Source organism: Triticum aestivum, chromosome 5D, assembly GCF_018294505.1.
Source record: "Triticum aestivum cultivar Chinese Spring chromosome 5D, IWGSC CS RefSeq v2.1, whole genome shotgun sequence".
NCBI lineage: Eukaryota > Viridiplantae > Streptophyta > Magnoliopsida > Poales > Poaceae > Triticum > Triticum aestivum.
This window is the reverse complement of record NC_057808.1, coordinates 430,941,148-431,013,236: the sequence shown is the minus strand read 5'-3', so window position 1 is coordinate 431,013,236 and position 72,089 is coordinate 430,941,148.

Here is a 72,089-nt window from a genome sequence, read left to right as displayed (position 1 = left end):
AATTTTAATTTTGCATTTTTGTTTAAATTTTTAATCATTTAATATATTTTTTGGGGATTCATTGATCTTGATTAATTTACATATTATCATTTAACCTAATTTTAAAACTGTAGGGAGACCATATGTAGAATTTTCAATAAGTAAGACCATCAAGGTCCATGAGTAAGGGCACCTACTCGGCAGGGATGCTCTATGGGCGTATTCAAACCATGTGTAATGATATAATCAACAATGTGAAATTGTAAATATTCCAGGAATACATCAAAGGTACCAATAACCTCCGATGACAAGTTATATGATTCGATCTACAAAGCTTGCATATGGATGACATAAAAGATGAAGAGTGAGATGATGATGTGGATGGATATGTGATGAAGATGGTGCTCCCCGTGTTGGCTTGATATTATTGATGCGACAATGTATTCTTCCAGTGGAATATGGAGGTGATAGATTCCACTCCTTTAGGATAGATAAAGGGCTTCTTTATTCCACCTCACTCCCAAAATCACGACAAAATCAGGTATCCCCTCAACTGAAGAGTTGACCTTGTGTAAAAATGGCATTTGGTAGGATATATATAGGGCCCACTCACTCCTGCAGCATGCCGCCTGTAGGGTGTGCCATGTGGGTACACGTGGCCCACTAGCCACTGCATTCGCCGTGACCTTCTTTAATCTTTCATTGTTATGTCATATAATTTTCTTGTATTTGAAAAAGATACATAAGTCTCCACATTATTGCCCTTTTTTAGAATGCTCAATATAGACTTACAATAAACCTATATAAAAGATGTCAATATAGATTTAATAACAATGTAAATTGACATGCTTATCTACTTTTTGAATGATGAAAAACGTGTGTATGATATAAAAATTAGTTGTAATGAGTGTTAGGAAACATAGTAGAAAACCAAAAAGAAATTGCCCTACGATCACCTAGGGACAATATGAAGATGCATAACGGGTTTGGATCAACGATGGTTATCGACTCCGGGAGTGCAGCGGAAGTACATGAGTCGGTGTAGATCGTACTTGGAGTCCCTCGAACGTCAAGGACGATCCCGCAAATCGCCCTCGAACGATCCCTCGAACAGAAGACCGAAAGCAAGGCCTCTCTACTTGGTTGCAAGCGTACGACCTTCACGAGCCGGCAGCGCTTGGCCGTCCAGAGTTAATCGTCGCCGAAGAATTAGAAGGAGGAGATTAGAACCACACGAGGGCTTCTAATTATGAGGATTAGAGGTGGCTAGGGCTAGCTCTAATTAGTCAACTAGGACCAACAAGAACTAGAACTAGATCAACTAGAGGAGGCTCCAAAACTTGTGTATCTCAATTGGGCACCAAATCTCAACTATTCATAGGTTAGAGGGAAGAGGGAGGGCTGCCACCAAGGAGGGAAACCCTCCTTGGGGCATCCAACTAAGAGGAGGGAGGCACTTTCCCATTTGGGCCTTTTTGGCCCAAGTTTCCTTCCACCTCTTGGCCTTATTAGGCCCATTGATATTAAATAAAATATATATTTGTTCTAAACATTTTTGAACCATTAGATATATATATATATATATATATTAAAATCCCCAAAAACATTTTCCACCTCTACATATTAATCGATAACACCCGGTATTATCCAATATTCAGCGAAACCCTTCCGGTGACCCCAAAACGCTTCTCGAACCTCTCGAAACTATTAATGAAACAATTCCATAAATATATTCTCATCACTCCTGTCACACTAACACTCAACAGATCATGACTACCTTAAGCTTGTGACCCCATAGGTTCAGTAAATCATAGACATGAACGAAACCCCTTCATTCAATGACCGATAGTGCAACCGTGGAAATCCATATCGGTTCCAGTGACTACACGAATGATATTCGAGGGAACCTTTGGTTATCATGTGATTTTCCCTTTGCTTCGTGGTACTTTAAAAAGACCGTTGTGCATCAATATCCTCTAGAGTCATCTCCATGCTCACTATACCGTTGTTCCCGTTACTTGTTATGTTCTTCTTTCTCGTTAACGTGTTCCGCCATCCCTGTGACGTAATCACCCGTGTCTCGCTAGACGAGGATGGATGCCCTCACACTGAGAGAGCCCTAATAATATTTCTCCATCGTCGGAGGAGCCAATCCCCCTCTCGAGCTATTCGGTTACTTGTCAAACTTTCCGGTGAACCTGTAAGGTGTCGTTATGATTACCTTGTTATAGATGACGTTTGAGCAACCCCAAATCCCACGGTCTGATAGGAAGTGACCGAAACACTCTCATGGTCTGAGGAACTAAAACACATGCTGACACTCCATGTTATAATAAATGATTTCATACGATATAATCACAAAGTATAACATACAAGTGTGGGTCGATTCAATATGATCGTTCTTCTAACGTCATACCCTCAATGTTGTCTTAGGACTATCCTTACATTTACCGATATCCTAAGATCCAGAAAACTTGATCATCAACAACACTTGAGCCAGTCTTAGAGGCGAGACGGGGAACCTATTGTTTACCATTTATCATTTCACACGTGCATATGAGTTTTCCACAATTGCATATTCCACGATCATAGCAGTTATAGCATGAAATATAAACTCTTAATTATGAATATGGAAATATAACAATACAAATATTATTGCCTCTAGGGCATATTTCCAACAGTCTCCCAGTTGCACTAGAGTCAATAATCTAGGTAGCACTTTTAAATTTTACACCAACGTCAATCTAGTGTCAGTCCATGCTTTGCTTGTGGTATAGACTTCGTCCTATCGAATCTGACAACTACAGATCTGTGTGTATCATTTGCATTTCAATACATCCGTCACGCTTTCACATAAATTCATAACTTGTGTGAAACAAGCTTAGTATATATTGAATCACTGGCGAGACCTTTGATTACTTAGATTGAGCTATGGAACCACTATTTGAGAACATTGTTCCATTTGTGCAATCATATAAAAACAATACCCAGTTCATAAATGAACCCTTGATTCATCACAATCTATTGTTACTTGTAAATTGATAATATACTCGGCCTTCTGTTATAGAATTCACCACAGTAACTTTCTTGGACCAATTCAACTTACTGTGCCGCCATAAATCATTTAATTTAAATCAAAATTTGCTTGGAATACCTATTTAAGATTTTTGTCGATGTACTACGTACTTACATCAAGCATCCATTGATGTAACTGAAGGAAATATGCCCTAGAGGCAATAATAAAGTTGTTATTTATATTTCCTTATATCATGATAAATGTTTATTATTCAAGCTAGAATTGTATTAACCGGAAACTTAGTACATGTGTGAATACATAGACAAACAATGTGTCACTAGTATGCCTCTACTTGACTAGCTCGTTGAATCAAAGATGGTTAAGTTTCCTAGCCGTAGACATGAGTTGTCATTTGATTAACGGGATCACATCATTGGAGAATGATGTGATTCACTTGACCCATTCCGTTAGCTTAGCACTTGATCGTTTAGTTTGTTGCTATTGCTTTCTTCATAACTTATACATGTTCCTATGACTATGAGATTATGCAACTCCCGAATACCGGAACACTTAGTGTTCCATCAAACGTCACAACGTAACTGGATGATTATAAAGATGCTCTATAGGTGTCTCCAATGGCGTTTGTTGAGTTGGCATAGATCAAGATTAGGATTTTTCACTCCGAGTATCGGAGAGGTATCTCTGGGCCCTCTCGGTAATGCACATCACTATAAGCCTTGCAAGCAATGTGACTAATGAGTTAGTTGCGGGATGATGCATTACTGAACAAGTAAAGAGACATGCCGGTAACGAGATTGAACTAGGTATTGAGATAGCGACGATCGAATCTCGGGCAAGTAACATACCGATGACAAAGGGAACAACATATGTTGTTATGCGGTTTGACCGATAAAGATCTTCGTAGAATATGTAGGAACCAATATGAGCATCCAGGTTCCGCTATTGGTTATTGACTGGAGATGAGTCTCGGTCATGTCTACATAGTTCTCGAACCCGTAGGGTCCGCACGCTTAACGTTCGGTGACGATCGGTATTATGAGTTTATGTGTTTTGATGAACCAAAGGTTGTTCGGAGTCCCGGATGTGATCACGGACATGACGAGGAGTCTCGAAATGGTCGAGACATAAAGATCGATACATTGGATGGCTATGCTTGGACAATGGAATGGTTTCGGGTGAGTTCGGGCATTTACCGGAGTACCGGGAGGTTACCGGAACCCCCAGGGGAGTATATGGGCCTTATTGGGCCTTAGTGGGAGAGAGGAGGAGGCGGCCAAGGAGGCGGCACGCCCCCCAAGCCCAATCCGAATTGGGTGGGGGGCCGGCCCCGCTTTCCTCCCCCCTCTCTCCTCCTTCTTTCCTCTCCTACTCCAACTAGGGAAGGGGGAATCCTACTCCCACCGGGAGTAGGACTCCCCCCTTGAGGCGCGCCATAGAGGGCCAGCCCTCCCCCTCCTCCACTCCTTTATATACGGGGGAGGGGGCAGCCCATAGACACATAAGTTGATTGTTTAGCCATGTGCGGTGCCCCCCTCCACAGATTTCCACCTCGGTCATATCGTTGTAGTGCTTAGGCGAAGCCCTGCGTCGGTAACTTCATCATCACCGTCATCACGCCGTCGTGCTGAAGAAGCTCTCCCTAGACGCTCAGCTGGATCTAGAGTTCGTGGGACGTCACCGAGCTGAACGTGCGCAGATCGTGGAGGTGCCGCGGTACTAGGATCGGTCGGATCGTGAAGACGTACGACTACATCAACCGCGTTGTCATAATGCTTCCGCTTTCGGTCTACGAGGGTACGTGGACAACACTCTCCCTTCTCGTTGCTATGCATCACCTTGATGGATCTTGCGTGCGTGTAGGATTTTTTTTGAAATTGCTGCGTTCCCCAATAGTAACTCCTTACAACAATCTCTTCATTTTCTCCGTATGCGAAAAACATGTCATCAGTACTCAACGACATTCTCATTGTTTTCATATGATCAACAATTTCACCATTCCAGTAACTTTACTCACAAACTTGGAGTCTTGGACATATCTGGTTATTTAGATACCATGGAACTAATACAAGTGTGATTTAAATCATGTATTTCACTCATCAGTATTTCAAGATATAGGTTCTTGCTAAGAACTCCTTCCATGTGATATTGACAAGAAACTTTTCTTGGCATTTTCCATACTAAACAACTTTAGTATCTAATCAATATATTTTTGGTTAAGCCTGATTAGACATTACTATCTCCATAGATTATTATGTCTAATACAATGACTATATTGCCTAAGTACTTTACTGAAAAAACTATTTTCAATAAAGTCTTAATCCGTGTCAAGAAATTTATATAATTTTCAATGAACAATGTGTCAGGCACACTGATTGCTTGTATCTGCGTTGGTATTTCCCCGAAGAGAAGAGGATGGTGCAGCACAACAACGGTAAGTATTTCCCTCAGTTATGAAACCAAGGCTATCAATCCAGTAGGAGAACCAAGCAACACTATGTAAGCGGTAGCTGCACACAAAGAACAAATACTTGCAACCTAACGTGTAAGAGGGGTTCTCAATCCCTCCACGGTAATAAGATAGATAAAATTGTATGAGATTGGATAAATAGATGTAGCAAAAACATGAAATAAAATAAGTCAAGAAAAATTGCAGCAATGCATTTTTGGGGTTTTGGAATAATAGATCTGAAAACAATATGATCGAAAATAGACCCGGGGGCCATAGATTTCACTAGTGGCTTCTTTTGAGAAAATAGCATACGGTGGGTAAACAAATTACCGTTGGAAAATTGATAGTAGAGCAAATAATTATGAAGATATCCATGGCAATGATCATGTATATAGGCATCGCGTCCAAGATTAGTAGACCGACTCCTGCCTGCATCTACTACTATTACTTTCCACATCGACCGCTATCCAGCATGCATCTAGTGTCTTAAGTTCATGGAGAAACGGTGTAATGCAATAAGAACGATGACATGATGTAGACAAGATGTATTCATGTAGGAATAGACCCCATCCTTTTATCCTTAATAGCAACAATACAAGTGTGCCTCGGTACCCCTTCTGTCACTGGGTGAGAACACCACAAGATCGAACCCATCAAAAAGCACATTTTCCCATTGCAAGATAAATCAGTCTAGTTGGGCAAACCAAACCAAAGTTTCGGAGAAGAAATACGAAGCTATAATAATCATGCATATAAGAGATCAAACAAGACTCAAATAATATTTATTGATAGAACTGATCATAAACTCGCAATTCATCGGATACCAACAAACACACCACAAAAAGTCATTACATCAAATAGATCTCCAAGAACATCGAGGAGAATATTGTATTGAGAATCAAAAAGGGAGAAGAAGCCATCTAGCTACTGCCTACGGACCCGCAGGTCTGTGGTAAACTACTCACGCATCATCGGAGGAGCACCAATGGCGATGATGAACCCCTCCGTGATCGTGTTCCCCTCTGGCAAGGTGCTGGAAAGGGCCTCTAGATTGGATCTCGTGGTTTTGGAACTTGAGGCGGCTGGAATTGTGATTCGTCGTCTCCCTTAGGGTTTCTTGAATATTTGGGAATTTATAGAGCTGAGAGGCGGTGGAAAGGAGCTCTGTGGCCCCACCACCCACCAGGGCGGGCCTGGGGCCTCTGGCGCGGCCTGGTGTCTCGTGGGCCCCATGGGCCTCCACTTAGGCACTTCCTTGGCTCCCAACTTGTCTTATGGCAGAAAAAATCTCGAAAAAGTTTCGCCGCGTTTTGACTCTGTTTGATATGGATATATTCTTCGAAGTAAAAAACAAGCAAAAACAGCAACTGGCACTTGGTACTATGTCAATAGGTTAGTCCCAAAAAATGACATAAAGTTTCTATAACATGAATATAAAACATCCAAGAATGATAATATAACAGCATGGAACAATAAAAAATTATAGATACGTTGGAGACGTTTGAGCATCCCCAAGCTTAATTCCTGCTCGTCCTTGAGTAGGTAAATGATAAAAATAGAATTTTTGATGTGGAATGCTGCCTAACATGTTCATCACATATTGTTTCCTTTTGTAGCATTGGCATTTTGAGTTTTAGATTTGGCATGCAGATTTTAATACTCAAGCATATCAACAAGCAACCATGTATTTCAAAATATCAACACTAAAGAAAGTTATCCCCAGCCCATCATGCTCAATCATTGATCTATTCACGAAACACACTCGAATATTAGCTACATCCAATGCACAAGTATGATCATAGTGCCCCCTAGTTGGTGCTTTTATAAGAGAAGATGGAGACTCAAACAAAAATAAAAATTGCATAAAGTAAATAGATAGGACCTTCGGAGAGGGAAGCAGAGATTTGTAGAGGTGCCAGAGCTCAAAGCTTACATTAAGAGATACCATATTTTGAGAGGCATGCTTTTCTCGTCAACGAAAACGACCAAGTAATTCCCAATACTTTCCATGCTAGATACATCATAGGTGGTTCCCAAACATAAGACAAAGTTTATTCCTTTTTCCACCATTCTTTCACAGTCCATGGCTAGCCGTATCCACGGGTGCCTTCTATACCAACACTTTCCAAGGAATTTATTAATTGACAACATAAAGTAAATTTATTTTTCATTTCGGGACTAGGCATACCTATTACCGCTACACTCTCGCGCAATGACAAGTGAATAAACACTCATCTTGAGAATAACACATCTAGCATAGAAAAATATTGGCCACCCCTGCCGCTTCATGAGCGGTACGGGCACACAGAAAGGAAATTCATTTTAAAAATTAGAGTTGGCACATACAAATTTACTTGGAACGACACATAAGTGCCGCATATAGGTAGGTATGGTGGACTCATATGGCATAATTGGTTTCAAGGTTTTTTGATGAACAACTAGTATTTCTACGTAGTTCAAGGAAAGGCTAGCAAATAGATTGAGAAGCAACCAACCAAGAAACAGAAATTCTCATAAACGAGCATTAAACATAACTAACACCGAATAATGCACCACATGTAGGATGTAATTTCATTGCATACCTATTGACTTTCCTGCTTGCATAGGGAATCGCAAACCTTAACACCAATATTCTTACTAAATAATAATTACTCACCAACATGCCTCACATATTACTATCATCATAACTCAGAACTATTGCAAATAATCAAGTTTATAATGTCCACTTATCTTCATGAAAGTTTTTATTATATCCCTCTTGAATATCTATCACTTTGGGACTAGTTCAATATATTACCATTGCTTATAACAAGCTCTCAAACAAATTTAAGTCAAGAACATGAGCATAAAAACTTTCATCTCTCAAAATAACATAAGTGAAGCATGAGATAATTTCTTCAAAAATTTACTAACTCTCAAATTAATCTAAGTGAAGCATGAGAGTATTTCTTCACGAATTAAAGCACCACCATGCTCGAAAAAGATATAAGTGAAGCACTAGAGCAATTCCATAGCTCAAAAAATTCAAGTGAAGCACATAGAGCAATTCTAACAAATCATAGCATCATTATAGCTTTCTCAAATTGGCGTGTCCAGCAAGGATGACTACGAAAAACTAAAAATGAAAACAAGAAAATACTCATATAATACAAGATGTTCCTAGCAAAACTCATGATATGTGACGAATAAAAATATGGCTCCAAGTAAAATTACTGATGGTTGTTAGAAGAAAGAGGGGATGCCTTCCAGGGCATCACAAGCTTAGTTGCTTGGTTCTCCTTGAATATTAACTTGGGGTGCCATGGGCATCCCCAAGCTTAGGCTCGTTTCACTCCTTATTCCTTCATCCATCATGATCTCACCCAAAACTTGAAAACTTCAATCACACAAAACTTAACAAAACCTTCGTGATATCCGTTAGTATAATAAAGAAAATCACCACTTTAAGTACTATTGCAAACCCAATCATATTTTATTATTGCATTATAACTACTGTATTTTATCTTTACCATGGCTCATACCCTTCAATACAATCCATAGATTCATCAAAATAAGCACACAATGCAACAAAAACAGAATATGTCAAAAACAAAATAGTCAGTAGTAATCTATACTTTAACCATACTTCTGTAACTCCAAAAACTCTGAAAAGTTAGGAAAACGTAGGCTACCTTTTTATCAATCTTTTGTAAAAAAAATCGCAATTTTTTGTCACTCCAGAAGAGCACATCAATTCTGCTACTGGACGTAGAAGATTCTGTTTTTCAACAGGATCAAATCAACAATCACCCAACATGATCCTAAAGGCTTTACTTGGCACAAACACTAGCTAAAACATAAAAACACAATCATAACAGTAGCATAATTTTGCGAACACACAAAAACATAAATAAAAAGAGAAAAAATATTTTATTCATTGGGTTGCTTCCCAACAAGCTCTTTCTTTATAGCCATTAAGATAGGCTTAAGATTTCAACGATGCTTGCACGAAAGATAATAATTGAAACACAAAGAGAGCATCATGAACCATGTGACAAACACATTTAAGTCTAACTCTCTTCCTATGCAAAGGCATTTTATAAGCAAACAAATTCTCGAGACAAGAAATACCTAGTATATGCAGGGAAGAAGAAAGAAAAAATAGCAATCTCATCATAACTAGAGGTAATTTAGTAACATGAAAATTTCTACAACCATATTTTCCTCTCTCATAATAATTACATCTATGATCATAATCAAATTCAACAATATAGCTATCATATAAAATTTTCTCTCCATGATCTACATGCATAAAAAGTTGTCACTCTTCAAAAATAGTGGGATTATCATCATATAAAGTCATGACCTCTCCAAGCCTACTTTCATCAAAGATTTCATAAGATTGAACACTCTCCAAATATGTGGGGTTATTTTTACCTAAAGTTGATACTCTTCCAAACCCACTTTCAATATCATTGCAAACATATTCATCATGAGGCTTAAATAAATTTTCAAGATCGTAAGAATCATTATCACCCCAATCATGATCATTGCAATAAGTAGTATACATAATAGAATTATCAACCCCAATCTTTTAGTTTTTCAAATTATTAGCACAATTGACATTAATAGAATTTATAATAACATCATTGCAATCATGCTTTTTATTCAAGGAGCTATAATGAATCACTTTATAAATTTATTTGTTTAACACTTCATCACAATTTTCAGATTCACGAATCTCAAGCAAAACTTCATAGAGATAATCTAGTGCACTCAAATCACTAGCAATTGGTTCGTCATAATTGGATCTTTTAAAAAGATTAGCAAGTGGACGAGGAACCATATCAAGAGATTTTTAGCAAGCGAAGATGCAAGAAAATAGAAGACACATGGCAACATAAGCAAAGAGGCAAACAAAAGATCGAATGAGAAAAAGGCAAACGAAAAAGAAGGCAAATTCTTTTGTGCTTATCGCAAAAACGTTTTAGAAGTAGGGGAGATGGAAACGAGAGAAAATAGCAAATAATGTAAATTGCAAGGAGATGAGGTTTGTGATTAGGAACCTGATAGATGTTGATGATGTCTCCCCGGCAACGGCGCCAGAAATTCATCTTGATTGCTTGCATCTGCGTTGGTATTTCCCCGAAGAGGAGAGGATGATGCGGCACAACAACGGTAAGTATTTCCCAACCAAGATTATCAATTCAGTAGGAGAACCAAGAAATACTATGTAAGCGGCACCTACATACAAAAAACAAATACTTGCAACCCAACGCGTAAGAGGGGTTGTTTATCCCTCCACGGTAATAAGATAGATCAAATTGTATGAGATTGTGGATAAATAGATCTAGAAAAAACATGAAATAAAACAAGTAAAGAAAAAGTGCAGCAAGGTATTTTTGGGTTTTTGGAATAATAGATCTGAAAACAATATGATAGAAAATAGACCCTAGGGCCGTAGATTTCAGCAATGGCTTCTCTCCAGAAAATAGCATACGATGGGTAAACAAATTACTGTTGGGTAATTGATAGAAGAGCAAATAATTATGACGATATCCAGGGCAATGATCATGTATATAGGCATCACGTCCAAGATTAGTAGACAGACTCCTGCCTGCATCTACTACTATTACTCCACACATCGACCACTATCTAGCATGCATCTAGTGTATTAAGTTAATGGAGAAAACAGAGTAATGCAATAAGAATGATGACATGATGTAGACATGATCTATTCACGTAGGAATATACCCCATATTTTTATCCTTACTAGAAACGATACATGTGTGCCTCGCTACCCCTTCTGTCACTGGGTGAGAATACCACAAGATTGAACCCATCACAAAGAACCCCTTCCCATTGCAAGAAAAATCTATCTAGTTGGCCAAAGCAAACCAAAGTTTCAGAGAAGACATACGAGGCAATAATAATCATGCATATAAGACATCAAAGAAGACTCAAATAATATTCATAGATAGAACTGATCATAAACTCGCAATTCATCGGATCCTATAAACACACCGCAAAAGTCATTACATCAAATAGATCTCCAAGAACATCAAGGAGAAAATTTTATTGAGAAACAAAAAGAGAGAGCAAGCCATCTAGCTACTGCCTACGGACCCGTAGGTCTGTGGTAAACTACTCACGCATCATCGGAGGAGCACCAATGAGCATGATGAACCCCTCTGTGATCGTGTTCCCCTCTGGCAAGGTGCCGGAAAGGCCCTTTAGATTGGATCTCGTGGTTTCTGGAACTTGCAGCGGCTGGAGTTGTGTTTCGTCGACTCCCCTATGGTTTCTGGAATATTTGGGAATTTATAGAGCTGAGAGGCGGTGGAAAGGAGCTCCATGGGCCTCACCACCCACCAGGGCGCACCTAGGGCCTCTGGCACAACCTGGTGTCTCGTGGGCCCAATGGGCCTCCCCTCAGGAACTTCCTTAGCTCCCAAGTTATCTTCTGGGCAGAAAACATCTCCAAAGAGTTTCGCTGCGTTTGGACTCCGGTTGATATGGATATTCCGCGAAGTAAAAAACAAGCAAAAACTGCAACTGGCACTTGGCACTATGTCAATAGGTAGTCCCAAAAAATGATACAAAGTTTCTATAAAATGAATATAAAACATCCAAGAATGATAATATAACAGCATGGAACAATCAAAAGTTATAGATACATTGGAGACATATCACACACACACAATGTTTAGAAATATTATCATGCTCCCACTTACTTTCTTGTAAATACAAGCATATTTGTTTTTATCGATGAAATCATACTTTTGATCAATTCCTCAAAACAAGGTTTCCAACTCCACTATGTTTGCTTCAGATCATCACTCGATCTCTCGAAGTTTGCACACTTATTAGCATCCTCTAGATCGAGAAAATTACCTTGGACCGTATCAAATATACAACCTTGGTTCTATTTCCATCTCATGGGAATTATTTTGACATCCATCTGTTATATCTCAATACTGAAATATTTAGTAAAAGCTAGTTTAATCCAAACTGACTTTAATTATTATTATGATGAGATAATCTCATCATAATCAACTCCTTGATCTTGTCATACACTATTTACAACAAGTCAGGCATTATAATTTTTTCATCTTTGTCAATCTATAGATCCATCACTACACTTAAGACTTTAGGTCTTTTAGAGGGTCTACCAAGTTCTAACTTGAATTATGCGTATGGATACTGTATTGGATTATTTTGGCGCATAGCCAATTCCAAAGTCAGGCACTACAATAAATATGTCCACTTGCGACCATCACTATTGGTCGCTGAATGGTTGTTTTTTTATTTGCGGCCTATTTTTTGACCAAAAACAGATGGTCAAGAGCTGACCGTCTTTAATGGAAATTAACAACCTTCTTTGTGATAAGGTCGTTGAAGGCAACGACCAAAAAAATGTCGTTGATCCTACGACCTTCTATTTTGGCCACTAGGTGTCTGCCCAGGCCACGTCGGATCCAACGTGGAAAGCTGACATGGGAAAGTTGCGACCAAATGAGAAGGTCGTTGATTAGAATCAGCCCGGTCCAATTCGGTGTCTATATGGGCCAAGCCCATTAATTCAGCCCATTTATTGTTTTTTTTGCTTTCAAGTTTGGTCAGCTACATGGGCCAAGCCCAATAGACTTTTATGTTTTGGGCCACAACCTTTTACAGTGCACATTTTTTGGGCCTCGACCTTTTTCCAGCCCACTTGTCAGTTTTCTTATGTTTCTTTTCCATTTTAAAGTAGGTCCCACTAGTCAAATGGGAACCAATTACAAGGTTTTCTGTTTGGGTACCGCACGTCAGTTTTATATTTGTGCAATTAGATAATTTGATTCAAAAAGAGCCAATAAGGCATAATATTTCATACAACAGCCAAGCATAGTACAATTCGGATATTCAGTTATAAAATACAACTAAATATACACATAAGTAGCTTCACACATAACTATCTCCAGTGAGCTAAAACGCATTGCTGGGTGTGGTTTTTCTTCGGGATTCTTCTTCCTAGAGCTCCCGTACACCCAACCTTTGAAGAATGTAAGCCAGCATCTACAAATAATAAATTATGAAAAGTTAGAAACATAATCAAGTGAATCCGTGAATATAAAATTCTCATAACGATGAAAGTTTGCTGCAGAACTTTAGATTTAACAGGAAACCATGCATATAACATTCTCATAATAGCAAAAATTGAGATATATTATGCAAATGATCAAGTACCAGCACAGTGCAAGTTAACACAACAGATGAACAGTACAAAAGGTCAGGGAGCAGCAAGACACAAGCCCTATGCATTATAGGCAGTTAAACAGTTTAGGGAACAGCAAACATGCATGCATGGATGCAATTGAAGTACGTACTAGTAGTAGTACAACACAATGCCAGGTTGGAGCAAATACTGCTTAAGCAAACAATGGCAGCGGCATGGCCTAACCAAATAATAATGTGATCAAACAACTGGATATGAGAAGCACTTGATCACATCAAAGAATGTGCTAGTAGTGTGTACTCACCAAAGAATGAATGAATGGACATTGATTTGCTGCACTGCACCATCCAAGTGGAGCTGACTTCTTCAAGGCATCAATCGTATCTAGTATATGTGAAACAACAGATTCACAGTTAAAACTTAGTAGAAACAAGTGCAACACTTAGTAGAAACAGGCATCAATTCAATCAGGTAAGGCCCTTGGAACACACGTTGGGGTAGTAATCTATGAGATGGATTCTGCTTACTAGAGAGATATGATGGCTACGGTAATAACTAGTTTCAAGGTTACGATTCTATACATTTGATTGCAAGCACAGCTAAAGGTATAGCTTTTGAGTTATTTCTGTCATTGAGACACTGACTATCAGCAACCTAAATCAAGCCAATTCATAACTGATATACATAGGCCACTGCCCTGAATCTTCAGCAAGAAAATAGAGAATGTTTTGAATTCACATGTTTATACATCGCATCAATATTGTGGGCTCTGATAATACTACAGAATCTGCCACGTTCAGTAATAACCGTTTGGTGTTGCCTCAGATAGGATTCAGCTAACAAGAACACCCGAAGAATGAGTGATACGTCTCCAACGTATCTATAATTTATGAAGCATTCATGCTGTTATTTTATCATTCTTGGCTATTTTACAATCATTTTATAGAAGCTTTATATCATTTTTTGGGACTAACCTTGTAGCGACCAGACCTCAAATGGTTTGTGCTGCTGTGCACCAGTGTCATCCCTGGATCAGTAATGCTGACACGCAGAGTACAAATGGAGGATTTATAACAGAGTAGCAATCACACACTTATTACATCGAATATCTCCAAAGAGATTAAGTATGATAAATATGGCTTAAGGCCATCTAAAACGATAACAGCGGAAGACTTGGAAGATAAGTGAGTCCATCAACTCCAGCGGCATCACTGAGTATAAGACCACGACCTAAGGCACCTTACTCGTCGTCTGAAAAGTCTGCAACATGAAACGTTGCAGCCCAAAAACGGGTCAGCACATTGAATATGCTGGCAATGTAACACATAGAGAATAATGAGCAATAATAATGCTATACTACATGCATATATGGCTGGTGGAAAGCTCTACGGTTAAGTTTTTCCGAAAAGCCAATTTTTCCATACTTCAAAGGAATAAATTTTATTTAACTATCATGGTGGTTGTGAAACATTGAGATGGTTGATAGCATCTCAATCCCAATTAAAAGTCATCATTAACCCAACAAAATTAATTAAAAGTAACATGGTGATGAGATTTAAATGATAATCCAGGTACTAGATACTCAAATTGTCCATAACCGGGGACACGGCTAACCATGATTAGTATATACACTCTGCAGATGTTTGCGCACTTTTCCCCACAAGACTCGATCGTCTCCGCTTGATTCTCGCACTGCATGATGTTTGAGAAATGGATGACCGAGACACAGTCTTTCAGGAACAATCAGTCTTTACTCCGGGTGGACCGGTACACCTACTTTCCCCTACATCTGCTAGTCCACCTCTTCAAGAGATCATGTAACCTACTCAACTATGCTAGAGCCCATAATAGCTTGTGGCTGCACACGGAAGTTTCTAGCATGAATAATCTTATGATCCCTTTGAGCCTGGGTGGCGGTCCTTATACAAACAGACAACACTTGGTTCTCCAGGTGCCTCAATCCACCCAGATGTGAGTTTTAGTTGCCACCTTAGGTAAACCATTATTAAAAATCTCACATCTGTCATGAATATCTCTGAAAACCAATCCACGTCTACGAGCATAGCATGGCAATATAATAGCAACGTAGAAGTAACTCCCAAGGGTTTGATAAGAAAACAGGTAATAGGTACTACCTCAACTACTTCCCCAAATCCCACAATTTAATTAGATCCTAATCATGCAATTGTTTGAGGAATAGATCTAATGCAATAAAACTGGGTATGGAAAGTATGATCAAAGTGTTACTTGCCTTACTGATGATCCGCGAAACCTAGCGATTCGAAGTAACAAGCGGCACACTCCGGGTACTCTATCGCAAACAAACAAGCAGACAATCAGTACTCATCTAATGCATAGGTAAAACTCGAATGAAAGATCCAACCAGAAAGTTCAACTTAAGAACTCCGGTTTGCAAAATGAATCAACTCGAACAAAGCAACGAAAGTCAAACGGCGAAAGAAACAAGCTTCGTTTACTAATCTGGATCTAGGTCAAATTTTACAGTAGCAAAAACTTGTTTGAGTAGGTTAAACGGAAGGAGAATTTTGAGACGAAACTCTAGGCGCTTGAATCGCCTGATTCCGACAAACGAGCGAAAAGTTAAACAGAAACGAAGATTCGATCAGAAATCGAGATCTGAGATAATCGCGGAAAAATCCGACGAAAAAGAAAGACGGACGAACGGTTAAAGAACGGACGTTCGTTAACAGAGAAAATCCGACGAACGGGTTCGTTAAAACGAACGAGTCGGTGAACGCTCACAAAATAACAAAACCGAAGAAAAAAACCGATCTAGGGTTTTTTTAAAACGAACGGTTTTTTTTACAAAACCGGCAAACGACGACGAGGTAATACCTCGTCGGGGCGGCTCCGGCGGGGCTCGGCTGGCTCCGGCGAGGGGCGGTGAGGTGTGGCGGGGCTCGGGGCGGCGGGGGCGGCTCCGGCGGCGGCGAGCGGGGAGCGGGGCGGCGGCGCGGGCTCCCAGCGGCGGCGGCTCAGGCGGGCTCGGGAGAGAGGGAGGGCGGCGGCGGCGGGGTATTTATGAGGGGGGGCTGGTGGCGTGGGGGAGGGGCAAGGCGGCGGCGGCCGTGCTCGAGGCGGACTCGGGCGCAGTGGCGGCGCGGCTGCGCGAGGGAGACGGCGGGGTGGGCCGGCGGCTCGGCTGGGCCTCGGCCCGGTCGGGCGCGGCGCGTGTTTTTTTTTAAACGTTCCGCCGAAAAAAATTCGTAGAAAAATAAATATAAATCCAAAAAAGATAAAACAAAATTTCCCCGTCTAGTTAGAATATTAAGAATGGGGTGAACATTTTTTTGACACAAAATAAATTTTTGAAAACATGCAATATTTTTTTAATGCAATTAAAATTGCAAACAAAACTCCGAATAAAATCCAATAAATGATTTTAACACTTTTCCTCCAATATTTCAATTGTTTTGGAGAAGTCATATTTTCTCCTCTCATTTATTTTTTTATGAAATATTTTCCGGAGAGAAAATAATTAAAACCAAAAATCCTCGTTTTATTATTTGATGGAAATCAAATATGATAATTTCGAGAAAATCCCCAACTCTCTCCGAGGGTCCTTGAGTTGCTTAGGATTTATCGAGGATTTGTCAAAATGCAATAAAATATGATATGCAATGATGATCTATGTATAACATACCAAATTGAAAATTTGGGATGTTACAAACCTACCCCCCTTAAGATGAATCTCGCCCTCGAGATTCGGGTTGGCTAGAAAACAGGTGGGAGTGGTCCTTCCGTAGATCTTCCTCTCGCTCCCAGGTGGCTTCATCTTCCGTGTGGTGACTCCACTGGACCTTGCAAAACTTGATAACCTTACTGCGGGTAACTCGGCTGGCATACTCAAGAATCTTAACTGGTTTCTCCTCATAGGTCAAATCACTTTCCAGTTGAATTGCTTCTAGTGGCACAGTATCTCTCAGTGGTATCTCAGCCATCTCTGCGTGGCACTTCTTCAACTGGGAGACGTGAAATACATCATGAACTCCAAACAATCCTTCGGGCAATTCCAGCTTGTAGGCAACCTCTCCCATACGTTCCACAACTCTGTATGGTCCGATAAAACGGGGCGCTAACTTTCCCTTAACTCCAAAGCGCTTCACTCCTCGAAGTGGTGATACTCGAAGATAAACTCGGTCTCCGACTTCGTGAACTGTCTCCTTTCGTTTAGAATCAGCATAACTCTTCTGCCTGGACTGGGCTACCTTGAGCCTATCGCGAATCAACCTTACTTTCTGTTCAGACTGCTTAATCAAATCTGGTCCAAACAACTAACGGTCTCCAACTTCGTCCCATAACAACGGTGTTCTACACCTCCTTCCGTAAAAGGCTTCGAAAGGGGCCATCTTCAAACTGGTCTGATAACTGTTGTTATAAGAAAACTCCGCATATGGCAAGTTGTCGTCCCAACTAGATCCATAATCTAGTGCACAAGCTCTCAACATGTCCTCCAAAATCTGGTTGACTCTCTCGGTCTGTCCATCTGTCTGTGGGTGAAAAGCTGTACTAAATTCTAGCCTGGTTCCCAATGTTTCATGTAACTGCTTCCAAAACTTCAAGGTAAATTGGGTTCCTCTGTCTGATACAATGGTCCTCGGAACTCCATGCAAACATACGATCCTGGTCATGTATATCTTTGCCAACTTAGCACTGGTGTAAGTGGTCTTCACTGGAATGAAATGAGCCACTTTCGTCAAACGGTCGACTACAACCCATATTGAGTCATAGCCTGAACGAGTCCTGGGTAATCCTGTCATAAAATCCATGCCTATTTTATCCCACTTCCATTCGGGTATCGGCAATGGTTGTAGCAATCCTGCTGGTTTCTGATGCTCTGCCTTCACTCTCTAACACACATCACAAACTGCTACATACTCTGCAATATCCTTCTTCATTCCGGTCCACCAGAAAGTATTTTTCAGATCCAAATACATCTTGGTATTCCCTGGGTGAATCGAGTACGGTGAATCATGGGCTTCTTGCAAACTCAACTTCCTGATCTCCGGATCATTTGACACATATACGCGGTCCTCAAACCATAAGGTATCGTGCCCATCCTCACAAAATCCCTTGGCTTTTCCTTTGCTCATCTTCTCCTTTATCTCTTCAATCTCCTTGTCTGTCTTCTGAGCTTCTCTGATCCTTTCCATCAAGGTAGACTGAATCTCCAATGTCGCTAAATAGCCTCTTGGGACTATCTCCAAACATAGCTCGCGAAGGTCCTCGGCTAACTCCTGAGGTAACTCTCCTGTCATGAGGGTGTTGACATGACTCTTGCGGCTCAATGCGTCTGCTACTACGTTAGCCTTTCCTGGGTGATAATGCAATCTCATATCATAATCCTTAATAATCTCCAACCATCTCCGCTGTCTGAGATTTAACTCCTTCTGCGTGAAAATATACTTCAAACTCTTGTGATCTGTGCACACCTCACAATGGTTTCCGATGAGAAAATGTCTCCATGTCTTCAATGCATGCACCACGGCTGCTAATTCCAAATCCTGCGTAGCATAATTCTTCTCATGGGGTTTAAGTTGTCGTGAAGCATATGACACAACTCTTCCTTCCTGCATAAGCACTGCTCCAAGTCCTCGACGAGAAGCGTCGCAATAAACTTCATAATCCTTGCGTTGATCTGGCAGAATCAACACTGGTGATGTAACCAATCGTTTCTTCAACTCTTGGAAACTAGCTTCACATTCCTCAGTCCAATTGAATTTGGTGTCCTTCTTCAATAGCTCAGTCATGGGCTTAGCAATCTTCGAGAAATTCTCGATGAATCTCCGGTAGTATCCTGCAAGTCCAAGAAAACTCCTGATTTCTCCAACTGTCGTGGGTGATTCCCAACTTGTCACTGTGTCAACCTTGGCAGGGTCTACTGCTATTCCTTCTCCCGAAATAACATGTCCAAGGAATCCAACTTCCTTCAGCCAAAATTCGCATTTGCTGAACTTGGCATATAACTGATGTTCTCTGAGCTTCTCAAGTACCAATCGCAAATGCTCCTCATGCTCTTCCTCATTCTTGGAAAAGACTAAAATATCGTCAATGAACACCACGACGAACTTATCCAAAAACTCCTTAAACACTTTGTTCATCAGGTTCATAAAATAGGCAGGTGCGTTAGTCAGACCAAATGACATAACGGTATACTCATACAATCCATATATGGTGGTAAAAGCCGTCTTAGGTATATCCTGCTCTCGAATCTTTAACTGATGGTATCCTGATAGTAGATCGATCTTGGAAAATACTTTAGCTCCTTGTAGGCGGTCAAACAAATCATTGATCATCGGCAGTGGGTACTTGTTTTTGATGGTCACTTCATTCAATCCACGATAATCAACAACCATCCTCAGCGATCCATCTTTCTTCTCCACTAGAAGTACTGGTGATCCCCAAGGTGACGAACTTGGGCGAATATAGCCTTTATCCAGTAACTCCTTGATCTGCTTCTTAATTTCCTCCAAATCTTTTGCGGGCATCCTGTACGGTCTCTTAGATATTGGCCCTGTGCCTGGCAAAAGTTCAATCAAGAACTCAATGTCTCTATCTGGCGGCATGCCTGGCAACTCTTCTGGAAATACATCCGGATAATCCTTCACCACTGGTACTTCCTCCTGTACAACTCCTGATAAGGAATTCACTTGAGTCCTCTTCGGCATATGCCGGGATACATACTTGATCCTTTTTCCTTCCGGGGTGGTAAGCAAAATCGTCTTGTTGGCACAATCGATGTTTCCTCCATACAACGATAGCCAATCCATTCCCAAAATCACATCCAAACCTTGCGACTCCAAAACTATGAGGTCTGAGGGGAAAACATGCCTACCAATGGCCAATGGTATCTGAAAACATCCTTGGCTTGCCATATACTCTGCTCCTGGCGAGGTTACTAACATAGGGGTTTTGAGAACTTGGGTGGACAGCTTAAACTTATTCACAAATCCCCTTGATATGTATGAATGCGATGCACCGGTATCGAAAAGAACGGTTGCAGTAAATGACTTAACCAAAAACTTACCTATTACTGCATCAGGCTGAGCTTCAACCTCCTCCACGCTCACGTGGTTCACATGTCCTTTGTTGAACGGGTTCGGCTTCTTCCCAGAGCATCCATTGCCATTTCCATTTTGGGCTTCAGGACAATCAGTTGCATAATGTCCAGTCTTCTGGCACTTAAAACAAGTAACATGACTTAGGTCCCTCTTGGCTGGGGTAGATGGGTTGGTATGGTTCTGTCCGTTGCTTCCTCCATTCCCATTACCATTCTTGGAGCCATTATGGTTGTGCGAACTACCTCCTCCATGGGTATGCTGAAACTGTCCTCCCGGTTTCGGGGCAAATCGTGGCTTCTGCTGAGCTCCAGAATTGTACTTCCCTTGTCCATAATTCCTCTTACGGTTTTCAATCTGCTGTTGCTTCCCTTCAATCATGAGAGCTCTATCTACCAGCTCCTGGTAGTTGTTGAAGGTTGCTACCATCAACTGCATACTCAGTTCATCATTCAGTCCTTCCAAAAATTTCTCCTGCTTGGCAGCATCTGTAGCAACGTCGTCTGGTGCATAACGTGCTAACTTACTGAAATCCTCCACATACTGGCCTACGGTGCGTCCTCCTTGGCGTAGGTTGCGAAACTCGCGCTTCTTCATAGCCATAGCTCCTGCTGAAACATGAGCTGTACGGAAAGCTTGCTGAAACTGGTCCCATGTGACAGTGTCAATAGGGTGCGTGGCTGTATAATTCTCCCACCATGATGCTGCGGGTCCATCAAGCTGATGTGCGGCAAAACGCACTCTTTCCGCATCTGTGCATCCTGCAGTGGTCAACTCCCTTCCAATTTTGCGGAGCCAATCATCTGCAACAATCGGCTCGGTGCTACTGGAAAAGACCGGGGGGTTTAGCCTCAAGAAACGGGCTAAGTGATCAACAGGTGGTGGTGGCGGTGGGTTGTTGTTGTTGCCTTGGTTCTGCACTAACACTTGCATCAGGGCATTCTGTTGCTGAATCAACTGGGTGATCTCTGGTGGGAAAACAAATCCGGTGTCGCATCTCGGAGGCATCTGATAGGTTAGAAAAGATGAGAGTTAAGAATAGAATGAGGTCTAGAGAGAAAACACTACCCATATGCTCATGAGACAAATACAATCAATATCACTCAATCAATTCAAACAAGGCATACCAATTGATCTAACTAGCGTTACAAAGTGCTTGAACTATACTATTAAATGGGGAAAAACTACTACTGATATGGTGGTCTACTAGAAATTCTGATCCATTGAAGACTCCATGATGTCTGCTCTAGCTTCGTCAACAAAGTCATCTTCACTTGGTTCCGAGTCAGTGTCGTCGATGATGATGTAGTTATCCGGACAAGTGCATTCGTCATCCTTTGCTTTTGGCACTGGATTTCCCATGAATACTCCAATCTTCTTCTCCAGGTCGTCATTCTTCCCTACTAGTGCGATGATTTCCTCCATATAATCCTCGCGTGTAGCCTTAAGTTCTTCCTCCAGCTCCTTGATCTTCGTCAATGCCTTCTTCAGTTCTTCCTTGTCTGAGCACATCTGGTTCTCCTGGCGACGAATATGTTGGTTTTGCTCCTGGATGAAAGCTGCGATTGATCCATCCTTCTTGGTTCTGATCATCTCCCATTGCGCATCTCGGCGTCCACAAATCTGATAAATTGTATCCTTAAGCTCTTGGTGGTAGACTTCTCCAATGCGTCCCATAGCGATGTGAGCGGCCATGCTCTTCCCTAAACTCCAGGTTGGTGCTTCGAAAACCAATCTTATGGGTTCAGTAACTGGCACAAACGTCCTTCCTGGAATGTGAACTTGAATCTTCCAGCTCTCCTCTTCGGGTAATGTGGCGTTGTAGGTTCCGGTGATGCTTGGTATGCCTATGTTCAAATACTTAGTGACTTCCTTCAACTGTCGACCAAAAGGCGTGTCTCCATCTAGTTGCATGAACTTGGTCCTTGCATCCGCCATTCCTAAAAGCGTTGAAAAAGGAGAGGGGTCAGAAATGAGAAGAGAGAAGTGTTCTAGGGCTTAAGCTTAGTGGTCGTGTCCTACAGTCAGCGTGTGCTCTGATACCACCTTTGTAGCGACCAGACCTCAAATGGTCTGTGCTGCTGTGCACGAGTGTCATCCCTGGATCAGTAATGCTGACACGCACATTACAAATGGAGGATTTATAACAGAGTAGCAATCACACACTTATTACATCGAATATCTCCAAAGAGATTAAGTATGATAAATATGGCTTAAGGCCATCTAAAACGATAACAGCGGAAGACTTGGAAGATAAGTGAGTCCATCAACTCCAGCGGCATCACTGAGTATAAGACCACGACCTAAGGCACCTTACTCGTCGTCTGAAAAGTCTGCAACATGAAACGTTGCAGCCCGAAAACGGGTTAGCACATGGAATATGCTGGCAATGTAACACATAGAGAATAATGAGCAATAATAATGCTATACTACATGCATATATGGCTGGTGGAAAGCTCTACGGTTAAGTTTTTGCGAAAAGCCAATTTTTCCCTACTTCAAAGGAATAAATTTTATTTAACTATCATGGTGGTTGTGAAACATTGAGATGGTTGACAACATCTCAATCCCAATTAAAAGTCATCATTAACCCAACAAAATTAATTAAAAGTAACATGGTGATGAGATTCAAATGATAATCCAGGTACTAGATACTCAAATTGTCCATAACCGGGGACACGGCTAACCATGATTAGTATATACACTCTGCAGAGGTTTGCGCACTTTTCCCCACAAGACTCGATCGCCTCCGCTTGATTCTCGCACTGCATGATGTTTGAGAAACGGATGACCGAGACACAGTCTTTCAGGAACAATCACTCTTTACTCCGGGTGGACCGGTACACCTACTTTCCTCTACATCTGCTAGTCCACCTCTTCAAGAGATCATGTAACCTACTCAACTATGCTAGAGCCCATAATAGCTTGTGGCTGCACACGGAAGTTTCTAGCATGAATAATCTTATGATCACTTTGAGCCTAGGTGGCGGTCCTTATACAAACAGACAACACTGGGTTCTCCAGGTGCCTCAATCCACCCAGATGTGAGTTTTAGTTGCCACCTTAGGTAAACCATTATTAACAATCTCACATCTGTCATGAATATCTCTCAAAACCAATCCACGTCTACGAGCATAGCATGGCAATATAATAGCAACGTAGAAGTAACTCCCAAGGGTTTGATAAGAAAACAGGTAATAGGTACTACCTCAACTACTTCCCAAAATTCCACAATTTAATTAGATCCTAATCATGCAATTGTTTGAGGAATAGATCTAATGCAATAAAACTGGGTATGGAAAGTATGATCAAAGTGTTACTTGCCTTGCTGATGATCCGCGAAACCTAGCGATTCGAAGTAACAAGCGGCACACTCTGGGTACTCTATCGCAAACAAACAAGCAGACAATCAGTACTCATCTAATGCATAGGTAAAACTTGAATGAAAGATCCAACCAGAAAGTTCAATTTAAGAACTCCGGCTTGCAAAAAGAATCAACTCGAACAAAGCAACGAAAGTCAAACGGCGAAAGAAACAAGCTTCGTGTACTAATCTGGATCTAGGTCAAATTTTACAGTAGCAAAAACTTGTTTGAGTATGTTAAACGGAAAGAGAATTTCGAGACAAAACTCTAGGCACTTGAATCGCCTGATTCCGATAAACGAGCGAAAAGTTAAACAGAAACGAAGATTCGATCAGAAATCGAGATCTGAGATAATCGCGGAAAAATCCGACGAAAAAGAAAAACGGACGAACGGTTAAAGAATGGACGTTCGTTAACAGAGAAAATCTGACGAACGCGTTCGTTAAAACGAACGAGTCGGTGAACGCTCACAAAATAACAAAACCGAAGAAAAAACCGATCTAGGGTTTTTTTTAAACGAACGTTTTTTTTACAAAACCGGCAAACGACGGCGAGGTAATACCTCGTCGGGGCGGCTCCGGCGGGGCTCGGCTGGCTCCGGCGAGGGGCGGCGGGGTGCGGCGGGGCTCGGGGCGGCGGGGGCGGCTCCGGCGGCGGCGAGCGGCGAGCGGGGCGGCAGCGCGGGCTCCCAGCGGCGGCGGCTCGGGCGGGCTCGGGTGAGAGGGAGGGCGGCGGCGGCGGGGTATTTATGAGGGGGGGGGCTGGTGGCGTGGGGGAGGGGGCAAGGCGGCGGCGGCCGGGCTCGAGGCGGACTCGGGCGCGGTGGCGGCGCGGCTGCGCGAGGGAGACGGCGGGGTGGCCCGGCGGCTCGGCTGGGCCTCGGCCCGGTCGGGCGCGGCACGGGTTTTTTTTAAACGTTGCACCGAAAAACTTTCGTACAAAAATAAATAAAACTCCAAAAAAGATAAAACAAATTTTCCCCGTCTTGTTAGAATATTTAGAACGGGGTGAACATTTTTTTGACACAAAATAAAGTTTTGAAAACATGCAATATTTTTTTAATGCAATTAAAATTGCAAACAAAACTCCGAATAAAATCCAATAAATGATTTTAACACTTTTCCTCCAATATTTCAATTGTTTTGGAGAAGTCATATTTTCTCCTCTCATTTATTTTTTTATGAAATATTTTTCCGGAGAGAAAATAATTAAAACCAAAAATCCTCGTTTTATTATTTGATGGAAATCAAATATGATAATTTCGAGAAAATCCCCAACTCTCTCCGAGGGTCCTTGAGTTGCTTAGGATTTATCGAGGATTTGTCAAAATGCAATAAAATATGATATGCAATGATGATCTATGTATAACATACCAAATTGAAAATTTGGCATGTTACAAACCTATTGCCCCAGTACGCAGTGCCAGTTGCTATTTTTTGCTTGTTTTTTACATCGCAGGAAATCAATATTAAACGGAGTCCAAACACCGTGAAACTCCACGAAGATTTTTTATGGACCAGAAGGAACCCAATGGGCCAGAGCTGCACCTGGGGGTGCCCCCAGGGGGCACAACCCACCAGGGCGCGCCAGGCCCACCTGGCGCGCCCAGGTGGGTTGTGCCCACCTCGGTGGCCTCCCGCACCCCTTCTTTGCACTATAAATTCCCAAATATTCCGAAACCCATCGGGGTTAACCTAGATCAGAAGTTCCGCCGCTGCAAGGTCTCTGTATCCACAAAAACCAATCTAGACCCTGTTCCGGCACCCTGCCGGAGGGGGGAATCATCTCCAGTGGCCATCTTCATCATCCCGACGGCCACCACGATGAGGTGGGAGTAGTCCACCCTAGGGGCTGAGGGTTTGTACTAGTAGCTATGTGTTTAATCTCTCTCTCTCGTGATCTCTATCATGGGCTTTGTTAATATAGTCGGATCATATGATGTTTCTACCCTCTATACTCTAGTTATGATGAATTGAATCTTTACCCTTAGAAGTTTTGTCTTGTCGGATAGAATATTCAGAGATGAGAACACATAATATATATCTTGCAATATGAATACTTGAGGTGACAATTGGGGTATCTTATTGATTCACTTGAGATATGTTATGGCATTCAACTCGCGGATTCTTGCGGTGATATTGGGGTAATCTATGCATAGGGGTTGCTGCACGTTTTTCTCCGACGGAAACTTTGGGGTCTCTTTGTAGTTCTTTGTGTGGATTGAGTATTATGAATATGAATTTGCTTTGGTGTTATCTTAGTACGAACTCTTGATTAGATCAATTGGAAAGAATAGCTTGTGTTATTCTAGTACGAACTCTAGGATAGATCGAACGGAAAGAATAGCTTCAAGATGGTTTCGTACCCTACAAACAATTCCTATCTTTTGTTCTCCGCTAATAGGAAGTCGGCAGTGATTCTTCATTACACTTTGAGGGATAATCATATGATCCAACTATGTTAGCATTGTTGAGAGTTTGCACTAGTGAAAGTACAGACCCTAGGCCTTGTTTCAAACATTGCAATACCATTTTTGTGCCCATTTACTATTTGATACCCTGTCGTTTTTATTTATTCAGATTATAAAAATATATTTCTACCATCAATATTACACTTTTATCACCATCTCTTCGCCGAACTAGTGCACCTATACAATTTGCCATTGTAGTGGGTGTGTTGGGGACACAAGAGATTTCTTGTATTTGGTTGCAGGGTCATTTGAGAGAGACCATCTTCATCCTACACCTCTCACGGATTGATAAACCTTAGGTCATTCACTTGAGGGAAAATTGCTACTGTCCTACAAAACTCTGCGCTTGGAGGCCCAACACGTGTCTACAAGAATAAAGTTGCGTAGTCGACATCATTGAGCTTCAGACGGGGAGGAATGATTAGACAAATGATACCTGGAAAGAATACTTGAGAGCGATGCCGGGGACAGTGTCCCCGCGACGGACGGCGCACGAGAGTGCGAATCGGGCGAGGGAGGCGGCGCGCAAGAAGGCCCAGGTTGCCAGGTCACCGAGGACACGGCGCACGGCCAGGGCGCGCGAAAGGTGGCCTCCCGCACGATGCGCCAGAGGTGGTAGACGCAGGACGCCTGCGCGACGTCCTCGGGCGGGAGCCGGTGCAAGGCCGTCACAGATCCCAGGTCCTCAACACTCCAACAACAGCAATCCAGGGCCTTCTTCTCTTGCTCGTTCTTTTTCTCATGGGCTTGCTCCTTCTTCTCCTACAACAGCAGTAACAATAAGTTAATGACAACAGCAGTTTGAGAACAGCAGCAGGTCAATAACAACAGCATCAAGTCCTGGGAATGCTTTAATTTAGTCCATTTCTTTGATCAACAACTTATCCTAAGGACGACGTTCTACCGAACTTTGGAAAATACAGTATGAATATGACCGCAACAACAGCAAGTCCTACACTAAACTAAGCAATCATGATTTCTAGCAATAGCAATCATCAGCAGCAAGTCCTAACATAACAACAACAAAGAGAAGAGAAGAGAGGAAAAGAGAAGAAAAGAGATGAGATGTTTCTGTTAATGAAAAAGAATTACTCATCTTTTCAAATGAATCAAATGAGTAGCTCTACACTGGAGCTCCACCACATCCTCTCGGGTGTAGGATCTCGTAGATAGCATAGGCACCACCAGTACCTTCAGATTTGGCAAACAAAATGGGAAATCAAGCCACTAGTTTGCACAGAGAACAGTAACCGAAAGGAGAGCAGTAAAGCCGCAACACCTCATCGATGATGCTCCCGTCTCTGTCCAGCGTGAACCCATACTCCACGAAGTGGCTTCGGGGCCCCCAGGGTGCCGGCTACCTCCTGGCCGGCCGGAACACGTGGCTGACGATGGTGACGGTGTTGGTGCCGGACAGTATCGCCGTTGTCCCGTGAGCCAGTCGTCGTTGCCCAGCTCCTGCACCTCCTCCTTTGGCAGTATCACCGTGTTCGTCAGGTCCGGGCGCCGGCTCGGACCACAGGAACAGGTCGGCAGCTGCAATCATAACACATAAGCACATCACATCAGAAGCCCAGATGAACAAGCAATCTATCTATCTAGAAAACAAACAAAGCATCTCAAGGTTTAAGCTAGTACTAGGATGCAACACTAGTTTCGGCTGCTTCCTTTGCAAAGTTAGCAGAATCGCATAAGCAGATTAATGCAGGTTGAATTTTGAGCAGCACATATACTAGATGAGGTACAAACTGAATACTAGATATTCTTCAAAGCAAGCTCTTGTAAAAAAAAGGAAAACATGTGTAACCAGCATGCTGGTTGGTAGCTGGCCAAGTCACTAGCTCAAACTGTATGAACAAATCAGCGGATCACAGGAACCTTATCATCGTCCTCTCTCGAGCTGCCAGTCCCCATGATGATCCATGACACGCCTCAGCCGGACGGACAAAGGTACTGTGCTACACTGGGATGTCAAATATTCCCAGCTCTAATTACGAAACTACTAAGTACTAGTTCAGGTTTAGGTTCAGTTTCTAGCTGTTAAGCTACCAGGTTCAGCCTGACTGGGAGTATCAATGTTAATCAACCAATCAACAACGCGTGCTAAAAGACAGTACAAGACTTATGATTTTTTAGCAACCATTAAATAAGTGAGACTAGCAAACTTTTTCATAAACCATAAATAAATAATCAAGGGTAGTGACTTGGTTGTTTCCTTGGAAGAAACCGTTAATATATAAGACTCTGCCTACGGAATCCGTGTACAGAAAACACTACACTAAGAATGAATCATTTTTTATGTAATTCGCATATCACCCACATAAAATCACGAGGGTGCAACAATACAAGCCGTATGGTGCAGGCTTCATGGCGCCAGCATCCATGTGAAACGAATGCCTAACAATAGCATATACCTCAAACCTCCGCGCATTTCAGTTCTCGGCTAGATTCATTCAGCCATTCCGCTAGCCGAAATCACCCAAAAGAGGCGCGCGCGGCCACACTGGTCAAAATGGACGCCGGAATGGACCCACCGGCCCAATAGAGGAGACAAAGCGAGGAGGCACACCCGCCGCTCCGCTCAATCCAAGCATCCACAACCGCAACCGCAAGGCGCCGCGGAACCACAACAGCAAGCAGTCACAAACGCGAGCCCTGCGTGGCCCGAGAGCGCACAGCTGGCGGCAAGAACAGACGCACCTAGGATGGATCTGCTGCGGAAGTCGATGTGGACGATGAGGACGATGCTCCAGTTGAAGTCACAGTGGATGACGGCGGGGTAGGTGTGCTCGTGGAGGAACTCCAACGTGCGAACGCAGTCCAGTGTGATGCCCAGCCGCGTCTGCCATGAGCTAGAGCTTGGCGGAGCCGATAGAGGCGAAGCCGAGCATGGGCAGCTCCGCGGGGCTCCACTCGTAGTAGGCGCCACCCACGCCGCCGTAAGCCTTGGCTGACTGCCTCGGGGTCAGATCCACCACCATCGCCGTGAGCGAAAAGCAGAAGGTACGATCTAGAGGTTAGTTGGAGGTTGGAAGGGGAGCAGGAGGTCGTCGACGGTGGCGGTGGGTTTTGGGTTGGGGGCAGCGGCAGATCAAGATCTGAGGGAGGGAGTTCGTTGGGGGCGGCGGCTGTGGGTGTGTAGGAGATCTGAGGAAGGGAGATGGAACGGCTGTGTTAGGGTTAAGTGGGTGAGACAGTGAGGGGCGAAGGTTGCCGTTGGATCCGGGACGATCAGACGGTGGTTGATGCACGATCCGCGTGAAATGCCCATGAACTAATGAGAATGCAGCAAACAATTTGAAGATCTTGTGACCATCTAAATTGGTCGTAATTGATTAAAGATGATTATTTTGCAAGAATTTCCTACTTTTCGAGTGTCAAAGTTTGTTTTTTAAGGATCTACCAAATATTTGTTGCAAAATGGCACCACACCATTTTTAGAAATCATTAGACCATATTTTATGTCCATTTGGCAAACGATTGGTTGGTAAAATCTTTTCATCCACGTTTCGTCAAAAAGACAAATTTCCTCTGATTTAGATCAAAGCGGATCAAATTTAATCTACACGTACTTGATAGACTGCTATTTATTTTTTCCAGAAATTATTTCTAGGTACATAAGTATCTATTTAATCAGAGAAACATCAAAAGTTTTTCAAGATTCAACCGCTAACTAGGAATGGTCATGCCCGCTATTTTGACCGCATTTTGAAATGGGCATGAAAAAATAAAAAAAAATAAAAAATAAAAACAATTGGAAAACCTTCGCATTGTGTCATTATATGTGACCAAGTTATCAGAAATGAGCTATCATGTATGAAGATTCATGGCTTTCAAGCCAAATGGTCAATCTTATGGCGACATTCATGGCATAGTTTGTTCAAATTGTATCATATTATGCACAAGGGTGCATCTTGAAATGGCAAACAATGTTGCCTAAGGAATTTTCATTTTCTTTGGATGAAAAAATAATTTCCCATTTATCGAGTACCCAAAATGAGTTTTTTCTGTGAAGGACCTACCATATATTTGTTGCAAAATTGTACCAAATCATTTTCCTGAAATATTAGGCCATATTTAATGCACAATTGACCAAATGGTTGGGTGAAAAAAATCTTTGATCCACCTCTCATGAAAAAGACAAATTTTCATCGATTCAGTTGGAAGTGGGTCAAATTTGAACTGCAGCTGCCTCGTAGTTTGCTCTGTATTTTTTTTTCAAAAATCATTTCTAGGTACATAAGTATCTATTTAACTAGAGAAACATCAAAAGTTTTCCAACATTCGACCACTAGCTAGGAACAGTCATGCACGCTGTTTTGACCGCATTTTGAAACGGGCATGAAAAATTAAAAAACATTAGAAAAATGGAAAACCTTCGCATTGTATCATTATATGTGACCAAGTTACCAGGAAAAATAATAAAATTGTAATACGGTAGTTATTTTGAAAAAGCGTTCTCAGAAACGAGTTATCATGTGTGAAGATGCATGGCTTTCAAGCCAAATGATCAATCTTATCGCCACATTCATGGCATAGTTTGTTCAAATAATCTCATATTATGGACAAGGGTGCATCTTGGAATGGCAAACATTGTAACCTAAGGAAGTTTTCATTTTCTTTGGACGAAAAAATCATTTTCCATTTTTTGAGTGCCCAAAATGAGTTTTTTTGTGAAGGACCTACCATATATTTGTTGCAAAATTGTACCAAATCAATTTTCTAAAATACTAGGACATATTTAATGCACAATTGACAAAATGTTTGGGTGTCAAAAGCTTTGATCCACCTCTCATGAAAAAGACAAATTTCCGCTGATTCAGTAGGAAGCGGGTCAAATTTGAACTGCACCTGCCTTATAGTTTGATCTTTATTTTGTCCAAAAATCATTTCTAGGTACATAAGTATCTATTTAATCATAAATACATGGTTTGGTGGCAATATGTCGAGGTTTGGATGGTGGACGAGGGCCCCAACTCTAGAGCGCGTAAACTCGCATGCCCGCCGCATGGTCACCGCGTGACCGTGGCGTTACCACGCATTCTGGGCGGCCTAGGCATGTCTAGTTGGCTGGGAACTCCCTATATAGGTGTCACGAAGAAGAAGGCAATAGAAGAATCTCACGAGGAGACTGAACTGAGCTCAAACATGAATTAGCAACCAAGTGTTTGATTAGTGGTGGGGAAAATACACATGGCCAATGGGCCTGAGTTTTGGACGAGGATGATCATCTACTAAGGACACTGTCTTGGAAAATTTGCAGCTCAAATGGAGGAGCCTAGGTGTCACTTGCTTTGCAATGTACCACACTGGACAATATGAATGTTGAAGCTGGACTCAAATGAATGAATGGATTGATTTGAAATTTGGAGGAGGATGATAATTTGGGCATATGAAGGAACTTTAAAAATTTCATACCATTTGGATAAATAAAAGTGGTACTTCCTTCACAGTGCTCTCCATTGAACAGAAAATTGGGGAAAATGCTAAGGGAAATTGGCTAGAATAAATGAGCTAAAATTTGGTGGAGGGAGGTTCTATGGGCAGGGTCATGTCGTGGTAATTTTTCAACAATTATAAATTAACATTAAATATACTTGCTTCACAAACTAAAAATATTACCAGAAACAAAGATTGGATAGTGAGCTCACATGGATTGTTTGGTGTGGCTCAAATTTTGTGGAGAGCTATGATTTGGGAATATAGAAGATGTGGCAAAAATTCAGCTCATTGGGATATGCCTAGCTAGTACTTCCTTCACAACAATTCTAGCTGAACAAAAACTTTGGAAATTTGCCAAGGAAGATTTACCAGGCAAATGGAGCGGAATATTGTCATGAGGCAATGATTTGGATGGTAAAGAATGCCCAATTTTTTTGGGAATTTTGGGAATGACAGAAATATAGGGTGCTTCACAACCTAGGGCAAAAATTTACACATAGACATGACACATAGGCAAAACTGATGAGGTGGCGCCTAGTCATAGCAATGCACCACAATTTACAAGGCTATGACCATCTATATTGGTCGATGTGAGCTAAAAATAAGGCAGCGGACCAGTGCTGTTTGCTTTATGACCATTTTGTGTAAGGAAAGTACGACCTTTCTGACTAAAATGGTCGTTATGGTTTAGGTTTGGAGCCCCCCGAACACCTTTTGACCAATTGGTCTCAAATGGTCGTAGATTTATGACCAATTCTTACGGGGTTACTTACAGAAGGTCACAAGTTAACATATTTCTTGTAGTGAGGGCCCATCAATGCTTCTCTGTGTATTATAGGTTCATTGTTTGTTTCAATAGTATTTCGTCTGCACACCCTAAAGGTCTTTACGAACTTTCCCAACCTATATAGTTCAGTTGCACGTTCGACCGAAATTACTACATCTTGTGTAGAGGCTTGCGTACCAGTCACTACAGTTTTGTTTGACCTGATTACGAAGATTCTGTAATCTTATCGAGTTGCACTATCCTCCCACTCACTATTTTGCAGAAAACTTTTCTTCATAATTACCGCACTCTCTAGCAAAATACTTTGCCTTGGCACAGTGATAGAAGAACACCGAACCATTTGGGATAGCCTACAGAGTAGCATTTATTTCAACAAATTTGATGGCGCTCTTTACAGTGTAAAACCATAGTCTCTAAAGTATCACATTAAAAGTATATTGGCGGAAGAATCCATGTCATCTTTGATCTCACCATGTCATACATAGCTTGATTACATCTACTCAAAACACTCTACTCATAGTGGTGTTTCTAGGAGGTGCAAGCTATAATATTATTTATAGCTCATCAGACATTCGCTAAATTTGTAACTCAAATATTCTTTTCTGCAATCAAATTGGAGAAAAATAATTTTCTTGTTACAATAATTTATAGTTCATACTGGAAATCTTTTTGAAAGGTTTCAAAAAATCCAGATTTATGTCTCAGTTAGTAAATATAAATATCAACTTGAGTCATCCTTGAAGATAGATAAATCCACTGCTTGCAACAACACTTATTGGACTACATACATCTATATTCATATTTCCAATTATTATTTTTGCTTGTTCTTAATGGCCTGTGAACGACATTTTAGTTTACTTCACGATTCGGACGAAAGTAGGAAGTGTCAGATGATTCGTAATCATATGACTCCAAAATCCATCACTATGGAATTTCTCCATGCGGGTTTCTCCAGTGTGACTAAATGCAGTGCCACACATATGTGGTATTCTTTTAGTCTTCTGACATTTAGCGTCAATGTTATGGATGCTCAATCCTATCATCCATACTCATAACTTACATCCTATTCACAATAGGAGTATGGCCCTTTTGTTCATAACATCGAACAACTATTGTTCTCTTATGAACGAGCTCCTTGCAACTTCTATGCAATGGCCTAGAGTGTAAGAATTATGACAATAAATTCAGAGGTAATATATTGATGGAAAATATCATAGCTATTACAAAATTTTCAACGCATATTTTAACCTCATTAATTTCTTGGTCATTAGGCCATAGTAACTATTGCATCGATTCACAACAACATGCAATCGAGTCGATATCCTTGTGATCAACTTTTAACCACAATTCCCGTATAATTTAGTGCTTAAAAATTTAATCACAATTCTCAAGAATCACACTTTACTTGACTGACTTTCTCTACATCATATAATTTTTATGACATTCATACACGTGTTGGACATTCTAGTCTTCTTATCCTTCCACCTCTTAACTTCTTATAGTTTTACTTTCAATATTTCTCCCACTCAACAGAATAATCATCTAACTTTTAAGAGTGACACGAGCCCCGAACTTCCCTAGGCATGTAAGTCTTATTACATCCTTTGGTTTTGTTCTTTTTCTTTAAGTTCTCGCCATCAACTCATGACCGGCGTTCGTCCGGATCTTTACATATTTTAGTCTTAAACATAGTTCAACAATTCACTAGATCTTGCAAACAAAACACTTCTTTAGATAACACATATCTTCTAACCTTTGTTTGTTTTTTAAAACAATTTTCAGTTCCAAGAATATCACATAACTATGCTAAACATTTTTGAATTTGGGTTTCTCGGAAGCAAGCAGACCATAATTCAATTCTAGCTTTTGGATCGAAGGACATGAATCTTATCATCCATAGAATTAGCAAGAGAGTATTCTAAGCATGCAATATGACAAAATCCTTATTGGCACTCTTAGAGGACGATCCTCTTAATCATAATGCTTCAACCAGATAAATAACAACCAATCAATTCCAACAACAAAGGTAGAATTGTGAGCCATAATTCTACAACTATAATGCAAACTACACAGAGACATAGTTCATAATTAATTTGTACTAGTGATTAAACTAAATTAATTCATAATTGTGAACCACTCAAATCAATATATCTCGTAATTGGTTTTAAGTGATTCAATATCCAAATCTAGTTCTCAGCCATTGATGTGGACATCAATGATTATTAGAATTTTGATTGGTGGGCAAACTTTTTCTGATCATATCGCCATATGGCTCTTGTTCATCTTTTGATGCTTCGTGATCCGAGCTCAGGACGATTATGCTAGAACTTCAAGACAACCGAGTGTTATCTGCATCCATGGTCTGACCATCCCTGACTTACACCTCACGTCCCGTTTGTACTCATGTGGACATGACGCACACCGGAACGCTACGCGTTATCAACTTTTAACTTGATATTTAATATGAGAGATCAACCTAATAATTGACTACCGCGCAAAACCAAAAAAGAGATAAACATCTCACGCAGTTCATCATAGCATGATATGTATAGCCCGGGGCACCGGGAGTTCTCCGTGATCGTCTTCAATCTCCAGTTGAAGTGACGTGACAACCAATATTTCATTGTTGTGGCAACCGTTCCAAAAACATTGCCATGGCGACAATCTCATAAAATGTTGCCATGGCGGTCGTTTCAAAAATGTTGTCGTGGCACCAAAATCTGATATTCCACCGTGGCACGAAATGATAGCTCGTCATCCTGCGCCTGGTACACCTTCTCCTCGTCGGGGTCCTCCGTGTACATCTTGCCACCATCACCTGTAACCTATCTCTATGATATTTACATGAAGGTGGAAATCTCCATGCTGCAACAATCATGCCATGACGTGTAGGCAACTTAACATTACAACATATAACTATCTCATACATAAACTGATTATCATGACAAAGGTTATACCACATCATATGCAAACCCTGCAAAACCAAGTTAGACGTTCTCTAATCGGTTTGGCAAATTTTAATTACATGGCTTCTAGGATTTCTGGATAAACCTAGCTACCAACATGCACACCATAAAGTGATAATCCTTGTTGCTAGAATAACTTTCGGGGTGTGAAAGAAGAGACTTAATTAAAAATCTCGTTCCCCCACACTAAACTTGTTCTAATACGCGTGACCCCCCAAGAAGATCATCCATCTTCATCACCCTCTTGGGTACGTGTCAGTTCACTATTCTTGACTATGGTGAAGCCCAAGGATCTGTTAGCAGATCGTCGACATCCAGAGCCGAGCAATTGTGAAAACCATATAAAAAGCGACACCATGTCATCAATGAACTGCACCGAAGCAACACTCGAGGGAAGCAAAGCAAGAACATCACCCTCACATCCACATGTGATCTAGATCAGCACCTGCATCTAATCATAGAACCGCTCATAATGCCACAGTTAGGAAACATAGTAGAAAAAAAATCACCCTATGATCACCCAGGAACAATATGAAGATGCACAACGGGGTTGGATCAATGATCGATCCCGACTCCGGGAGTGCAGCAAAAGTAGACGAGTCGGCGTAGATTGTACTTGGAGTCCCTCAAACGTCGATGACGATTCCGTGAGCCATCCTTGAATGATCCCTCAAACAGAAGACCGAAAGCATGACTTCTCTACTTGGTTTCAAGCGTACCGTCTTCATAATCCGGCAGCGGTTCGCTGTCCACAGATAATCGTCACTGAAGAATTAGTGGGAGGAGATTAGATCAACTAGAGAAGGCTCCAAAACTTGTGTATCTCAATTGGGCACCAGACCTCCACTATACATAGGTTAGAGGGAAGAGGGAGTGATGCCACCAAGGAGGGAAACCGTCCTTGGGGAACCAACTAAGGGGAGGAGGAGTAGGACACCTCCCCTACAACTATTTGGCTGCCTTCCTTAGGGGAAGGGAGGCACTTTCCCACTTTGGTCCTTTAATTTTGGCCCATGTTTCCTTCCACCTCTTGGCCTTATTAGGCCCATTGATATTAAATTAAAGATATATTTTTTGTAAACCTTTTCAGAGCATTACGTATATAATTTAACATGCCCGGAAATATTTTCCATCTATATATATTAATATTAACCGAAACCCTTCCGTGACCCCGAAACGCTTCAGGAACCTCTTGGAATTATTCCGGATATTAATGAAACAATTCCATAAATATACTCTCATCACTCCTATCACACTAAAACTCAGTAGATCGTGATTACCTTAAGCTTGTGAGCCCGTAGATTCGATAAATCATAGACATGAACGAAACCCCTTCGTTCAATGACCGATAGCCGAACCATGGACATCCATATCGGTCCCTATGATTACACGAATGATATTTGAGTGAACGTTTGGTTATCATGTGATGTTGCCTTTGCTTCACGATATTTTATAGAACCCGATGTGCATCGATATCCTCCTGAGTCATCTACATGCTCACGATACCGTTGCTCCCGTTACTGGTTTTGTTCTTCTTTCTCGTTAACGTGTTCCGGCATCCCTACGATGTAATCATCTGTGTCTGTACAGACGATGATGGATGCTGTCACACCAAGAGGGCCCTAAGAATATCTCTCCATCATCGGAGGAGCAAATCCTACTCTCGAGCTATCCCATTACTTGTCAAACTTTCCGGTAAACCTGTAAGTTGTCGTTATGATCACCTTGTTACAGATGATGTTGGAGTAACCCCAAAGCCCACCGTTTGGTAGGAGGTGACTAGGATACTCTCATGGTCCGAGGAACTAAAAAACATGCTAAAACTCTAGGTTATAATAAATTATTTCAGAGGATATAATCATAAAGTATAACATAAATGTTTGGGTCGATTCAATATGATTGTTCTTGTAACGTCATACCCTCAATGTTGTTTTAGGAGTATCGTTACACTTAACGATATCCTATGACCTGGAAAACTTGATCATCAACAACACTTGAGCCAGTCTTAGAGGCGAGACCAGGAACCTATTGTTTGTCGTTTATCATTTCACATGTGCATATGAGTTTTCCAGTGAATCGCGTATTCTAGGATCATGGCTGTTATATCATAAAATATAAAATCTTAATTATTAATATGGAAATATAATAATACAAATATCATTGCATCTAGGGCATATTTCCAAAAATGAGGAGGATCAAGACCAAAGTTCGTATTTCCTTGTTCAATTAAAACGTATGGAAATTTTGAAGCCAAACTTAAATGATCATGTAATAAGAGTTACTACCTCTATATCGAAATATAAGACATTTTTGAATAAATTTCCTTCATCAAAACCTCATATTGTTTCCTTATTACCCCATATTTTAAATTTATTATGACTTATATGCTTTTCCTAGAAATATGTATCAGATTACTTTTCACTTTTTTGTCCATATGGAACTTCTCCTACACTAGTACGCGTCGGTGCTATACAAATGGTTTTTAACACCTTTCCACGACGGCATTTGGAACCATCGCCAAGTGAGTGTGGGCGATAGGGGGTTCCATCCCACACGACCCAGAAACCGTCGGGGATAGGCCCTCCTGGGACATAGGCTGGGGCAAAGTGAGCTCGTGTGCGATCGGGCGAGGCATCGATACCCAATCATTTCCATTCGTATGTACATTCCACAAAGTGAATCCCAGAAAAACATTTCCGTTCGTACGTTTATCACACACAGTCAATCCAAGGAATACGTTTCCGTTCTTATGTACATCGCACACTTAAGGAAATATGCCCTAGAGGCAATAATAAAGGTGTTATTTATATTTCCTTATATCATGATAAATGTTTATTATTCATGCTAGAATTGTATTAACTGGAAACTTAGTACATGTGTGAATACATACACAAACAGAGTGTTACTAGTATGCCTCTACTTGACTAGCTCGTTGGATCAAAGATGGTTAAGTTTCCTAGCCATAGACATGAGTTGTCATTTTATTAACGGGATCACATCATTAGAGAATGATGTGATTGACTTGACCCATTCCGTTAGCTTAGCACTTGATTGTTTAGTTTGTTGCTATTGCTTTCTTCATGACTTATACATGTTCCTAGGACTATGAGATTATGCAACTCCCGAATACCGGAGGAACACTTAGTGTGCTATCAAATATCACAACGTAACTGGGTGATTATAAAGATGCTCTACAGGTGTCTCCGATGGTGTTTGTTGAGTTGGCATAGATCGAGATTAGGATTTGTCACTCCGAGTATCGGAGAGGTATCTCTGGGCCCTCTCGGTAATGCACATCACTATAAGCCTTGAAGGCAATGTGACTAATGAGTTAGTTGCGGGATGATGCATTACAGAACGAGTAAGACTTGCCGGTAATGAGACTGAATAGGTATTGCGATACCGATGATCGTATCTCGGGCAAGTAACATACCGATGTCAAAGGGAACAACGTATGTTGTTATGCGGTTTGACCGATAAATATCTTCGTAGAATATGTAGGAACCCATATGAGCATCCAGGTTCTGCTATTGGTTATTGACCAGAGATGAGTCTCGGTCATGTCTACATAGCTCTCGAACCCGTAGGGTACGCACGCTTAACGTTTGGTGACGATCGGTATTATGAGTTTATGTGTATTGATGTACCGAAGGTTGTTCGGAGTGCCGGATGTGATCATGGACATGACGAGGAGTCTCGAAATGGTCGAGACATAATGATCGATATATTGGATGGCTATTATTGATCATCGGAATGGTTCCAGGTGAGTTCGGATATTTAATGGAGTACCGGGAGGTTACCGGAACCCCCCGGGGAGTATATGGGCCTTATTGGGCCTTAGTGGGAGAGAGGAGGAGGCGGCCAAGGAGGGGGCGCCCCCCCAAGCCCAATCCGAATTGGGTGGGTGGCCGGCCCCCTTTCCTTCCCCCCTCTCTCCTCCTTCCTTCCTCTCCTACTCCAACAAGGGAAGGGGTAATCCTACTCCCACCGAGAGTAGCACTCCCCCCTTGGGCGCGCCATAGAGGGCCGGCCCTCCCCTCCTCCACTCCTTTATATACGGGGGAGGGGGCACCCCATAGACAAACAAGTTGACAGTTGTCTTAGCCGTGTGCGGTGCCCCCCTCCACAAATTTCCTCCTCGGTCATATCGTTGTAGTGCTTAGGCGAATCCCTGCATCAGTAACTTCATCATCACCGTCATCACGCTGTCGTGCTGACGAAGCTCTCCCTCGACCGCAGATGGATCTAGTGTTCGTGGGGCGTCACCGAGCTGAACGTGTGCAGATCACGGAGGTGCCGTACTTTCGGTACTAGGTTCGGTCGAATCATGAAGACGCACGACTACATCAACCGCGTTGTCATAACTCTTCCGCTTTTGGTCTACGAGGGTACGTGGACAACACACTCCCCTCTCGTTGCTATGCATCACCTAGATGGATCTTGCGTGTGCGTAGGAATTTTTTTGAAATTACTGAGTTCCCCAACAGTGGCATCCGAGCCAGGTCTATGCGTAGATGTTATATGCACGAGTAGAACACAAAGAGTTGTGGGCGATAATAGTCATACTACTTACCAGCATGTCATAATTTGCTTTGGCGGTATTGTTGGATGAAGTGGCCCGGACCAACATTATGCCTACGCTTACGCGAGACTGGTTCTACCGACGTGCTTCGGACACAGGTGGCTGGCGGGTGTCAGTTTCTCCAACTTTAGTTGAATTGAGTGTGACTATGCCCGGTCCTTGTTGAAGGTTAAAACAACACACTTGATGAAAAATTGTTGTGGTTTTGATGCGTAGGTAAAAACGGTTCTTGCTCATCCCATAGCAGCCACGTAAAACTTGCAACAACAAAGTAGAGGACATCTAACTTGTTTTTGCAGGGCATGTTGTGATGTGATATGGTCAAGACATGATGCTAAATTTTATTGTATGAGAAGATCATGTTTTGTAACAGAGTTATCGGGAACTGGCAGGAGCCATATGGTTGTCGCTTTATTGTATGCAACGCAATCGTCCTGTAATTGTTTTTACTTTATCACTAAGCGGTAGTGATAGTCGTAGAAACAATAGTTGGCGAGACAACAACAATGCTACGATGGAGATCAAGGTGTCACGCCGGTGACAATGGTGATCATGACGGTGCTTTGGAGATGGAGATCAAATGCACAAGATGATGATGGCCATATCATATAACTTATACTGATTGCATGTGATGTTTATCCTTTATGCATCTTATTTTGCTTTGTTTGGTGGTAGCATTATAAGATGACCTCTCACTAAATTTCAAGGTACAAGTGTTCTCCCTCAGTATGCACCATTGTGAAAGTTCGTCGTGCCGAGACACCACGTGATGATCGGGTGGGATAAGCTCTACGTTCACGTACAACGGGTGCAAGCCCGTTTTGCACATGCAGAATACTCGGGTTAAACTTGACGAGCCTAGCATATGCAGATATGGCCTCAGAACACTGAGACCGAAAGGTCGAGCGTGAATCACATAGTAGATATGATCAACATAGTGATGTTTACCATTGAAAACTACTCCATCTCACGTGATGATCAGACATGGTTCAGTTGATTTTGATCACGTGATCACTTAGATGATTAGAGGGATGTCTATCTAAGTGGGAGTTCTTAAGTAATATGATTAATTGAACTTTAATTTATCATGAACTTAGTACCTGATAGTATTCTGCATGTCTATGTTGTTGTAGATCAATGGCCCGTGCTACTGTTCCTTTGAATTTTAATGCGTTCCTAGAGAAAGCTAAGTTGAAAGATGATGGTAGCAACTACACGGACTAGGTCCGTAACTTGAGGATTATCCTCATTGCTGCACAGAAGAATTACGTTCTGGAAGTACTACTAGGTGCCATGCCTGATGCAGATGCTGCTGATGACATTGAAAACGTCTGGCAAAGCAAAGCTGATGACTACTCGATAGTTTAGTGTGCCATGCTTTACGGCTTAGAACCGGAACTTCAATGTCGTTTTGAACGTCATGGAGCATATGAGATGTTCCAGGAGTTGAAGTTAATATTTCAAGCAAATGCCCGGATTGAGAGACATGAAGTCTCCAATAAGTTCTACAGCTGCAAAATGGAGGAGAATAGTTCTGTTAGTGAACATATACTCAGAATGTCTGGGTACCACAACCACTTGACTCAGCTGGGAGTTAATCTTCCTGATGATAGTGTCATTGACAAAGTTCTTCAATCACTGCCACCAAGCTACAAGAGCTTCGTGATGAACTATAATATGCGAGGGATGGATAAGACAATTGCCGAGCTCTTCGCAATGCTAAAGGCTGCGGAGGTAGAAATCAAGAAGGAGCATCAAGTGTTGATGGTCAACAAGACCACCAGTTTCAATAAAAAGGTAAAGGGAAAAAGGGGAACTTCAAGAAGAATGGCAAGCAAGTTGCTGCTCAAGTGAAGAAGCCTAAGTCTGGACCTAAGCCTGAGACTGTGTGCTTCTACTGCAAAGGGACTGGTCACTGGAAGCAGAACTGCCCCAAGTATTAGGCGGATAAGAAGTATGGGTATTTGATACTGGTTCTGTTGCTAATATTTGCATGTTATTGATGTGTACCTTACTAATGCTCGCAGTAGTGCCTAGGTATTTGATACTGGTTCTGTTGCTAATATTTGCAACTCGAAACAGGGACTACAGATTAAGCGAAGATTGGCTAAGGACGAGGTGACGATGTGATCGCCGTCGGCACGCTACCTCTACATCTACCTTCAGGATTAGTTTTAGACTTGAATAATTGTTATTTGGTGCGAGCGTTAAGCATGAACATTATATCTGGATCTTGTTTGATGCGAGACGGTTATTCATTTAAATCTGAGAATAATGGTTGTTCTATTTATATGAGTAATATCTTTTATGGTCATGCACCCTTGAAGACTGGTCTGTTTTTATTGAATCTCGATAGTAGTGATACACATATGCATAATATTGTAGCCAAAAGATGCAGAGCTGATAATGATAGTGCAACTTATTTGTGGCACTGCCGTTTGGGTCATATTGGTGTAAAGCGCATGAAGAAACTCCATTCTGATGGACTTTTGGAATCACTTGATTATGAATCACTTGGTACTTAGGAACCATGCCTCATGGGCAAGATGACTAAAACTCCATTCTCTGGAACAATGGAGTGAGCAACAGATTTATTGGAAATCATACATACTGATGTATCATTATTTTCTGACCTTCACTGATGATTTGAGCAGATATGGGTATATCTACTTGATGAAACATAAGTCTGAAACATTTGAAAAGTTCAAAGAATTTCAGAGTGAAGTGGAAAATCATCATATAACAAGAAAATAAAGTTTCTACGGTCTGATCATGGAGAAGAATATTTGAGTTCAGGTTTGGTATTCATTTGAAACAATGCGGAATAGTTTCACAACTCACGCCACCCAGAACACCACAGCGTAATGGTGTGTCCGAACATCGTAACCGCACTTTATTAGATATGGTGCAATCTATGACGTCTCTTACTGATTTACCGCTATCGTTTTGGGGTTATGCTTTAGAGACGGCTGCATTCACGTTAAATAGGGCACCATCTAAATCCGTTGAGGCGACACCTTATGAACTGTGGTTTGGCAAGAAACCCAAGTTGTCGTTTCTTAAAGCTTCAACTTGATAAACTCGAACCCAAATCGGAGAAATCTGTCTTCATAGGATACCCAAAGGAGACTGTTGGGTACACCTTCTATCATAGATCCGAAGGCAAGACATTCATTGCTAAGAATGGATCCTTTCTAGAGAAGGAGTTTCTCTCGAAAGAAGTGAGTGGGAGGAAAGTAGAACTTGATGAGGTAACTGTACCTGCTCCCTTATTGGAAAGTAGTTCATCACAGAAATCAGATTCTATGACTTCTACACCAATTAGTGAGGAAGCTAATGATGATGATCATGTAACTCCAGATCAAGTTACTATTGAGCCTCGTAGGTCAACTAGAGTAAGATCCACACTAGAGTGGTACAGTAATCCATTTCTGGAGGTCATCTTAGTTGACCATGACGAACCTACGAACTATGAGGAAGCAATGATGAACCCAAATTCCGCGAAATGGCTTGAGGCCATGAAATCTGAGATGGGATCCATGTATGAGAACAAAGTGTGGACTTTGGTTGACTTGCCCGATGATCGGCAAGCCATCGAGAATAAATGGATCTTCAAGAAGAAGACTGATGTTGACGGTAATGTTACTATCTACAAAGCTCGAATTGTTGCGAAAGGTTTTCGACAAGTTCAAGGAGTTGACTATTATGAGACCTTCTCACCCGTAGCGATGCTTAAGTCCGTCTGAATCATGTTAGAAATTGCTGCATTTTATGATTATGAAATTTGGCAAATGGATGTAAAGACTGCATTCCTGAATGGATTTCTGGAAGAAGAGTTGTATATGCAACCGGAAGGTTTTATCAGTCCAAAGGATGCTAACAAAGTGTGCAAGCTCCAGCAATCCATTTATGGACTGGTGCAAGCATCTCGGAGTTGGAATAAACGTTTTGATAGTGTGATCAAAGCATATGGTTTTATACAGACTTTTGGAGAAGCCTGTATTTACAAGAAAGTGAGTGGGAGCTCTGTAGCATTTCTAATATTATATGTGGATGACATATTGCTGATTGGAAATGATATAGAATTTCTGGATAGCATAAAAGGATACTTGAATAAAAGTTTTTCAATGAAAGACCTCGGTGAAGCTGCTTATATATTGGGCATCAATATCAATAGAGATAGATCAAGACGCTTAATTGGACTTTCACAAAGCACATACCTTGATAAAGTTTTGAAGAAGTTCAAAATGGATCAAGCAAAGAAAGGGTTCTTGCTTGTGTTACAAGGTGTGAAGATGAGTCAGACTCAATGCCCGACCACTGCAGAAGATAGAGAAAATGAAAGTCATTCCCTATGCTTCAGCCATAGGTTCTATCATGTATGCAATGCTGTGTACTAGACCTCATGTGTGCCTTGCTATTAGTTTAGCAGGGAGTACCAAAGTAATCCAGGAGTGGATCACTGGACAGCAGTCAAGAACATCCACTACTGGAATCAGATTCTTTGCCGTCCGCCATGGCGGACGGCAAAGGCATACATCCCGGACGGCAAAAGCCTTTGCCGTCAGCCAGCCGATGGCAAACTGTCCGTCTGAACGAGTGTCAGCAAAGGCCTTCTTTGCCGTCTGCTTCTTAGAAACGGACGGCAAAGGATTGTGCCATCCGCCATGCGAGGCCAGCAGACGGGAAAGATCATGGATGGCAGTGGGGTGGGGTGAGAGCCGTTAGGGGGTTAACGGCGCTCTTTGCCGTCTGCTGATGGACGACAAAGAGCTCAGGTCGGCCAGCATTGAGAAGCTGCCACGTGGCCAGCTATGCCATCCGCCGGCTGACGACAAAGAGGTTTGAATCTTTGCCATTTGCCGGCGGACGGCATAGCTGGCCCTGTTTGCCAGTCCTATTTGGTCACATTGTCGTCCGCTAGCAGACGACAAAGATTCAAACCTCTTTGCTGTCCACTGGCAGACGGCAAAGTGATCAAATAGGCAGCCAGTGTTCCCAGTTTCTACAGGTAGCTGCCACGTGTCCTCTTTTCCGTCTGCTAGCAGACGACAAAGAGGCTATATATCCCCTGTTTTTATTTGAATCCATTTAATTTGACAGGATTTCACACACAGATATATATGCGTACATATCCAACATATCCAACAACATATAACAGCATGTCCAACAACATATTTCATCAAATCCAACATATATATCCAACAACATAGTTCAACAAAGTCCAACATATCCATATATACATACATAACCAGAAACAAGTTTCCAACAACATATCCATATAGACATACATATCCAAACAAGTTTTCATAAACAACAAGGAAGCACCAGAAGAATAGTACACTCCATGAATCCAAGCTTCCTCATGTAAAGCAAATCTGCAAATTGGGAAAGATGAAAGTTAGAAGAAGAAGAAGAAGAAGACTAGCTAGAAGAAAAGGAAGAGGAGGAAAAGAAGAACAATAATAAGAATTTATCTTCTCTTTCTTTCTCTCCTCTCCTATTATTTATTTTCTTCTTTTCTAACTAATGTAGGCAAAAATTCCATTTTTGGGCTAAGGTAGGTAAAAATGCTAAGTGTGTAGGTCAATTTAGAGCTAAGCTAGGTAATTAGGTCATTTTGGAGCTAACATAGGTTAAATGGATCATATTGGAGCTAACCTAGATAAATTTGGTCATTTTTGAGCTAACCTAGCTAATTATGCCAAGAGGAGGAGGAGGAGAAGAAGAAGAAGAACTTCTTCTTCTTCTTCTTCTTTCCTTCCTATTCCTTCTTTCCTTCCTCTTCATTGATTTTCTTCATGTTATTATGTCATTTGTGGACTAAATAGGCTAAATTATGTCAAAAATGGACTAAACAGGCTAAATAAGAAGAAAAATAACGTTATCACGGAGGTGTAGGAATGGTCGGGGCTGCGCCAGTGGAAGACGAAGGTGAAGGACCGGTCGGGGTTCCGCCATTGCCAGACGTAGAAGGATTGGTCGATGCTTGTCGGGAGCCATGCTGCACCAAAGATCATTTCCAATCATGTCTCGTTAGCATGATGCAAACTGAAATGTGAATACTAGTAACTAACGACCATTCAAATAAAACTCATCGCGGTCACCGGAGCAATCTGGGGCATCGGCTAATGGGGCTGACCGTTTTCTCGCACATGGTCTGCGCATTTGGTTCTCACGAGTTAGTCATATTAGTTAGTAATGCGAACATTACGTGCATGATTGGGCTAATATACACGAGAAACGTACCATGATGAGCTCTTATAGGGCCCGGTTGGACGGCTCGTTCCGGTTCCTCTCCTCCTCCAACAGCTTAGCCGTCCTCTCCTCCAACTCCCTCTCCCTCTCCACCGCCTCCCTTTTTGCCTCCTCCAAAAGCGCCTGGGTGTTCAATCTCTCTTTCTCAACCATGGCCTGCAACACACCACTCCTCGTTAGCATTGTAATCATCGACGGACGCACACATAATGTAATGGAGGAAAGGTGAGAGGGTTCATATAACTAACCACCATGGCGAGCTCCGTGGGCCGTGCACGAGGCGTTATCTCAGGATTAGAGCTACTCTGGCGCTTCTTGATCTGCGGGAGAGTCCTAGGACAACATATCAGTCCATCACCAATGGATATGGAGCCATGGGATCTCCAGCCACCAGATATCATCACCAGCTCTGTATCAAAAGGATCCTAGCTCGGGATAAAGTCCTCCCCTTTCCTCGCCTTCCCCTCGTCTCCGTACTTCACGAGCTTGTGGTGGGAGGAGATGTTTGTGAAGCTCTCTGGATGATCTAGGCCAGACTCCGTGAATGGCTTGGCCTTCTTGTACGGGGCAGTATGGGCCATGCCATAGAGGTCGAACAAATTTGGCACAGGCTTTTTGTTGTGGTGCGCCTGAGAGAGAGGAACAAAATATTAGTTAAGGGCTCAAGCTAGCATGAAGAATGATATTGCTATGTAAATAGGTCATTTTTGAGCTAAGTAAGGTTATTATGTCATTTTCGAAGAAAATAAGCTAAGTTTAGGTCATTTTGGAGGTAACCAAGATTATTATGCCATTTTTGACCAAAGTATGCTAATTATGTCATTATTGAGCTATCCAAGGTAGTTATGCCATTTTTTAGCTAATTAATGCTTATTTAGGCATTCTATAGAGCTATCTAAGGTTATTATGCCATTTTAGAGCTAATTATGTCATGAATGAACTAGCTAAGATTAGTTTAGGTCGTTATTGAGCTATCGAAGGTAGTTATGCCATTTTTTTAACTAACTAAAGCATATTAAGTCATTTTATAGAGCTATCTAAGGTTATTATGTCATTTTAGAGCTAAATATGTCATAAATTAACTAGCTAAGATTAGTTTAGGTCATTATTTAGCTATCCTAGGTAGCTATGCCATTTTTAACTAACTAAAGCATATGTAGTTATTTAATAGAGCTATCTAAGGTTACTATGTAATTTTAGAGCTAATTATGTCATAAATGAACGATCCAAGGTAGTTATGCCATTTTTTTACTAACTAAGCATATTAATATAAGTCATTTTGGAAGGGATAAATGCTAGCATGAAGAATGATATTGCATGAATCATGTAGCAAACCACATACCCAGTTCTCCCCATACTCAAACAGGTTGGAGCTCCCTTGATGGTGTGGCACACCTTCCATTTGGTGGTGTTCGACTAGCCATTGGGGAGAGCACCACGCATCCACCAACGCCTCCCAATAGTCCATCTTATCCACACACCATCTCGGGGTACCTAAGTTAGACAAGAGAAATTTCAGCGCTACGCCTACGAATGAAATGAAGAAAACTAAGTTCAAGGCCTTAAGAATAGGTAATTACCTGCATGTACTTCTCCTTACTCAGAAACTTGCCGCGACACTTCTTCTTGGCCCTCCTAATACCCTTCGAGGCGTAGCAGTTTTGAACGGCCTGCACCCGAGCCTCGTGCCGTATGTTTTGAAGTAGGAGCTTGCACTCGGTTTCGACAACCATAGACGCAACCTCCTGCTCTCCCTCTGAAACCCTGTAGAAGGTCTGGAATCAAAAAAGACAACACTGATTAGTACAATCACTAGGTAGTGTTGATTTTTAATTCTGTAAAGGAGAAATTACCCAAAACCGACGGAAAACAATGTCGGCCACCGTCACGCACAAGACACCGGCGACCATCTCCTCCGGCGGGGCCGGGGCAACCGAGTACAGTTCCCAGCTCAGTGTTAGCTGTGGAACCTGACCCTCACCGGGCAAAGTGACCCACCCATGGAAGTGCTGCCAGCAAAGCACACCAAGGACCTGGTTGGGCCTGTGGACACCACGGGTGTGTACCCAGCCCCTGCAGTATGACAAGGCCAACGCATTAGATATTAATTTGATGGAACATGAAGGCAAAAGGTAAAAAAAGTAAATGCACTTACTTCAACCCATTAGGCGCAATCAACCACCTCTGGTCGGGGGTCGTCGGCACGGGCGGGAGCTTTGTACACCACGCTTGTAGACCTTCTTTCCCTTCTCAACCATCTCATCGTCGCTGTAGCTATCATCAGAAAAGGTGTCCTCGCTACCATCAGTAGGGTCACTAGCCTCCGTAGTCTCGTGGGAAGAAGACTCCGGGATCGGAGTCTTCTGGGACGAAGTCTCCGGGAACGGAGTCTTCTGGGACGAAGGATCGGTGATACGAGTCTGGTGGGGCGAAGGAACGGCGACCCAAGTCTGGTGGGGCGAAGGATGGGTGACTTGAGGCTCATGGATAGGTGTCCGAGATGGGTCCACATCAGACGGAGCAGTCATGTGGTCGGGTGAATCAGCTGAGGGTGGCGGCGAGGAAGGCGTAGCGGCCTTCTTACCTCTCCCGCTGCCACGTCCACCTCTAGCAGCCTTCTTCGTCCTCCCCCCGACCTCTCCCAGCCGAAGAAGAAGCGCCCACCCCAGCGGTCTGCATACTGTCTAGCAGCGCTCTCCGGAGGGGTTGGGCTGGAATAATGGAACCACCCGTCCCAGTAGCGCTCGCTGGAAGCTCGGGGCGCTCTGGACCCTTTCCCACCATCCTATCAACACCTGGAATGACAAAAATAAACAAAATTAGTACAACATTAATTTTTTGAATAACTGACATGAATAATATGTATATAATTTAAGTGTATCATCATCCTGAACATAATAAAAAATTGAATACCTCACATTACTAATATTACTCTGAATCGTCTATATATGCTCCGGGATCATTAAATGCATCATCATCATTATTAGTGACGTGCTCATCATCATCATCGTCAATAAATGCATCAAGATGTGGAAGGCCTCCTTTACGTAATTGTTGAAGCATTGACAGGTCATCTGTAGCAGTAACTTCTTCTTGTTCCGTCTCTTCTTGTTCTGGCTCAGGGGTGAAGTCGGATTCACTATCGTTGTCTACTTCAATGTTCTGGGTTGGAGTAGAGCGGTTCTTGAAACGTTTTTTGGAAAGACGTGTTTCTTGGAAGAATTCTCCATCGTCATATGTGTCTTGGTTAATGTGAGGTTCATAATCCTCTTCATTGGGGGGAGGTGGTCTAACACGTGGCGGCACTTCATAAACGACATCCCAACCACTGAGATTTGGATCACTTTGATAGGCCCACGGTAGATATAAAACTTGGGTTGCCTATTGAGCCGTAATATAGACATCAGGAACATCCAAATGGGTGCTTTGTTTGATTTCGACTAGCCCTATATGTTCATGAGTCCTTCTAGTCTCCCTCGGCTGGAACTAATAACATCTGAAGACTACGACGTTTGGTGGGTCTTCACCATAGAATTGAAGTTCATAAATTGCTTCAACTCTTCCATAATACTCGATATCTCCTTCGCCGATAGCAGAGACACAACAATTTGTAGACTTTCGGTCGGCCATAGATAGCTCTTTGCCATAGGTACGAAAGCAATACCCCTTGATGTCGTATTTGTCAAATGAACGGACCTTATAGTCAAAACCATTAGCTACTTGTCTCAATTCGGCATCCATAATCTCTGAATTAGCCTACAAGTTTAATACGAAAGGATTGTTGCATTAGTCGCAAATTAGCCAAAGAAATGAAATGGTCTAATGGAAATTACCTTTTTTGAACCAAGAGATGAAACCGGGATATTCGCGTCCTTGCTTTGCCAGAAGCTCATACTCTTCGACGGAATCCTTTTGGATCACCGCTCCATACGAGAATATGGCGACGTATCGACTGCATCAAATATCCAGGAATAAGAGCAGTTCAAAGGAATTAAAAGTTGGGAAACAATGTACCGAGATCTTACTCGATGTACGGCCGCACTTCTGTTAGGTTGTTGAAGAGATACAGCGAAATGGTCCGCCATTCTTCAACCTCCAACGATACTGGTTTCCAACCACTGGCTGGTGCGAGATTCCCTTTGAATAGGCTGAGGTTGGATCGTCCCTTTTTAGGGTCGTCAGCATTGTACCGAGGCTTCAGATTATGCAAATGACGATCTTTGGCTTCGTAGTGTGCTCTCACGAAGTTTGCCGCCTCCTCGGTTATGAATGCCACGGCCATCGATGCTTCAATTCTACATTTATTTTTACATTTTGCTCGAAGCGTCTTCTACATCCTCTCAGTTGAGTAGCACCAACGATTTTGCACGGGCCCCCCAATCGTGCGTCGGTCGGGAGATGCAAAATCAAGTGTTGCATTGGATTAAAGAAGCTTGGCGGAAAGATCATCTCTAACTTGTAGATCAACTCCGGCGCCAACTGTTCCATTTCTTCTAGGAGGCCAGGCGATAGTTCTTTCAGACAAAAGAACACGAAAGAAATAGCTCAGCTCTGCCAGTACTAGCCATTCATCATCAGGGATGAAGCCACGCAACATCACCGGCATTATCCGCTCAATCTATATGTGCCAATCATGACTTTTTAGACCAAATATTTTCAATTTTTCAAGACTCGCTCCCCTCTTTAGATTTGCTGCATACCCATCGGGGAACATCAACTACATTTTCACCCAAAAAATAATTTCCTTCATAGATGGCCTTCCAAGATTGAACCATGCCTTTGGCTTCGTCCAGTTCCGCTTTCCTTTCGGTTCTTGCATGTTTTGTAACGGTCTATCACATAGCTCCTCTTGATCGACTCTAGACTTAGTATTATCCTTTGATTTCCCCTCTATGCCGAACAATGTACCAAAAATGGCTTCGGTGATATTCTTTTCAGTGTGCATCACGTCGATGTTGTGTGGGCAAAGGAGGTCTTTGAAGTCTTGTGAGTCCAGGCATGTTCCTTATTATACCCCTTGAAATACCCTGGACGCTCTGGATCTGGCTCGAGAGCATTTAACTGATCTAGGGTCTGTTGGCCTGTCAACGCAGGTGGTGCAGAGTGTTTGACAACTCTACCTTTGATGAAGTTCTTCTTGTATTTCCTAAACTTATGGCGAGGATGTAGAAACGGTCTATGCAAGTCGAAGCAAGTATACTTGTGCCCTGCCGTCAGCCAACGAAAATCAAGAGCTCCCTTGCATGTGTGGCACGGGAACCTTCCATGCACACACCAGCCAATGAATAGCGCATACGCCGGCAAGTCATGCGTCGAGTACATGTACCAGACGCACATTATGAAGTTCTGTTTGCTAAAGGCGTCGTATGTCTTAAACCCATTATCCCAAGCTTCTTGCAATTCATCCTTAAGCGGGTGCATGTACACATTCATATTCTTCCCCGGATAGTTGGGCCCTGGAATTATCAACGTCAGGAAAATGCTCTTTCTTTGCGTAATCTGCCCGGCGGGGGGGGGGGGGGGGGGGGAGATTGAGTGGAATGACAAACACGGGCCAACAACTATATGGGGCTACCGCCAGACCAAACAAACTGAACCCATACGTGCTGATGGCAACTCGAGGATGCCTTGGATCTGCCTTTTTTCCTTATGTAATGCATCGAAGCGCTTCCATGCCTCACCATCCGATGTGTGCACCATCATCACATTCCCATATGCATCTAGTTCGGTTCATTTGCCCGTTTTGTGCCATGTCATCTATCTGGCCGTCTCTTCAACCATGAAAAGGTGTTGAAGTCTTGGTACGATTGGCATATAACGAAGAACATTAAGGGGTATTTTGGTCTGCGTGTTCTCACCCATACCTTTGTCTACCACAACATACCTGGAAGAATTGCAAATGGGCAATACTTCAAGTCCTCATACTGAAGCGTAAATAAGACACATCCTTTCGCACAGGCATGTATCTTCTCATACGGCATCTTAAGAGCACGGAGGATTTTGTCTGACTGGTACAGGTTTGCAGGTAGCACATGGCCTTTGGGCAGAAATCGTTAGAATACTGTCATCATCGTGTCGTAGCATTCTCTGCCCAAGTTGAAATGAGCCTTCAAAGCCATTATTTGTGAGATGGCATCCAGCTGACAAAGGTCAGTGTGCTCGTGGAGAGGATGTTTTGAGGACTCTAACATTTCAGTGAAGGCCTTTGCAGATTCCCCCATCTCCTCGTCCGAGTCCCGAGAATCATAAAAGTCTTGCACCATGTCTTCCATCCCGGTACCATGCTTGTCGGTGCGACGACGAACCACCTCGGCTCTGGCATGTTGGGCAGACTCACCATGAAATGTCCAGACCGTGTAACCAGGCATAAAACCAAACTTCTGCAGGTCTTTACTCATTTCAAGCTCGTCCCTCTTATTATAGTTGTCGCACCACACACAGGGGCACCAGCTAAAGTTCTGGCCATTTGCAAATGTGGCTCTAACAAACCCTTTGGTTTTTGTTAACCATTCTTCGTTCCAAACTTTCTGTCTAGTGTAACCGGTGTACATCCACGCACGATCACTCATACTGACTTCCTACTGGACACACAAGAAATATATACATAATTAAGCAAACCATATGCATCAGTTAATGGATTTTGTCAGTTTTATTACGTCCATGCAACCTACATGCTAATAGGTAAAGATAGGTCCTAATCCCACCCGAGTATGTGTAGATTGGGTTCGTTTTCCCATGCTCTGCTCCGGATCCGACACAAAATTTCGGCAGCACCTCCTCGATGTTCTCCTGATACACATCTCAGCAATAAGCAGAGAGGATGTGTACCCGGAGAACAACAGGGAGGCACTGACGAAATTCTGCATCGGATCCAGAGTAGAGCATATGGGAAAACGAACCCAATCTACACATACTCGGGCTGCCATGGATAACGTTGGACAATTTGAAAGAATCACGATTATAAATATGCAAATGCATGCATATTTATAGATGTAACCCTTTCGAACGGGAGACGCATAGTGGTTACGCATACTGATGATTGACACCTATAGCTAGCAAGTTTCATCGGCACGAAGACCGGAACAAAGCAAATGAAGGGGGGAGGAGGAGATGTCATTTGTGCTCACCAACGAACGCAGGGGCGGAGCTCGTCGAACGCACAAGGAGGTCGTCAAACACCACACCCTCGCAGTGACGAAACAACTGCACATTTAAATACACCCGATCAACACAAATATATATGATGTTTTGCCTAAGAAAATCAAAAAATATATGACCTAACTCATAATTCACAAATATATGACCCCGTCGGCCTCTGGAAGGCCAAAGAGCACCTTTTCGGGAAGTGTCACGGGTCGGGTGTCATGGGTGTCGTGTCGGGGTCAGGGTGCCGTGTCGGGGTCGGGGTGCCGTGTCGGGGTCGGGGTGTCGGGGTGTGGTGTCGGGGTCGGGGTGTCGGGGTGTGGTGTCGGGGTTGGGGTGTCGGGGTTAGGGGGTCGGGGTGCCGTGTCGCGGTCGGGGTGCTGTTTCGCGGTCGGGGTGTCGTGTCGGGGTGTCGGGGTGGGTCGGGGCGTGTCGGGTCGGGTGCTGTTTCGGGGTCGGGGTGTCGTGTCGTGGTGTCGGGGTCACGGGGTCAGGCAGTCGGGGGTCGGGGTGCCGTTTCGGGGTCGGGGTGTCGGGGTCAGGGGGTCGGGGTGTTTCCTTCTCTTCTTCTTCTTCTTCTTCTCTTCTTCTTCTTCTTCTTCTTCTTCTTCTTCTTCTTCTTCTTCTTCTTCTTCTTCTTCTTCTTTCCTTCTCTTTTTCTTCTTCTTCTTTCCTTTCTTCTTCTTCTTCTTCTTCTTCTTCTTCTTCTTCTTCTTCTTTCCTTCTCTTCTTCTTTTATTTCTTCCTTATTTTCCTTTTTCCTCTTCTTCTTCTCATCTCCTCCTCCTCCTCCTCTCCTCCTCTCCTCCTCTTCTTCTTCTTCTTCTTCTCTTCTTCTTCTTCTTCTTCTTCTTCTTCTTCTTCTTCTTCTTCTTCTTCTCCTCCTCCTCCTCCTCCTCCTCCTCTTCTTCTTCCTCTTCTTCTTCTTCCCCTTCTATATATTCTTCTTTTCTTCTTCTTCTTCTTCTTCTTCTTCTTCTTCTTCTTCTTATTCTTCTTCTTCTTCTTCTTCTTCTTCTTCTTCTTTTTTCTACTTCTTTAATTATATGACTAATTAACTAAAACCCATGCACTAGTCTAATCTAATATAATCTAGCACTAAATCTAACACTAACACATATCTAGTCTAATCTAACAAATAAACAACAAAAAATAGAAAAAAAACTCACCGGAGATGGCGTTAGCCGGAGCTTCGCAGCGGCAGGGTGGCGGTGGCGACGGGGGCCGCAGGGCTCCGGGGCGGTGGCGCCGGGGCGCTGGCCAGGTGGTGGGGCGGCGGGGACCGCGCGGTGGGCCGTTCGGGCGGCGAGGCGGCGGCGGGTGATCGGGGCGGCGGGGCGACGGGCGAAGGAGTAAGGGGCGGTGGCGGGTGGTGGGGTGGTGGAGCAAGGTGGAGGGGGCGGCGGGTCGTCGGGGGGACGGGGCGAGGGGCATTGGGTGGGCGGGTGGCGGGGCAAGGCGGCGGCGGGTGGTGGGGGCGGCGGCGGGTGGCGGGGGCGGTGGCATGTGGCGGTGGTCATTGGGGAGGAGGATAGAAACATAGAGAGAGAGGGGGGGGCGGGGTGGGGCTCGGCCGTTAGTTAGGTCAACTCTTTGCCGTCCGCTTTTTTACTCTTTGCCGTCTGCTAGCAGACGGCAAAGAGGGGGCCCGTTAGGTTTTTCTAAGCAGCTCGTAGTGGGGCCCACCTTTCTCTTTGCCATCCGCCAGCTGACGGCAAGATTCTTTGCCGTGCGCTAGCAGACGGCAAAGAACTGGCTGATGGCAAAGACCTTCTTTGCCATCAGCCAGTTCTTTACCGTCCGTTTTCGGTAAGCGGACGGCAAAGACCTTCTTTGCCGCCAGCCAGCAGACGCCAAAGTATTGGCAAACGGCAAATAAGCTAATTCCAGTAGTGATCCTGAAATACCTGAAAAGGACTAAGGATATGTTTCTCATTTATGGAGGTGAAAAAGAGCTCATCGTAAATGGTTACGTCGATGTAGGCTTTGACACTAATCCAGATGACTCTAAGTTATAAACCGGATACGTATTATATTGAACCGTGGAGATATCAGTTGGTGCAGTTCTAAGCAAAGCGTCGTGGTGGGATCTACGTGTGAAGCGGGGTACATAGCTGCTTCGGAAGCAGCAAATGAAGGAGTCTGGATGAAGGAGTTCATATCCGATCTAGGTGTCATACCTAGTGCATCGGGTCCAATGCAAATCTTTTGTGACAATACTGACGCAATTGCCTTGGCAAAGGAATCCATATTTCACAAGAGAACCAAGCACATCAAGAGGCACTTCAATTCTATCCGCGATCAAGTTAAGGAGGGAGACATAGAGATTTGCAAGATACATACATATCTGAATGTTGCAGACCCGTTGACTAAGCCTCCCTCACGAGCAAAACATGATCAGCACCAAGACTCCATGGGTGTTAGAATCATTACTGTGTCATCTAGATTATTGACTCTAGTGCAAGTGGGAGATTGAAGGAAATATGCCCTAGAGGCAATAATAAAGTTGTTATTTATATTTCCTTATATCATGATAAATGTTTATTATTCATGCTAGAATTGTATTAACTGGAAACTTAGTACATGTGTGAATACATAGACAAACAGAGTGTCACTAGTCTGCCTCTACTTGACTAGCTCATTGGATCAAAGATGGTTAAGTTTCCTAGCCATAGACATGAGTTGTCATTTGATTAACGGGATCACATCATTAGAGAATGATGTGATTGACTTGACCCATTCCATTAGCTTAGAACTTGATCGTTTAGTTTGTTGCTATTGCTTTCTTCATGACTTATACATGTTCCTAGGACTATGAGATTATGCAACTCCCGAATACCGGAGGAACACTTAGTGTGCTATCAAATATCACAACGTAACTGGGTGATTATAAAGATGCTCTACAGGTGTCTCCGATGGTGTTTGTTGAGTTGGCATAGATCGAGATTAGGATTTGTCACTCCGAGTATCGGAGAGGTATCTCTGGGCCATCTCGGTAATGCACATCACTATAAGCCTAGCAAGCAATGTGACTAATGAGTTAGTTGCGGGATGATGCATTACAGAACGAATAAATAGACTTGCCGGTAACGAGATTGAATTAGGTATTGAGATACCGACGATCGAATCTTGGGCAAGTAACATACCGATGACAAAGGGAACAACGTATGTTGTTATGCGGTTTGACCGATAAAGATCTTCGTAGAATATGTGGGAACCAATATGAGCATCCAGGTTCTGCTATTGGTTATTTATCAGAGATGAGTCTTGGTCATCTCTACATAGTTCTCGAACCCGCAGGGTCTGCACGCTTAACGTTCGGTGACGATCGGTATTTTGAGATTATGTGTTTTGATGTACCGAAGGTTATTCGGAGTCCCAGATGTGATCGCGGACATGACGAGGAGTCTCGAAATGGTCAAGACATAAAGATCGATATATTGGATGGCTATGTTTGGACATCGGAATGGTTCCGGGTGAGTTCGGACATTTACCGGAGTACCGGAACCCCCCGGGGAGTATATGGGCCTTATTGGGCCTTAGTGGGAGAGAGGAGGAGGTGCCGAAGGAGGGGACGCCCCCCAAGCCCAATCCAAATAGGGTGGGGGGCGGCCCCCTTTCCTGCCCCCTCTCTCCTCCTTCCTTCCTCTCCTACTCCAACAAGGGAAGGGGGAATCCTACTCCCACCGGGAGTAGGACTCCCCCCTTGGGCGCGCCATAGAGGGCCGGCCCTCCCCCTCCTCCACTCCTTTATATACGGGGGAGGGGGGCACCCCATAGACACACAAGTTGATAGTTGTCTTAGCCGTGTGCGGTGCCCCCCTCCACCGATTTCCTCCTCGGTCATATCGTTGTAGTGCTTTGGCGAATCCCTGCGTCGGTAACTTCATCATCACCGTCATCACGCCGTCGTGCTGACGAAGCTCTCCCTCGACCTCAGCTGGATCTAGAGTTCATGGGACGTCACCGAGCTGAATGTGTGCAGATCGCAGAGGTGCCGTACTTTCGATACTAGGATCGGTCGGATCATGAAGACGTATGACTACATCAACCGTGTTGTCATAACGCTTCCACTTTCGGTCTACGAGGGCACGTGGACAACACTCTCCCCTCTCGTTGCTATGCATCACCTAGATGGATCATAAATTTGTGTAGGAATTTTTTTGAAATTACTGCGTTCCCCAAAACACACAATCAATCCAGGGAGAACGTTTCCGTTCGTATGTACACGCCACACAGTCAATCCAGGGAAAACCTTTCCGTTCGTATGTACCTCCCACAAAGGTTTATTTGATGAACAAAACTGTGTGGCATTGGGCTATCCATCACAAGCGCTTTTACTGCTAGAGCCGTTTGCAAAGTTCCATGACACATTAGGAGGTTTATTAGTTTACAATTAATAATTCTAGTATTACGCAAATTCACATTTCATATCGAACAGTTGTTTGCCAATTTCATATCAGGCACATAAATATATTTTAACATCACAATACGATAGCTACCTGAAAACAACACAATACAACATATAGCTAGTTGAACTTCATAAGAACAATATTAGAACAATATATTCATTTCCCTAATCAAGATCATCCAGGCTCGTCTTATCCACCTCTGCTTTCAGTTCAGTAAGAACCTGTTTTGCACTGGCCAACTGGGAACGTGCCTCCTCCTTCGCCAACAAGTCTGATTTATCCCGCATCTTCAAATATTCTTCAAATATTCTAGGAAAGTGCCTCCTCCTTCGCCAACAACTGGGAAAGTGCTCATTCTCCACCTTCCTATTTTTATCCCGCATCTTCAAATATTCTTCGGCGTTGACAACACTTTCTCTAAGACTACCTCAGTTCTCTTCCTCATACATGCTCCAGAGCTTTGCTAGGCATATCTTCAAAGACTGTGGCCACTCTTGATCAACCCACTCCAAGTAAGAACACTTCCGTTCATCCTATAATATTTAAAACTAGACCAGTAACAATTGTTGGGGAAATGGGTTTATAGCAACATAGAAAATCACCAATGCTTATTTTGAAAAACTAAAGAAACATGTTAATTATGATATATCTTCTAAAAAATCAATGTGCAAATTAATTAATTGCTACTGAGACAACAACCAAATTCTGAAACATCAGAAGCTATAATTAACTACAACAACGCTACAAGTTCTTACACATGTACAATAAATAATAAATTGAACATTTTATGAGGAAGGTAAATATAACTGCAACAGCATACCGACAGTGTTTGGATGACAACTAATTGATACTAACAGGTGTGTAGATGCACAAATTTAGTAACATAGAACTAATAGCACTAAGGCTGTCCACTATGTATGCCAAAACTGGTGTAAAGACAACTGTTGCTACATCTCGCACCAGTGCCCTACACTGTGAGCTGATGCAGCGGAAAAAATCAGGGACCCGGACTACCGAGCACCTAGTTGCTCCGATGCCCAGTTCCTTCGTGCCATAAAGATTTAGTATTTTACTGCTTGGTTGCTCGGATGTGTGGACCAAAGTTAGCTGCACAAACTGCTGAAGCGGTGCCAAATAATTTTCTAATGGCACCGCTGATGAGATGGCAACAATTTTAGATACTAGGTACAAACTGTGACACTGTCTTAGGATGCGTTTGGTTGAAGGTGTAGTATGAATGGGTTGGGACCGTGACAGTGTCTGAATCACATCTAACAAATGATTTGTAACAACGAAAGAGGGTCTAACCTTCTCTGCACATGCCAAAAACTTCCTCCCACTATCCACAAATTCGAACGCAACTAGCTTCACACATGGAGATTGATGGTGACAAAGAGCAGATAGATCTTCAGCCACCCTGCTCCATCGTTGCCACTGATGGTCCTAGGGAGCGACAAGCGGAAGAAATGACCCAAATCGACCGCCAAGTAAAAATCCTTCATTCCAAGTCATAGCCCGAGAAAGAGAAGAGAGGCATACCCGGGTGGTGAAGGATTCATCGTCGGAGGAGGAACCGCTGTAGAGGTCTTTGAAGAAGACCATGGCGACCCCGGCGGTAGGATGCGAGACGGCTAGAGGGAGGAAGCAAGCGAGGAAGCGGCTATAGCTCCGGAAGGAAGGAGGGAGGAAACAGTGGAAATGTGACTTGTGGTCAGGGAGAAAAGGGGGTGGGGAAGGGGGAAGGGGGGTGGGGTAGATATTTTGGCGGTAGGCCAAAATTTTAGAAATGTGGAGGGAAACTTTGCGTGCGGTGCCGCCGGACACCATTCACTTTGAACGATTGTGTGGTTCGCAAATGATTCTTCTGCTTTACGCATATGGGATGAGTTTGGTAATTCAAAATTTGGTGGAAATTTCCCCGGGTACGTCATTGCATAATTTAACATCGCTTGCTAATTTGGGAACACAAAAGAGCGTATATCAGAGAGACCACACTTACTGAATCGAGAAATTTTAGTACTCCCTCCATAAACTAATATAAGTGTGTTTAGATCACTACTTTAGTTATCTAAACACTCTTATATTAGTTTATAGAGGGAGTAATTAAACAGAGCCAGTTGACCTAAACATTGCTCTATCAAAAGACCAACATTAAAAACAAAGCGTAAGTACGCATAATTTTAACAAATCCACCACCGCGCCAGCCTATGCATCCCCTGTGTGAGATGAGACATATGTCGCACCACATATGGACATTATTGGCGCACCACATATGTGCTGCGCCACTGCTATATAGCAGTGGCGCACCATGTGTAGGTACGCCATTAGTGTCCATATCACTAATGGCGCACCACACCCATGGTGCGCCACTACTAACAATTTTTTTACTTTTTATTTCAAAACTAGTAATGGCGCACCAGTGGATAGTGCGCCATTACTAGTTAACTAGTAATGGCGCACCACACACTCTGTGCGCCGCTACTAACAATTTTTTTATTTTTTTCTTCAAAACTAGTAATGGCGCACCAGGGGACAGTGCGCCAGTAATGGCGCACTGTCCCCTGGTGCGCCACTACTAACATTTACATATCATACGTCTGAGCCTTACAAACATGAATAATGGATCCTTGGCGGCATGATATTATTAATGGAATGTCATAAATTTGTTAATGAAATGTTAAAAAAATAAAAGAAAATAAGATTCCCATGTGATATGTGGTCTAGTTGTTAGCAAAATTTACAAACATGAATTTTCGACTTTTTTGCAAAATCTCTCGAGAATTTGTAAAGTGGGCATAACTTTTGCATACGAACTCCGATGAAAAAGTTTTTTATATGAAAAATCATCTACTCAAAATGTTACATCCGATTTCAACGGGGAAACCCCGTTGAACATTTTCAAAATCTCCAAAAACCTAACAAAAAAAAAGTTACGGGGCTTTCAAGATCTGCCCATGGTGCCCCATTACTATCTTCCCGCCTTCAAAATTCAAACTATATCAAAAAAATAAAAAAAGTTACGGGGCTTTCAAGACCTGCCCAAGGTGCGCCATTATTATCTTCCCGCCTTCAAAATTCAAAATAAATCAAAAAAAAAGTTAGTAATGGCGCACCTGCCCACGGTGCGCCATTACTATGCCGTATATATGGCTGGGCGGGGTCCTCTCCTCCTTACCTCTTCATTGTTCTCCTCCACTCCACCTCTCCTCCACTCCATCTCCTCCTCTCCTCCACTCCATCTCCCCTCCTCTCCTCCACCATACTCCCCTCCTCCTCTCCGGCGACCTCCTCCTCCCTTGTCTCCTCCCCTCCCCTCACAGTTTCTCCTCCCTCCACTCCGGTGAGCTCCTCCTCCCTCCTCTCCGGTGATCTCCTCCTCCCTCCTCTCCGGTGATCTCCTCCTCCCTCCTCTCCTCCCCTCCCCTCACGGTTTCTCCTCCCTCCTCTCCAGCGACCTCCTCCTCCTCTCCAGCGATGTAGGCGAGCTCCTCTCCGGTGACCTCCTCCTCCTCCTCTCCGGTGACCTCGGCCCTCCTCTCCGGCAAACTCCTCTCCAGAAAAAGAACGTACAAGATCAAAAACAAGAAAAAAATTTGAAAAAATATCGTGCAAATAAAACAAGAAAAAAAGGGAAAAAAATCGCGATCCAGATCCAAATTCAAAATTCAAAAATAGTAATGGCGCATGGTGGAGGTTAAACGGTGCACCACTACTATTTTCCCGCCTTCAAAAATCAGAAAAAATAAAAAAATTCAAAAAAAAAGTTATCAGTGGTGCACCTGTAGCAATAGTAATGGCGCGCTACATGGTGCGCCACTATTACCTGCAATACTAATGGCGCACCAGAGGTGCGCCATTAGTATTTGTTACTAGTGCCGTGGTAATAGTGGCACACCTATAGTGCGCCATTAATGGCCAAAACAGGTGCGCCACTAATTAGCCTTTTCCTAGTAGTGCATCGATGACTTGTCCTGGCGACATGCCGCCATTGGTAGACTCCGCATCACCCCTGCTGAAGTCGACCGCGTCGACGTCCTTGGTGCCGCCCTGAAGGTTGTAGTACTCATAATACTGGTTGCGTCAGAGCTCGCGATGGTACTCCACCGCCGATTCCTCGACGTACAGACTCTTCTCTACGCTACTGGAATTAGCTTATTTGCCGTCTGCCAACTCTTTGCCATCCGCGCTCGGCCACGCGCAAGTCCTCCTCTATCTCCCCCGCCTCCTGCATCTCCAACTCCCACTCAGCGACCTCATGAGGAAGCAGGTGCTCCATGGCCACCGCCGCCTTTTCAGACGTGGGTTGCATGCTAGATTCTGAGGTGGCCTGGAATATCTTGGCGTGGATGGCCTCGACCCGGGCCAGGGCGACATCGGCGGCATGGACGGCAGCTCGAGCACTCTCGGCGTTTGCTGCCACCATCTCGGCTGCTGCAGCTACCCTGTCGGCTGCTATAGACGCCCTCTCGGCGGAAGCGGCCGCGCTCAATGTGGATGCGGTAGCACTCTCGGCGTAGGCAGCGGCGCTCGGGGGGGGGGGGACACGACCATCGTACGGGCCTTCAAGAAGCGTTTCCACCATGTCATCTTTGCAAGAAGGGGTGCGGGAATGGGGATCGGGATTCGTGGATTCGGGGGTTGCCAGCACTGGAGCAGACGAGCCAGCGAAGCTTAAGGAGGAAGACTTAAATAGAACCAGAAATTTTCATCGCAAACAGTTCCTACAAAACAACTGTGTGTGACGTTGTTGACATTTTTTATTAGCTTTGAAAGATGAATTTGGAGTAAAGTGACAACGGATGGTGTTTTGAATGTACGAGAAAATTTATTGTACTAATACAACGGTAATGTCAAATTTTGGAAAATTTCAGGGGTCATTTGACCTTTTGAAGACATTTAAGTGATTTTCTAGCCATTTAATGACCGTAATTGAAATTAGAACTAGATGTACTTGCAACGGCTAACCATAAAGGTTTGAAAAATCTTAATTGTGTACTTGAGTGCGATTTAATTCCATGTCCAGTAAATTGGAAGGAATTTTCAAACATATTGGTCTAACGGCTATGACACCATTAAGCATGGGGTGACATGGCATTTAAATTCAAAAATATTAAAAAAATATCAGAAACACATGAAACCCTGGTTGATGTAATATCATGCCACCAAGATAATGTGGTAAAAAAATTGGCATGTTTGACGAAAGTTTGGACACAGAACCCTCACAAACCGGAGCAACTCACTAGAAGGCTCATGGTTTCGAAAGGGAACAATGCATGTTTGATGACGAACGGGAGATAGCATCCTCTTACGGCCTTCAAATTTTTTGTACGTGTAACATGCACTAATACAACTGTCATGTCAAATTTGGGAAAATTTCAGGGGTCATTTGACATTCTGAAGACATTTCAGTGATTTCCTAGCCATTAAGGACCGTAATTCAAATTAGAGCTAGATGTACATGCAACGGCTAACCATAACGATTTGAAAAATCATATTTGTGTACTTGTGTGCGATTTAATTCCATGTGCAGTAAATTGGAAGGAATTTTCATACATATTGGTCTAACGGCTTTGACACAATTAAGCATGGAGTGCCATGGCATTTAAATTCCAAAAATTTAAAAAAAAATCAGAAACACATGAAACCTTTGTTGATGTAATGTCAAGCCACCAAGATGATGTGGTAAAAAATATGGCATGTTTGACGAAAGTGTGGACACACACCCCTCAGAAACCAGAGCAACTCACTAGAAGGCTCGTGGTTCCGAGAGGGAACAATGCATGTTTGATGACAAACGGGAGATAGCTTCCTCTTACGGCCTTCAAATTTTTTCTACGTGTAACGTGCACTAATACAACTGTCATGTCAAACTTTGGAAAATTTTCAGGGGTCATTTGACCTTTTGAAGTCAATTAAGTGATTTCCTAGCCATTTAATGACCGTAATTCAAATTAGAACTAGATGTACATGCAACGGCTAACAATAACATTTTCAAAAATCATATTTGTGTACTTGTGTGTGATTTAATTCCATGTGTAGTAAATTGGAAGGAATTTTCAAACATATTGGTCTAATGGCTATTGCACAATTAAGCATGGAGTGCCATGGCATTTAAATTCAAAAAAATTAAAAAATAATCAGAAACACATGGAACCTTGGTTGATGTAATGTCATGCCGCCAAGATGATCTGGTAAAAAAATTGGCCTGTTTGACGAAAGTTTGGACACACACCCTCACAAACCAGAGCAACTCACTAGAAGGCTCGTGGTTCCGAGAGGGAACAATGCATGTTTGATGACGAACAGGAGATATCTTCCTCTTACGTCCTTTAGACTTTAGGGGTCATTTGACTTTTTGAAGACATTTAAGTGAATTTCTAGCCATTTAATGACGGTAATTCAAATTTGAACTACATCTACATGGAACGGCTAACCATAACGGTTTGAAAAATCATATTTGGGTACTTGTGTGCGAGTTACTTCCATGTGCAGTAAATTAGAAGGAATTTTCAAACATATTGGTCTCACGACATCGACACATATGTATGCATGGAGTGTCATGGCATTTTAATTCCAAAAATAAAAAAATGATCAAAAAAACATGAAACCTTGCTTGATGTAAAAAATTGGCATGTGTAGGTGTGGAATGACACCTATGAGATCACAAGAATCCCTACTACGGTTGCTGGGGCGCAGGGTTGCAAGAAGAGCAGGATTAGTAATCAGCACAAGGATCGTTTACCCAGGCTCGGGCCGCGAGGATGCGTAAAACCCTAGTCCTGCTTTGGTGGATGCATTGGGTGTTCTTGAGCCCTCGAACTAGCTACGGTGGCTGAGTAGTTCTAGAGAGCCGAATCCTTCTCCAGTACGCCATGGGCCTCCTTTTATAGTCAAAAGGGGCTGCCACAGTGGCACACAGGAGGTGCAAAGGCGTACAGTGCTACGAGCTTATCGCTCGTATTACAGGACAAGACGCATTTAATGCATCGCTTAGGTGTCCCCTAGCTTTATCGGTGACGGGGGTGAGGCCCGTCCCGTCCGTCGCCGCTCCCCCTCGCTTCGACACGCGCCTTGGCCAGCGCTGCATGCGGCGCCATGTAGGAAGGTAAGCAGCTGAGGTGGCGCGGCGGTAGGGCCTTCACGAAGATCTACATGCCGCCACACATGTGCTTCCTGAGTTGGCCTGGGAGCTGCATGTTGCCACCCAAGTGCCTGCCCAGCTGGTTGGGCTGGCAGCTGCATGCGAACGGCGGTGGAGACTTGGCTAGTGCGGGCCTGGAGGTGGCCCCGCTGGCATCCTCGGTGAGGGCTTTCCGGGTGTCGCGGCAAGGGTCTTGCCGTGGCGCGCTGTCCTCCCCGGCAAGGATCTTGCCGGGGGTCTTGTGGCTCTCCTCGGCAAGGATCTTGCCGAGGACCATTATCTTTTAATACTCATCTGATTTTGAATATTCCTTGGTATTGACAAAGATCTGCATGTCAGCATGGAGGTGCCTCCCGAGCCCTAGTTCCAATGTGGTTGGTTGAGTTGGAACTCGTGGGCTCGAGGGTGGCTCACTCTGCTGGTGTGGGCGAGCTGCCCCGGCAAGGGTCTTGTCCGGGCTGCTGAGGCTACCCCGACAAGGGTCTTGCCGGGGGATCCTGCTTCATCCTTTTGCTTCTCCGTGTTCTTGGCCTTGGCGTTGCCTTGGCTGTCTTGTACTTCGGGTTCTCTCTGGCTCCCCACCTCTGTCCTGCTTAGTGTGGCTGTGGCGGGCGGCTCCGACTGCCCGCGCACAAGTAAAGGGGTACAAAGGTGTGCCCCTACTTTTGTACACCGACAGGAGCCCCCGGGCCTGGTCCATACATAAGCGCGACACGTTGTTGGGCCAGGCCCAAAACGGTGCGCGGGCAGGCGGGGCGGATTTTACCGCAGTAACTCTTCGTCTGCTGCGCTTCCCCACGACCCGCGTTGAATGCGCGACGTGGGAAGGGTGTGTACGTGACGTGGGCGGCATGCATGGGGTGGTTTCCATAGGCATGCGTCACATCGCGATACAGGGGCGGCTCGGGCCTTCCGCATGAAGAGGGAGAGGCGTAAAGGCGCGGCCCATTTATTGAATGGGGCCGGGTCGCGGTCTTCAAGGCGACCACTCACCACGATCACGGGGTGGGGAGAGGTCGCTTCACCCGTCCCCTCGGTTCTGCATGCTCGCCACACTTACTCCATGCGCTTGGCTTGGCAAGCGGTGGAAACGGGAAACCGGGCCGTCGCTGGTTGGGGCAGCGGGTCGGTCTCGATTCCCTGCGCCTCTGGTGGCTGGATTGGCCGAGCAGGGTGGCCGAGCCGCGACCCCGCCCCTTTATAAGAGAGGGAAGGGGGGATGGCATCCCGCATGCTTCTATCTTCTACCTCCTCCCACTTCTGCTTCTTCCTCTCATCCGCCATGGAGAAGGGGAACCCTGGTCCCTCGAGGGTGGCGGCGAGGGTCGCCGCTCGACAGAGCCTCCCTCTTCCTCCCGAGCCCGCGGTGGTGGAGCCGGCCGCGAGGGGAAGGGGGAGGGGGCGAGGCCGTGGGCGAAGCCGTGGCAGAGGTCGTGGTGCTCGGGGAAGAGGAGGACGGGGCGGTGCGCCGCCCTCACCCCCGCCAATGATGCATTTCCCGACGGAGGGCCACATTGGAGACCAGCCCCGCGAGTTCTTCATCAGGCTGCGCCGGCCTCCGCGTCGCCGTCTTCGTCTTCCCGCCCCGTTTGCTCGGGAGATGGACCGTGACCCGCCCCAGACCCTCAGGTTGCACATGAGGGGCTGCGGGAATGGGGCCACGCGGGTCGACGTCGACATCCTGGCTCCTCGGGTCATGTACCTCTTCCATGGACGAAAGACGTTCGCTCGCATCCACAGCCTGACGGCGGGGCTCGTCCTCTACTTCAAATTAATGGAGGACGGGTTGCTCTCCTTCAAGGTCTTCGGGGATTTTGGAACTCGCCTGAAGTGCTGCGTGGAGAGCTCCTCCGACGAAGACTCCAATGATGGAAGCTCTTCCTCGAGTGAAAGTGACGAGGAGGACAACGGGACAGATGACGGGGACGAGTCCGACTAGGCGTCGGACGCGCCGCGCCTGGGCGGGTACGGCAGCAGCAACATCTGCACCTGGTCGCTCCTCCGGTGGAGTTTTGCTGGGGGAGGGGCCAACTCCTTGAACTTCTCGGGGCCGTCTCCTTGGGCGGCTAGCGTCGGGAGGCTAGGGAAGAGGAAGAGGGCAGGCGGCAAGGCCATCAACTCGGAGTACACGGACACCGACGCCTTCGTCGCGTGTCCGGCGACCTGCCGCCTCATCTTCCAGCTCCTTTCGCGGCACCGTCATCACCGGCCCACCCTTGGGTAGCCACCGAGGTGTTCTCTTGGTGCTTTCTGCTGCTTGTAGCTCGCCCAGGCGCCCCTTTTGCCCTTTCGCCTTCTTGACCTGCCTCCTGAGGAGAGGGACAAGAAAGGGATTACGGGCATCTCATCTCTTTTTTAGTTTGTAAGCCTTCGGGCCTTCGTTAAATTTAGAACTTGTAATCCCCTTGCTCATGTTTTTCATTCCGTATGAACTGTACCTGTGTGGGATGTTTTTAATGAAAAAGGGATGTTTGCTGGGTTTTTCGTTCGTGGGTGGACCCTGCGACAAGGAGCGAATCCTTGTTACTATTTAAGATAAACGTTTTTCGCCCGGCAACAGGCCTTGTCGTTCCCCTCACTTCGCTTGACCATTCTCGCGCCCTTGGTGGACGCAGGGATGAAGTGGGCTTAGGCTCCTCGTCCTATCTCCTTGGCGCCGCGGCTACAACCAAATCCAGACCCAGGAGATAATCCTTAGGTATAGGAAAAAGGGAGCACGGTAGCCTAGAGATAAAACGAGGTTTCACATGTCCCAGTTCCGTACCGAAATGCATGACATAGGATCAAAGACTTATCTGGATCTGCAGCCCCCGACAACCTTGTCTTGCTGCGGTTGGATCCTTGTACTTGCAGCCCCCAGCAACTCTGGTTTGCCGGGGTCGGGACGCCGGTCTGTTCTCTTTCTTCTAAATACCTCAGCAGAAGTGCCCATGTGCCCTGCGAACCAAAGGAGGGCAGAAAAGAACAGAGAGACGCGCACTCGACCTCTAGGCTAGGGGTTAGTCGCCGCTAAGCACTATCAACCCTAACCAAGGAAGAGACTCGACCTAGCATGCATGCTATAACTTAGGGCGCTAGCGCTTCATTTATTTGTGCTCAGGGTCTATGCCTGGCTTTGTACAAAGGGTTACATGCCTTGCCGGCAAGGCTTGTACAAAAGGTGGCTTGTTGGGGGCCCGACAAGCCACGCCTTATGGGTAAAACTTGCGAAGATGCTCGATATTCTAGGAGTTGCTCACTAGAACAGCATCTTCGGTCTCCAGGCGGACTGCGGCAGGCCTGGTGACTCGTATTACCCGATAAGGGCCTTCCCACTTCGGCGTCAACTTGTTGGAATTCTTGGCCGACTGAACGTGCTGAAGAACAAGGTCGCCTTTCTCAAAGCTTCAGGCATGAACCTTGCGGCTATGGTAGTGGCGCAAGGCTTGCTGGTAGCGCGCTGCTCTCACAACCGCCCGAAGACGATCTTCCTCAAGGAGCGTCGCGTCATCTTGCCGCAACTGCTCTTGCTCAAGCTCATCATAAGCGAGCCCTCGAGGTGACCCGTATATGAGTTCCGTGGGGAGAAGTGCCTCCGCCCCATATACTAGGGCAAAGGGTGTCTGACCGGTGGCTCGATTTGGCGTCGTCCTGATCGACCAAAGAACCGGCGGTAACTCATCAATCCAGCGCCTTCCGCTCTTGTGCAGCCTGTCAAAGTCTTTGTTCTCAGGCCTCACAACACTTCAGCATTCGCATCTCTCTGCTTGCCCATTGCTCCGGGGGTGTGCCACGGAAGCAAAATAGACCTTGCTGCCGAGGTCATGAATGTACTGCATGAAGGTGTGGCTTGTGAACTGCATGCCATTGTCGGTGATGACTCTGTTTGGCACACCAAAACGGCAGACAAGTCCCTTGAAGAACTTGACGACTGACTGTGCTGTCACCTTCCTCACTGGTTCCACCTCTGGCCACTTTGTGAACTTGTCGATTGCAACGTACAAGTACTCAAAGCCCCCGATGGCATGGGGGAAAGGGCCCAGTATGTCGATCCCCCAGACCGAGAATGGCCAAGAGAGGGATCGTTTGAAGGGCTTGAGCTGGTTGATGAAGCTTCTTTGAATGGAACTGACACGCTTCACACTTGGTTACTAGTGTCGTCACATCCTGGAGGGCGGTGGGCCAGAAGAAACTTTGCCGGAATGCCTTGCCAGCAAGGGCCCTCGACCCTATGTGGGAGCCACATATGCCTCCATGTATCTCTGCCAACAGCTCCAGTACTTCCTCCCGGGGGATGCACTTCAATTTCACACCGTTCGGCCTTCTCCTGTACAGGACGTCATCGACGAACTGGTACAGGGCAGACCGACGGGCTACTTTTTCTGCTTCTTCCTGCTCCTCAGGAAATTCCCTTGTTTGGAGGAATCGGACAGTATGCTGTGCCCATGCCGGAGCCTGGGGCTCGACGGTAAGGACCAAAGGCATTTCCTCTGCCATGGAGCGGCTGTCTCCACGGCCAGGGCTTGACGCTCTGCCGGAGCCAGTTGCTCTTTGGCAGGCTCAGCGTCCACGGTAGCATCCTTGCCGGCAGCCCCAGGGGGCTCGGCGGGAAAGTACTTGTCGGGACCTGATTTCCTCCGCTTGTTCCGCCCCGTCGATGGTTCGACAGATGGCTGAGTTAACCGGAGCAAAAAGGTACCTGGTACCACAGGTAGCTTGAATGCAGCACGTTTCAACAGGTAATCAGCGATGTCATTCTCCGCTCGGGGAACGTGCTCCGCTTGGATACCGTCAAAGCGCTCGTCCAGCTTCCTCACTTCATCTACGTAGGCCTCCATCAATGGGCTCTGGTAAACCTTGTTGACTTGTCTGACGACAAGCTGCGAGTCACCCCTGACGATGAGCTTCTTTACTCTGAGGTCTGCCGCGATCCTGAGACTGGCAAGCAGCCCCTCGTACTTAGCAGTGTTGTTTGTGTACATCTCCCTGGGAAAGTGCATCTGGATCATGTACTTGAGGTGCTCTCCGGTGGGTGCGACACGCAGCACACCGGCACCCGCGCCTTGCAGTGAGAAAGCCCTGTCAAAGTACATGATCCAGTCGCGGTCCACTTCCTCGCCGGGGAGAGCAGTCTCTTGGATTTCTTCGTCAGGTGTTGAGGTCCATTCCGCAATGAACTCTACCAAGATTCTGCTCTGGATTGTTGAGGTACTTTCAAACTTCAACCCAAAGCTCGACAACTCCAAGGCCCATTCCACAATCCTCCCAGTTGCATCTGGGTTGTGCAGTATCCATTGTAAGGAGAGGCGGGTGACGACAGTGATCTCGTGGGCTTGGAAGTAATGACGCAGCTTCCTCGAGGCCAAAAGGAGACCGAAGAGCAATTTCTGCACACCGGAGTACCTCGACCTAGCCCCCTGCAAGAGGGAGATGACAAAGTAAACCGGGTGCTGCATCACCTTCTTCTTCTGCACCACTTCGCTTGACTGTGTGGGCGTTGCCCTGATGGCGTCAGACTCTGCCGGGGGCCTTGCCTTGCCGGCACCAGGTCCTACCGGGGGAATCTTTGGCTCGCCGTCCGCTGGTTCTACCGTCGCCACTACCTCCTCGTCGACCTCCCTCTGTGCCACCAGGGCGGCGCTGACCACTTTGATTCGTTGCTGCTAGATACAGAAGCAACGGTTCTTGTGGTTTAGGCGCAACTAGTATTGGCGTGGAGGAAAGGTATTTCTTCAGATCCTGCAACGCTGCCTCGGCATCTGCGGTCCACTCCAGTGGGCCTGCCTTCTTCAATATTTTGAAAAAGGGAAGGGCGCGCTCGGCGGACTTGGAGATGAATCGGCTCATGGCGGCGACGCAGCAGGTTAGCCGACGCACATCATTGATCCGCTTGGGCGCCTCAATCTGTTCAATAGCCTTGATTTTGTCTGGGTTTGCCTCGATTCCGCGCTACGACACAAAGAATCCGAGAAGCTTGCCGGACCGAACACCGAAGACACACTTCTGAGGGTTCAGCTTAAGGTTGATCTTGCGCATGTTGGCAAATGTCTCTTCCAGATCTTGCACAAGAGTTGCCCCGTCCTTGGTTTTGACCACTATGTCATCCATGTACGCTTCCATATTTCTATGGAGCTGGGGTTCAAAACCAATTTGGACTGCTCTTGCAAACGTCGAGCCAACACTCTTCAACCCGAAAGGCATCCGTAAAAAGCAATACGTACCACATGGGGTGATGAATGCTGTCTTCTCTTCATCTTCTCTTGTCATGAAGATTTCGTGGTAGCCCGAGTAAGTGTCGAGGAATGACAGCAGATCACACCCGGCCGTGGAGTCGACAATCTGGTCGATGCGCGGCAATGGGAAGGGGTCCTTTGGACAAGCCTTATTGATATCTGTGTAGTCAATACACATCCCCCACTTCCCATATGCCTTGCGCACCACTACCGGATTGGCCAACCACGTCGGATGGAGCACTCCTCTCACCAAACCTGCCGCTTCCAACTTCCTGATCTCCTCTGTGATGAACTCCTGCCTCTCCAGGGCCTGCTTTCTGACATTCTGCTTAACGGGCCGCGCATGAGGACAGACAGCTAGGTGGTGCTCAATCACCTTCCTGGGAATACCGGGGATGTCGGATGCTTGCCATGCAGACACATCGACATTCGCCCGCAGGAAGGTGACGAGTGTGCCTTCCTATTTGCTGTCGAGGGTGGAGCCTATGGTGAAAGCCCCTCCCGTACCATCCTCCCTGACGGACACCTTCTTGGTCTGCGGTAGCGCAGCTCTGGATCTCTTGCTCTTGC